At 45.2% G+C, this 72,089-nt stretch overlaps 1 protein-coding gene across 1 annotated transcript; it reads right to left on the bottom strand.

Annotated features, from left to right (window-relative positions):
• Positions 1–22,638: 22,638 nt before the first annotated feature.
• MRPS30 (mitochondrial ribosomal protein S30) lies at positions 22,639–60,273 on the bottom strand. The gene is made up of 5 exons (XM_073622142.1): positions 59,693–60,273; positions 49,425–49,570; positions 43,659–43,764; positions 26,439–26,615; positions 22,639–22,989 (listed from the first exon to the last, which is right to left on the bottom strand). The coding sequence occupies exons 1-5, from the start codon at positions 60,222–60,224 to the stop codon at positions 22,727–22,729; spliced, it is 1,224 nt and encodes a 407-aa protein (XP_073478243.1). The 5' UTR covers positions 60,225–60,273; the 3' UTR covers positions 22,639–22,726.
• Positions 60,274–72,089: the final 11,816 nt, after the last annotated feature.

The following is a 72,089-nucleotide window of genomic DNA, read 5'->3' as shown; positions in this document are numbered from 1 at the left end:
GACAGAGTTCCAACAGCCTCACAAATGAACTTGTCTCTTCAGAATTCTCATAGGGGTTCCCCGATTGGGTTCAGATCAGGAGACATACTTGGCCACTGAATCACTTTCACCCTGTTCTTCTTCAGAAATGCAACAGTGGCCTTAGATGTGTGTTTTGGATCATTGTCATCTTGGAAAAGTGCATGACGACCAAGGGCATGGAGTGATGGTAGCAACTTCTCTTTCAACAAGCAACTAAGTCTCAGCATCAGCAGGCACCCACCGCTCCGTTCGCACATAGTGTCAGAGGCGCAGTGGCGGCGGAGGACTGTGTCTGTGTGCCGACTCCCGAATGAATGGAAACAAGCAAACATTTATTGATGGGCACTAGTAGGCTACATTGATGGGCGCTGGTGAGGCTGCATTGATGGGCGCTGGTGAGGCTGCATTTGATGGGCGCTGGTGAGGCTGCATTTGATGGGCGCTGGTAAGGCTGCATTTGATGGGTGCTGGTGAGGCTTCATTTGATGGGTGCTGGTGAGGCTTCATTTGATGGGTGCTGATGAGGCTGCATTGATGGGTGTTGGTGAGGCTGCATTTGATGGGTGCTGGTGAGGCTGCATTTGATGGGCGCTTCATTAAAAAGGATAATGTATACATGGGCATGACAAAGCGGGTGGAGTCAGGGGTGGAGCCAAGGGGGGTGCGGCAAAATGAAGTTTCACCTAGAGTGTCAAAAATCCTTGCACCAGCCCTGGATGTTATAGGTTGTCTTCTTCCTCCTTTGGTGATGTGTAGCCCCCATAGGGCAAGTCCTTGACACTTTGGGCCCACAGGATATGGGTTAAATGATGCTGGGCATCACTAAACCCGGAGAAAAAGACTGGGGCTGAATTGCAGAATGATGATTCTGGTGGACACAGTGCTAGAAAGAAGATGTGTCAAGGAGAATTTGTTTATTACTTTATCAGTGTCTGGAGAATTATTTTTAAAAACATATTTATGAAGGAACTGCTGGAGCTGGAGTCACTAAACTGTAACACGAAAGTGAAGTCCAGGGCAATGTATTGCTAGATTATTTCTATTATCTGCATATTAACCCCTTTACGCCTAAGGGTAAAACAAATCTAAATGCCTAAGCCCAATTTTGCAATTTTGACATGTTATGGAAAACCGTACATATCATCACAATTATTTTGTGCATCCATGTGGATTATACCACGTTTATTTCAGGACAAATTGGGCTTTTCATTTGGTGGTAAATGATAAAGGATATCTCCTGATTTTTTTTTTTATTATTATCAAAGAAAACTGGCCCAAAATAGTAAATAAATATTTTTTTTAATAAAAATGTAACTGTATATTTCTTGCTGCTACCATAAACTACCACCAAAGAACAACCCGAAATAAATTCTACTGCTCCTGAGGATTGCAGCGATACCACATATGTGTATGTTAGTTGTTGTTTGTACCCGTAGTATAGCCCAGAAACAATGGTGCGCATTTTGTTTTTTTTTAATCCTACTTAAAACACACTGACACTAAGGCTGGGTTCACACTATGTGCAAAGCGGCTAATTAAAACAAAAAAATTCTGTCCATAAAATACTGACCCTGACCTTTTGACTCTGACCTTTGACCCAAACACTGTATCTCTCTTGTCCATTCACAGAGACAAAAAACACAAGGGCGGGCTTCAAAGTGACTTATCACAGTGATAACCAGAGGCTATCACAGTGATCAGGTGACCCGGAATCGGCCGTTCCGGGTCCTGATCATTAGAAAGGGGCCCGGGGCTCTCAGTGAGTGTGCGGTGCGCTCCCAGCACAAAGGGAGATACGCAAATACGCAGTCCCATGGAAAAAAGTCAAGTTCAGTGGGGTCGCATATTTGCGTATGGTGGGCGTGAAGGGGTTAAGCCACCATTGTAGTGCTTAGCACTTAGACTCATCAGATCCTAAAAAGATCTACAATTGCCTGGTGCTGTTCATCTTTAAGTGGAATTTAAGACATCATTTTTTTTTTTTCATTTCGGATAGAGTAAGGCTGCATTCATACCTGAGCCTTTTGTAGCTTGAAGCTCCAAATCGCTGGAGGGGGAAAAAAAAAAATATTTTTTTCTATTTATTCTCTATGGAGATGGTTCACATCTCCACTCCATGTCGCCTGAAGCCAAATGCCTGAAGCTCAAAAAATGTTCTGGAGGTTTTTTGTTGCTAGAATCGGGCAGATTTGAGCATTTTTGCGTGTTTTTATTCTCATAGAAATTAATGGAAACGCGCCATTTGCACATTTTTGTACGTTTTGTCGCGTGTTTTTGCGCAATTTTTTGCTCAAATGAAAAAAAAAGTAAAATAGTAATAATATATGAATAAATGTATAATAACTACACAAATAGCTAAAAATCATCATACTGTAAATAACTAAAATAAATTAATAATATGTAATAATATTTTAAAAAATAATAAATAACCTCTAACCTTAAAATTAAATTTATTATTATTATTAAAAACAATAATAAGAAAACAACAAAACACCCAAAACTCGAACAAAAAATATATTAATAATAATATTATTAATAATAATAATAATAATTTTGTTTTAGGGGTAGGGTGTTTAGTTATTTATTATTATTTTATTTTTTAAATGGTAAGGGTTAAGGGTTAATTATTTATTTATTGTTACTTAGTATTTATTTATTGAATTTATTTATTTTTTATTTATGATTTTTATTTATTTGTGTATTTATTTTACATTTATTTATTCATTTATTATTTGTTTAATAATAAATAAAAATATAAATATAATAATAAATAACCCCAACTCCTAATCCTAACCTTAACCTAAACTGAACTCGAACCCCTTACCCTAACGATAAACCATTCTAATAAATAAATAAAAATAGAAATAAAAGCTAATGGAAAAGCTGAAATACCTAGCAACAAAGGATGCAGCAGATAATATTTTTCCCTATAGGCTAATAAAAAAAACGGCAAAGCCCACAAACGCTGCATACAAACGTAGGTTGCGCATAAAACTAGCAAAAAAAAGCCAGAAAAACGCTCAAAGATGCTACACTCAGGTGTGAATACAGCCTTAGGGATGGTTATAACCCCTGTCAGCTTTTTTGTCATCTGGGTCTCATAGGGGAGATTTCCCTTCACTTCCCATCCAATAGTGAAACCAGGTGCATAAACATGCGCTGTGTATAGATAAATTAAAAAAAAAAATACAGAACTCTGAGTTGCCGATCAGTATTTTGCACACCTACACATGTCCACCTGCAAATCCGCTTGTAAAATGTTAATTGTAAGAGGTTTAGATTTGACCGATAGCTAGAATTTTATTTTACTTGAGTATGCGCAGACACGCACAAATACACGTGCAAAAAATTTTGGCCAGGAATACTGATGTTCAAACTCCAGTACCGTGTGCAAGTACCCTAAAGATGAATTTCTCCTTTAAGTAGACATCAGGGGTCTATTAGACTCCTAATGTCACCTGTGCAATCCGCTGGAAGCTGATCAAGCACAACCTGAACCGCTTTTATCCAGGAGTGAAAACTTATCCAACTACCAGCTGGTATATCTGTTGGGCGTATATGTACATGCTGGTGCTGCAGCCAACGTAATAGTTACATCGGTGACAGTGAAATTGTTAAAGCACCACAACAACTTCTCTAAGACTGAAACTCTTTTTTTTTTTTACGGGTTCACGGGCTTCGGCCGTATGAATGGGTGAGCCTCGATGACATCACTCCTGCGCATGTTCTGAATGGATGGCACCATCTATTTAGAGCCCAGTGCGCATGCGCCGATGACATCGCCGGCCACTTGTAAGTAAATAACTCCTAAACGATGCACGTTTAGGAGATATTTACTGTACCTACAGGTAAGCCTTAGACCCCTTTCACACTGGGGTGCTTTGCGGGCGCTACAGCGCTAAAAATAGCGCCTGCAAAGCGCCCTGAATAAGCCGCTGCTGTGTCTCCAATGTGAAAGCCCCGAGGGCTTTCACACTGGATCGGTGCGCTGGCAGGATGCTAAAAAATGTCCTGCTAGCAGCATATTTGGAGCGGTGAAGGAGCAGTGTATACACCGTTCCTTCACCGCTCCTGCCCATTGAAATCAATGGGGCAGCACAGCTATACCGCCGGAAAAGCGCTGCTGCAGCAGCGCTTTGCCGTGGTTTTAACCCTTTCTCGGCCGCTAGCAGGGGGTAAAATCGCGGCGCTAAAAATATCGTCGTTTTGCCGCCGCTGCCCCCACCCCAGTGTGAAAGGGGCCTTATTATAGCCTTACTTATAGGTAAAAATCAACAAAGGGAGTTTACTCCCACTTTAAGATTCACTGGCAAGAGGTGTTTGGCTGTGATTCAAATGTGAATGGGCCTTAAAGTGATACTAGACTCTAGTTTAAAAAATCTTTTTACATACGTATTTATAACTGAAAAAAAGGCCTTCTGTTGCTCTCAGCCTCCTCCAAAATCCCAAATTCTGTTTTATGTTGTGATCTAACTTGCTGTTAGAGGGTGACTACATTTGTTTCCCATGTTCCTACTGTATGTAGGGGTGTAGCCACCCTGTCCACCTCAGTCCTGAGATGAGCTGTGGACCTAATGCCCCATACACACAATCAGAATTTTCGTCGGAAAAACCTTGGATGGTTTTTCTGCCGGAATTCCGCTCAAGCTTGGCTTGCATACACATAGTTACACAAAATATTATAATAAACTGACGCGCTAATGAACTATTTCAGTGTCTTGTGTAATGTTATATTTTTACAAACATATACAGAAGGTGTAGTGATGTGACCATATAAAATCAATTAACGTCTTATCCTAAAAACCGTGATAATCCTTAGTGCAGGTGATAAGGTATATACATATTTAAGGTGAAATAATTGTTCACTTGGATAGTGTGTGTTGATTGATGTACTTCTGCCTTGAAAAGGTTTTTTTTTTAAAAAAAAATATATATATGTATAAAGCTGCACCTCTGTTAAAGTGTTCTGATACCACTCCAAAAATTAAAATTATATAAGTGAGATAGTGCGCTAAATACTTTTTCAAAATATGGTGATAAAATTAATAAATAATAAATTCCGTAAAGAAATATTGAATTCCATAGGGAGGAGCCAAGTGACGTCATCCGGAGTGTTTTGCGTTGCTCTGATCCACGCTTGTAGAATAGAGCGAGAGGTGATCGCGGTGGGCGGCTGACTGCTCTATGCGTTCAAGATACGATTCTTATACAGTGAGTGCATCTTGTTTTGTGTTACCATGAGGCCTCAATAGTAAAGATCACTGCGCAATGAAAGTTTTTATGTATTTTGTTTGCATGAACGAAAATTTAATTTTTGGAGCCCAAACTTCAGTGGATTCCCAATACTCAGCGGGGTATTGTGGGCGAAAGTGTAGGCTGATTCCCATCGAATCAGGGAGAAAGGCAATCTACCAGTGAATACCAGCTGTCTTTTATGAACCTGATATGAATATATACTGAGGACTATTATATAAATGCATTACAAGACATCTACAACTGCATATTATTTTAGGAGCAACAGAGGCGATCTCTACTAATTGTAACTACCTGTGCAATATACTTAATTACGAATTCTGAATATTTACTATTATTTTTATCACTATATTTTGGAAAAGCTATTAGCGCACTATTTCACTTTATATAATCTTCACTGTTTGGAGTGGTATTGGAACACTTAATGTGCAGCTTTATACACATTTGCAGATTGTTCTAGGAGTAACATAAGCGATTTCATTAAGAGTAATCACCTGTGGCATATTTATTTTTAAAAAAATTTTATTTTTTATGGAATTCAATATTTCTTTACGGAATTTATTATTTATTAATTTTATCACCATATTTAGGAAAAGTATTTAGCGCACTAAATCTCACTTATATAATTTTAACAGTTACACAAAAGTTCTCTGAACTTTCGACCGCCAAGAACACGGTGACGTACAACACGTACGATGCATCGGAATTGCATACAGACAAATTTCCGATAGGAACTTTTTCCGACGGAAAAATAGAGAACCTGCTCTCAATCTTTTGCTGGCGGAAATTCCGCCAGCAAAAGTCCGATGGAGCATACACACGGTTGGAATTTCTGACCAAAAGCTCACATCGGACTTTTGCTGGCGGAATTTCTGATCGTGTGTATGGGGCATAAGGGTTTTGTAGGTTTGGGGATAAAAGGTTTGGGAGCTCATGGAGGACATTTCAAGGAGACAGAAAAACACAGTCAGAAAATGAAAAATAGATTACATAATGGGATTAAGTACTGGATGTGTATGGATTATTTATGGAGAATAAGGATATTGTTTAGTATCACTTTAAATGTAATGACTAAAAAAAAAAAAAAAACATCACGAATGACTACAAAGGTATTGGTTGCTAATATTTTAAGTATCATCAGGTTAAAATAATTGCAACTAATGGACAAACTATGATTTTCACTATCCTAAAGCATAATTAATAAAAATAAATATGCCTTTATTCATTACAATAAGAAACCTCATTCACACATAGAAGTCTCATATTAGACAAGTGAAAGCACAGTGCAGGGATCAAAGAATAATGATGGATGTGTTACATCCTATGTCTTCATTTCAACTTTTAAAAGAGCTGTAAAAAAAGGAATTTTAATTAAAACAGCGCAACCCAATACATCTTATTACCATAATCACTATTTTTTGTTGCTTGCTGTAAATTTTCTGGTAGAGTTACAAATTAATTAGTTATAAATATTTGCAGCTTCAAACCACAGTCTGAGGTTTTAAAATAAAAGTTTATTTCTGTATGTTGTTCTTCTAGAGGGTAACTGGATTGCCATTGAGTATAAGGAAGGTTTTTTTTTTTAACAGGAGATCTACAAAGTTAATACATATAACTATATATGTAGTGTATATATGTTTATATTTATAAATATATATATATATATATATATATATATATATATATATATATATATATATATAAATATTGCGCTATTCTATATTCTTACAATAAATAATCCTTTTTTTATGAGACGTTTAAAGCATTTCTAAAGACAATTTTTTTTTAAATTAAAAGACATTTTTTAAAAATTTAAATAAAAAACATGTTATGCTCACCTGCTCTGTGAAATGGTATTGCACAGAGAGGCCCCAAACCTCTTCTGGAGTGCCTGCCAGTGCTGTCAGTTTCTCCTCTTGTGTGTCTGCCTCCATAGCAAGCCACTTACTATGGGGACAAATGTGCAGGCTCACTCCAGAGCTGGGCTGTGTGTGCGTCCATAGATAACCACAGCACAGCTTGGTCCCACCCCCTGCTGACTGACAGCAGCAGGAGCCAATGGCTACCGGACACCAGATACAAGATACAGATGCTTCATATGGACCTGGGCATTAAGGTTTCGAGGCTCACTTGATAACAAGCAAACAGGCTGATGTGTTTCAAGGGCAAAACCCTCTTCCCCAAACCTTAGGTACTTGTCAGTGTGAACCATGGCGAAAGGATTTGTTCACCTTTACCAAAAAGCAACTGTCATGTACCTGACTGTGGGGCCCGAGTCGATGAGGGTGACCTCTTGCACAAATCCCGTCCAAGCACCCCTGGTAGTGGAGACAAGGACTGCTAGGGCAGTGGAAGGGCGCAGTTGCCAGGAAGCTGTAGTAGTGAGCTGTAGCTTGGAGACACAAGAGTCCTTCCAGTGGTGGTATGGAGTCTATTTACAAGCCTGTTCAGCAGCAGCCAGGCAGATAGGTCCAGGGTTAGGATCAGGTTCAAGGTTGGGAACAGGCAGAAGTCGGTAAGGTGCAGGCGGTGGGGTACTGTCAGGGCTGGGCTCAGCCCTTCCTTCTCAAAGCTGGCCGCTCAGCTATTGGCTAATTGCCAGCACCTTTCTTCCCACAGTGACTCACCTGTTAATGATATCCTGCTTGTCAGTCCTGCCTACTTAAGCCGTTCAGTCCAGTTGATCTCTGTCTTCACCTTGGTCACATCTCTAGAGACGCTCTCCTATTTTCCAGTTAAAGACTTACCTTGCTGACATTCCTTCTGGCTACCTGGGCCTGCTTGCTGTTCTACTATGCTCATTTTTGGCTCCCTGACGTTTTGGCTTGTCTGACTATCCATTCCGGTTCCTGAACTCTGTTTTGACTATGTTTGCTCTGTTTATCTTTTTTTTATTATTATTAAACAAGTGTGATGTACCTGTACTTCTGTTTCAGTCTGATTCATGGTACCAAATCAAGCGGAGACGTAGTCAGAAATCCGAGGTCGATAAGATAAGCGAGCAGCAGGTATAACAGGCAGGGGTGATCCAAGAGAGGTGTCAGACGTGGCCGGGTCAGGAACAAGGTTAGCAGCCTTGGATTAGAATCAGAAACACAGAAACCAGAGCTGAAGACAATCCATCACTGAGGCCAGGCAAACTCTCAGTTTAAAAGGCTGCTGGGTACCAGAATCTGGATGTATGCTCATGCCTACGTGAACGTGCCCGCATGTATGTGCCAATGTGCATTTGCATACACATTGTAGTCTTTGGTCTTCTTAGCCTTCTATACTTAGAACTCTGCACATGAGCATAAGAATGGGAACCTGCTGCATGATATCATTGACAGTAGCCTAATCAGATGAAGGGTAACAGTAGATAAAAACAGCAGCTTTGACTAAAGTTGAATAATGCCCTTCCTATAGGTGTAGGCCATTTGCGTACCTCTATAGGCCTGACTGGAAAATTCCTTCAAAGTTGCTAAGTGAGGCCTAGTCATTACTGCATTACCTCCGCCATCACAGAAGCGAGCTCTGAAGAGATAAGCTCAGAGTTACTGCATCAGGGGAGAGGAATGGCATGTGAGGGGGTTTGAATCAAAGAAAGCGCTCACTGCTGTAATGATGAAAGTGAACAGTAATGACTAGGCCTCTTTTAGCAATGTCCTGGGAGTATTCCAGTCAGGCTTCAGGATGTACGCAAATGGCCTACACCTAGAGCAAGGGCCTTATTCCACTTTATTCCACTTTAGTCAGAGCTACAGAGTTTGTTTTTATCTACAGTGAGGGAAAAAAGTATTTTATCCCCCTGCTGATTTTGTTCGTTTGCCCACTGACAAAGAAATGATCAGTCTATAATTTTAATGGTAGGTTTATTTTAACAGTGAGAGACACAATAACAACAAAAATATAGCATTTAAAAAAAGTTATAAATTGATTTGCATTTTAATGAGTGAAATAAGTATTTGATCTCCTATCAATCAGCAAGATTTCTGACTCCCAGGTGTCTTCTATACAGGTAACGAGCTGAGATTAGGAGCACTCTCTTAAAGTGAGTGCTCCTAATCTCAGCTTGTTACCTGTATAAAAGACACCCGTCCACAGAAACAATCAACCAATCAGATTCCAATCTCTCCACAATGGCCAAGACCAAAGAGCTGTCCAAGGACATCAGGGACAAGATTGTAGACCTACACAGGGCTGGAATAGGCTACAAGACCATCGCTAAGCAGCTTGGTGAGAGGGTGACAACAGTTGGTGCGATTATTTGCAAATGGAAGAAACACAAAATACCTGTCAATCTCTCTGTCTGGTGCTCCATGCAAGATCTCACCTCGTGGAGTTTCAATGATCATGAGAACGGTGAGGAATCAGTCCAGAACTACACGAGAGAATCTTGTCAATGATCTCAAGGCAGCTGGGACCAGTCACTAAGAAAACAATTGGTAACTCACTACGCCATGAAGGACTGAAATCCTGCAGCGCCCGCAAGGTCCCCCTGCTCAAGAAAACACATGTACAGGCCCATCTAAAGTTTGCTAATGAACATCTGAATGATTTAGAGGAGAACTGGGTGAAAGTGTTGTGGTTAGATGAGACCAAAATCAAGATCTTTTGCATCAACTCAACTCGCTGTGTTTGGAGGAGGAATGCTGCCTATGACCCCAAGAACATCATCCCCACCGTCAAACATGGAGGTGGGCATAGGATGCATTAAGATGAAAAAACACAAAAGTTTACAACCTCTTTAATTCCAGGTTGTGAGGCAACAAAACACGAAAAATGACAAGGGGGGGGGGGGGTGAATACTTTTGCAAGGCACTGTAGTTACACATAAACAATAAATGATAATCCATCTCAATAAGTATAATTTTAGAGCTCTCTCAAAGATATGTATTATCATAGGTGTGCACATAGGATAAGTTAAATATAAACCCAGATCCTTATCATAGATCTGATGTATACACCATGCACAAGTGGCAGAGACACGTGTGCACACTATAAGGAATGTCTCTATCCTGGAGCGCACACCAAGCTGGATCTGGAAGAGCTGACCAAACAACCCTCACCATAAAAATGTACACTATATTGTCAAAAGTATTGGGACACCTGCCTTTACATGCACATGAACTTTATTGACATCCCAATCTTAGTCCGTAGGGTGCAATATTGGGCCACCCTTTGCAGCTATGACAGCTTCAACTCTTCTGGAAAGGCTGTCCACAAGGTTTAGGAGTGTGTCCATTTGGGGTGGAGGAACTTGACTGGACTCCTGCACAGAGTCCTGACCTTAACCCGAAAGAAAATTGGAAGAAAGTTGGGATTAAACTAGGGGTGGGCCGACATCCCAATATATGAATAAAAAGAAGTAAGGTTCCCCCTTACGGGACTTCAAAGGCCCTGGTGGTGGTATATCTGCACTAGAAAGTAATCATATGAAGAAGTAATATAAAAAATATATATTTTATTCTGACAATATCGAAAGACAATGAAATAGACCAGAAGAAAAATCGTGGCTTAACAAATTGCACATTGACATGACCATGTGACTATATACTGTTAGGAGTCCCGGACCACCGTGATGCGAAGACTGAGTCCAGGGGCCTCACGCAACGCGTTTCAGAATCGATTCCTTCTTCAGGGGTGTATCAATAGGTGAAAGCATTCATACTACAATGCAAACAAATAAAGTTTGAGAACATAGAAAGTAAAGTCATTGCCTATTATGGTAATTAAACCAGGGCAAACTTACATGTTGACGATAAGAAAACACATAATAGCCACGAAAATATAAATTCTAAAAAGAGCAAAATCCATCCAGGGGTTGCTCATGGGCCGGGACCACTCACTATACCCAGGACTCAACCACAAGAAGCCCAACGAGACCAGATTTACCAGAACGCGCCCAGCAGGGCTGATATGCGATAGGGAGGTATTTGGTTTGTAAGCAGTATAGCTGTTGGACATAGAGACAGAGATATGTGTATAGTCAATACGGATCTGTATATATTGCTATGAAGACATGACTAAACTTGTATTATAATATCCTAGCTTTGTCAAGAAGGAATGCCAATGGCCAGTGTATATATACGTACACTAAGGGGCCAAAAAATATATATGTTCACAAATATGTTAAGTACATGTGGTTTAAAAATGGCTGGGCCTGTATGTACATCCATATATAGGATCGCATACATAAACATAGGTGAAACCAAAAAAAAAACCAAAGTGTCTGCAAGCTATCACCGACATCCATATATAGTATATGCACAGTTGCAACCCCTTCCCTTATGCGAGCCAACTACTGGGGTGATGTATATAAAAATCAAAGGGGAAAAAGAAGATCCTTAGTGGTGGTTTCATACAAGGAAAAGAAGGACAAAAAGCCTATGCAAATATAAACACAGCAATGGACAAGGAATCACCATGTATAAAACAAAGAGTTCACAGTGCTGGCTGTCTAATATATACGGTCAGTAGAAAGTGTCACTAAATTACTCACCAGTAGGAGGATGAAAAGGGCACCCACCCTGTTGATGGCGTGAGGTGGCAGATAGAGCTCAGCAGTGCTGCTTAAATACCCCCCATGAATCACATGGACCCACACCGAGAAATGGCATGTATCAAAATGCTGGGCTGGCGTGCGTTCCACGCTGGACCCCGGGAGCACGGCGCGGGGCACAGCACATGCCGATCACCGGGTCCCGGGCAATGATTGACCGTGGCAATCGGTGATCAGCTCTGAGCTTCAACGAACACAACAGAACTGTGTTCCATGACAAGGGATATTGTTGTTTGTTCATTCCCTAGGGAGCAGCAGGGAATGAGAACAATTAGATCCCCAGTAAAAGCAGCACACAGTACACACATAAACACTGGTTAGGCACATATTTAACCCCTTGATCGTCCTGGATGTTAACCCCTTCCTGCCTAGTGTCAGTGATGTTTCCCCCAGTGTCAGTTAGTTTTTAGATTTCCCACCGCACTATCGCAGTTCCATTATAAGTTACTGATCACTGCCCTTACTAGTATAAAAAAAATAAAAATTACAGTATATATCCCATAGTTTGTAGGCACTATAACCTTCACACAAATCAATCAATATACACTTATTGGGATTTTTTTTTTTTACCAAAGACATGTAGCAGAATACATGTTGGCCAATATTTATTAAGAGATTTGTTTTTGTTTACATATTTTTTATGGGATGTTTTATAGCAGAAAGCAAAACATATTGTTTGCTTTTTTTTTTCATAATTTTCGGTCTTTTTTAGTTTATATAATAAAAAAAACAAAGGTGATCAAACAGCACCAAAAGAAATTATTTGTGGGGAAAAATTATATAAATCTCATTTGGTGATGCAAATTCCACAATTGTCAGTTAAAGTAACGCAGTGCCGCATAGCAAAAAATGGCCTGGCCATGAAGTGGGGTAAAACCCTCTGCAGCTAAAGTGGTTAAAAAATAACTTTGGCTCCACTTTACAGTAATTTGGAATGTACCTTTTAATCTAAAACCGTTAAAAAAAAAAAATAATAATAATAATCATATCTCACTTTCTTTTTTTTGGCCTCTTCCCTGATTCTATTCAACATGATGTAACCAGTCTCTGTGTGCAGCATGTTAGGAAATATGTATGAACACCCAGTGCGCCCTCTAGAGGCCAAATTTGCAGCACTTCTATACTGCATAACCTATCCCAATATAAATCACACTGGTAATGTATTTGTACTGCAGGCTACCAACCTTTACATTAGGATCAACAACAGTCATTTTCTAGCGTTGGATCGTTTCTGCATTTTGTTTTCTAAAACGACTCTAATCTCTTATTCATTTATTTCCCCAGAGGTCTTCAAACACATGGGAATTGAAAATGCTTTATACAGATTTAGGCCTGATTCACACTTGTGCAGGTTGCAGTTTGCATATTGCTGGTGCATTTTACATTTTTCAATACACATCTTTAAACCATTGAAGTCTATGGAACCAAAAACCAGAAAAAAGAAACCCTGGCCCTTTCCATAAAATGCACAAATGTGAACTACATCCATAGGAAACCATTTTAAATGGACTGTGGTGTGTTTCTGCAAAACTGAAAACGCACTAAAAAATGCAAAGGTTTGAACCAGGCCTCACACAGCTCTGTCACACAGCACAACCAGGTGGATGACACTAGTTACTGTTACAGTTATAATGTAGAAAGGATACAGCTATGTCATCTCTCCACCCCAAAAGCTGCTGAATTAAAAGTGGGGACCAGCTAGGGTTGCCACCTTTTCTGCAAGCCAATCCCAAACATTCTTGTACTCATAAAATATGCTTAGAATGCTGAGCCACAAGTAAGACTCTCACAGACATGTAAAAACCTCAGCACAATACTAAACAAAAAATTAGAATAAAACTCTTCCAATACATATGATTTGTGGACTGAATGAAAAAACTGATTCCGCTATCCACGCAAGTTAGGTGGATGGAGGTATTCACTCCCTCCTTTGGGGGAGGGGGCAGAGAATCTGGTCATTTCTGATTAGTGCACTGTGTGGTGAATCAACAGATCGCCCGACTCTGTGGAGGGGGCAGAGATCCCGCTGACTGGGGGGGGGGGGGGGGGTAATAGAGTGTTCCTCCTGCCTGGGACAGTTAGCCACACAGTTCAATGTGAAAAAATGTGTACGGGGTTTCATGCAGTCTGAAACCTGGACACATGGTTCAAAACCTGGACTGTCCGGGTGAATCCTGGACAAGTGGCAACCCTAGGACCAGCAGAGGACTGATTAGGTCATCCCGATGCTCATTCGGCTCTTTATATTTGGCATGAAAAAATACTTGTTACTGCATTATGTGCATTACATAGTTAGGTTTAAAAGAGACACAAGTCCATCTAGTTCAACCAATAAACCAGTGTTGGTGCACTGTGGTGCCATTCATTCATTGTGTTGTACTTTTTAAGGCAAAAATACAATATATTCCTATTTATACCCTTCCTAACACTTAGGTAACCCTAATCAGTCCAAATTCATTTCTTCAAAATACAAACAAGTGGCCACTGCCCCCACCTATAACTGGTCTATTGAAGCAAGGAGCACTGGAAGGGCAACATATGCCAAACAAATACAAAGAGATTTCCAAGCTCAAACTTACCAACCAGCCAGCGACCAACTGAATTGTCCTGTCTAACAACATGCATTAAAAACAGGGGTTTAGTCTGCACACATTTGCAAATACATGCAGAAACTACAGGCCCCATCAAGACACCCTGTTTTTTGTAATACCTGACCCTGGCTTCTGAGTGTCCTCACTTATCCATAAAAATGCATGTGCTCCCATTGTGGAGACCCAGAAGTCAGGGTCAGGGACTACAGAAAACAGAGTGCCTTGACAGGGCCTGTAGCTTACGCATGTATTTGCAAATGTTGAGACTAAACCCCTGGTCTAAATGCATATTGTCAGACAGGTATATGTGGTTGGTCGCTGACTGGTTGGTAAGTTTGAGCTTGAAAACCTCCTAGTATTTGTTTGACAAATTAATTTCTTTCACTACTTAGCTATTATTTTTCTGCTGATATTTCTTCTTATTATTTGTAAATTGTATTATTTGTATATGTATTTATATTTACATTTTATTATATATATATATATATATATATATATATATTTTTTTTTTTTTTAAATGTCTATTTAATATATTTACCATTAATTTTTTTTTTCTTGTTTTCGTTTATTGTGTTTGTTACTTTTTTGTTACTAAAGAAAAAAAAAGCTCACACATCTCATTTAAAGTCTCAAGCCTTCTTTTTCTTATTAAATAATAGGGATGGAGGCGTATGCTCGTTTTACCATATGCCTCATTCAACGTCCCAAGTCCCAAAGCAACGTCTCTTTTTATATATATATTTATATATAAGCTATATAAAAGCTACGCTTTGTACCAGAAACTAAATGGGACAAATTTTAAATTAGAATGTATCATTTTGTTATCATCTATATACTCATAAGACTTTTTCACTTATAAATTGCATTTAAAACATATATTCAAAAAAAAATTACAAAGGGAAGCCTCGTTTGTCAAAAAAAATCAAAGAATAAAAAAATCTTCCAATGGTGACCCCTGTCTAAAACTTTGGGGAAATTTCCTGGTCTACAGGACAGAAAGTGAAGGAAAGTCTCCCCAATGGGACACTGGGGACATTTTCCTTCACTTCCTTGACTTGGAAAGCTTTTCCTTAACTTCCTGTCCTGTAGACACGACAGGAGGCAAAGCGCAAATCTCCTCAATGGGACACAGATGACACAATGTATTAAAAGGAAAAAAATAAAGCCAGGCCTTTTAACTCCTCCACTGTCTATTCAAAAATAGAAAAATGTTTAGAATTTAGATATACTTTGAAGAACTCCTGGAATGAGATTAGTTGATCTTCAGCTTTAGTTTCAGTTTAAAGCGCTAGTAAACTGCTGAAACCTGAAAGGCAATGTCATAATGTGCTAGCGTGCATCGCATGTGAGCCGTCGTTTACGGCACAGGACTCTGAAGGAACGGCACAGGTATGCCGTTCCTTTAGAGCGCATGTGCCGGTGATGTCACCGGATGTATCTACAGTAAATATCTCCTAAATCAGGGGTAGGCAACCTCGGCACTCCAGCTGTGGTGAAGCGACAAATGCCATCATGCCTCTTCCTCTAGGAGACATGCCTGTGATTGTCAGTTGACTTGTAGTTTCACCACAGCTGGAGGGCCGAGGATGCCTACCCCTGTCCTAAATGGTGCATGTTTAGGAGATATTTACTGTACCTATACAGGTGCATCTCATAACATTAGAATATCATCAAAAAGTTAATTTATGTCAGTAACTAGTGCTCTAGAATTTCCTGGTAGAGGGCTGTGCTGACTTTGGACTTGATAAAACACAGTGGACCAACACCAGCAGATAACATGGCTCCCCAAATCATCACTGACTGTGGAAACTTCATACTGGACCTCATGCAACTTGGATTCTGTGCCTCTCCACTCTTCCTCCAGACTCTGGGACCTTGATTTTCAAATGAAACGTCTCACACCTGGAAATCTGGAACTAAAAAGCATCGGTCTGAGCAGCAATCAGCCATTCCTAGGCAGCTTTGCATTCTATCAATCAATCCAAAGCTTACTCTGATTGGCTGAGTCAGAGAAGCAGACCGATGATGTCACAATCTCTGACTTGAGTTGTGGGTTTATCACTCTCCCTGGCTGCCCACCCAAAAACAAAAATATAGACACTCAGAGTTGTACACAAGCAGTTGCAAAAATGAAACGCATTCGGACCACCATCCATTCAAGTGAATAGGACCACACTGCATGCAGCTGCACCACAGTTGAATGTCAGAATCATTTGTGCAAGCTGAAAGATTTTATGTCTTTGATTTCATTAATTTATGTTTTATTATTTCCATCTAGTGGCCAAAATGTGGTACAGATTTCCAAAGTACCTCAACAAGAAAAAATACCATATTTTGGCAACTGGATGGAGCTGATGATTCAGAAGTTATTCTATTCAAAAATATATGGTTAAATTTGGTTCAGCGTGCACAAATGTTTCTTACATTCCTACAACAAATGCTTTATAAATAGCCCCCGTGCATTTCTCTTTTGAAAGGGAACGTGCATGCTCTAAGCTCGACGAGGACCCCAGCCACACTACACATGCCTGTCCTAAGCAAGGCACACAAGCAGGAAGGTGGTATTTGAAGGTGGTATTTGATCACCTCTACGGTTTTTATTTTTTGCGCTATAAACAAAAAAAAAGCAACAATTTTGCAAAACGCAATATTGTTTACATTTTGCTATAATAAATATCCCCCAAAAATATATAAAAAAAACTATTTTTTTCTTCAGTTTACGCCGATATATACTCTTCTACATATTTTTGGTAAAAAAAAAAAAAAAAAATTTCAATAAGCGTATATTGATTGGTTTACGCAAAACTTATAGCGTCTACAAAATAAGGAATAGTTTTATGGCATTTTTATTATTTTTTTTTTTGGCTGTGATTTTTATCAGGACGGCGGCATTATGGTGGACACATCAGACAATTTTGACACATTTTTGGGACCATTGGCATTTATACAGTGATCAGTGCTATAAAAATGCATTGATTACAGTAAAAATGTCGCTGGCAGGGAAGGGGTTAACACTAGGGGGCAATCAAGGGGTTGTGTTCCCTAGTGTGTGTTCTAACTGAAGGGGGGATGGGGACTGTGTAGGGAAGATGACAGATCGCTGTTCATACTCTGTATGAACACACGATCTGTCTGTTCTCCCCTCAGAGAACCGGAAACTGTGTGTTTACACACACAGATCCCAGTTCTTGGTGTGCCCCGAGCGATCACGGGAGCCCGGCGGTGATCGCGACCGTCGGGCACTCGCATCGGCTCCAGGGGTAAGCGAGCCCCTAGCCAAATCAGGAAGCGACGTAGCATTCTCGATTTGCGCAGCCGAGCCATGTTGCCGCAGTGCAACTGCGGCGGCTGGTCGGCAAGCGGTTAAAGGGGTTGTAAACTCTCTTTTTAAAAAAAATAAAATAAACAAAAAATAATACATACATGTTATACTTACCTGCTCTGTGCAATCATTTTGCACAGAGCAGCCCCGACCTTCCTTTTCTTGGGTGCCTCGTTGATGCCCCAGGCCCCTCCTCTTCATCGGGTGCCCCCACAGAAAGCCGCTTTCAATGCGGGCAACTGTGTGGGCTTGCTTCTGAGTCCCACTGCTGCGTTCATTGACAGACAGTGAGTCTTGGCCCTACACCCCTACTCCCATGTCACTGTATTTGATTGATAGGAGGAGCCAATGGCTCCCGCTGCTATCAATCTGTCCAATGAGAAAAGCGACAGCTGCTGGAGCCGCTGCACTCGTGCACATCGCTGGATCAGATCAAGCTCGGGTAAGAAAAGGGGAAGGGGGGATGCATTAAGGTGAAAAACCTTGAGTCTTTACAACCACTTTAATTGAACAAGCTGAAGTTAGAAGTTGATTGGCTACCATGCACAGCTGCACCAGATTTTTCACTATCCACTTTTAGTGAATCTCCCCCATTGGGTATTTATTTACTCAGCGCAACCTCATATTTTATATTTTATCAAAAATTTGGGTAATATATTTTAGTTGTCAACGTTAACATAAATGTGTGCTTGATAAACCATTGCATTGTGTTAATATCATGTGACATGAAAATTTAGCGCTATCATCATTTCACCCTACAAGGTCCCTGCTTTCCGAAAATATATAATGTTGAGGGTTTTAGCAAATCTGCAGGTCTAAAAAGGTTTTAAAGTGCAAGCTCACCTTTACAGAAAAATCTGTAAGGTGAACTCGCACAGGACCCCCTTCCTCACCCCCCCCCCCCGGTCCCGCTGACCTGGAGCATTGCAATCTCCCGTTCTGTGCCCTGGTATATCCGCATCAGGAGCACAGGGCTTAGAAATCCCCTCGGCTGAATGTCCAAAACGTACTTTGTTAGGAGGGACATTTCAGAGCATTCTAATCGGTCAGCGCCGTCACATAGGCGGCACCAACCAATCAGGAGCCGCATAGCCCATCCTGTCAGCTGGAAAGAAGACGCGTGGCTCCCGAGGGGGATTTCTAAGCCCTGGGCTTCTGACGCGGATATACCGGGGCTCAGAACGGGAGATTGCCACGGTCCAGGTCAGCGGGACCAGGGGGAGGGGGTCCTATGTAAAGTTCACCTTACAGATTTTTCTGTAAAGGTGAACTTACCCTTTAAAGAATTCCAGGCATTGGCATGTTACACAACCAATTTGCACAGATGGCACATTATGCTGTGTATGGGGGAATTAAATAGGTGTTTTTTTTTTAAATAACTTTTTTACTTTGCCTTGTTGGGACTTTGGCACTCTATGCAGTACAGGACCTGGCTGGACTTTTTACAGTTCCTAGGCTTTTTCACTTACCTGATCCCCGCTGCAGGATTCTACTGATATCAGACAGATCCAACTTTCACCCATCACAGCGGGCTGTATTAAAAAGGGACCTGGTCCTTGAAGGTTTTTTTTTAATCGGGGTTCCACTCCCTTGGACCTGTATAGCATCCCGCCAGGAAAACTTTATGGTAATGTGAGCATAACCAAAGCACTGGGTCCCGGGGTCCAGCCCTGCAAGGAGAGGCATTACAGACAAAACCTCGTTCTTCTTTATACGAGGCCCGGGTACCATCCACTTTGGCCTCAGTGGCACTTTGGATGGATCTGGTCTGTAGAAGCTGTTTTTTAATCTGAAAGGATCTTTCCAGCGGAGCTCCTTAGAGCGTGACCAACACCTTAGACCTAAAACTGAGGTACTCCCGGTAATGGGAGGGGCTATATAGGGAGTGAACTTCCTGTCTTGGGTGTGCCAGTGTCCATCACCTGAAGGTGCCCTATATAGTTATTACTACGGCTCTGTGTCCCGTGATGTACGATAAAGAAAAGGGAGGGAGAGGGATAACTATAGAATACCGGTGAAGGAAAGGCGTTTTGGACCTGTGGGGCAAAAGTGACACTTAAATTGATGGTGATATTATTAGTAATGAATGAAAGGTGGAAGGAGGGGACTAATGGCCCTTTCACACTGGGCAGTTTTTCATGCGCTTTTGTTCAGATGTGAAGAGTTCCATTTAAAAAGGGATTACATTTTAATTCTGTTTTTTTTTTTTTTAACTGAAAAAAAAACTGATGAGTGTGAAAGCAGAGTTACTGTCCGATAAATCAGAAACAATTGTATACCGACAGGGAGAAAGATGTGTGTTGGAGGGGGAAAATGCTTCATATCCAACGGTGCTCTCTGCAATCCATCAGCAGGCAGGTCTAGAGAAACAGGAGGTTGGCAGTGACATGTCTCTGCGACTGTGCTATAAAATACAATGCAGAATGAACCTTTGAATATTATAGTGCTATTGGGAAGATATGCTGCAGTCGACCTCTTTCTTGGAGTTGGCCTACTGATGGATTACAGGAGGACACCTGAGTATATTATACTGCAGACAGGTAGACATGCTGCTTCGGCTCTGCCTGTCGGTGGCAGCGAAGGAGTTTAGCAATCTCTGTGTAATACAGTGGTGCCCTCATGCTGCACTAATGGGATAGATAGGAAGCCACAGCCAGGTAAGAGGGAGACTGCGGCCTGGTGATTAAAAACCACTTGACAGTGTACAGTACACATCTGATAAAAGCATCACAATATAATCAGAGTGAAGTGTATCACATTGTAACATTAATCTGACCAGTCACTTCAGAATAGTGCCACCTTAAAGCAGCGGTAAAGCTTTATTAACCACTTCAGCCCCAGAAGATTTGGCTGCTCAATGACCGGACCATTTTTTTTGCGATTCAGCACTGAAAATAAATTAATTAACTGACAATAGCACAGTCGTGCAACCCTGTACCCAAACAAAATTGGTGGTATTTGATCACCTCTGCAGCACCTTTGCTCTATAAACAAAAGAAAAGCGATAATTTTTTTTTTTTCAAAAACACAATATCTTTTACTTTTTGCTATAATAAATATCCCACATTTTTTATTACCAAAAATATCGCAATAAGCATAGATTGGTTTGCGCAAAAGTTATAGCGTCTACAAAATAGGGGATAGATTTAAGACATTTTTAATTTTGCTTTTATTTTTTTACTAGTAATGGCGGCGATCTGCGATTTTTATCATGACTGCGACATTGTGGCGGACACTTGACACATTTTTGGGACGATTGACAATTATACAGCGATCAGTGCTATAAAATTGCACTGATTACTGTATAAATGTCACTGACAGGGAAGGGGTTAACACCAGGGAGCGATCAAGGGGTTAACTGTGTTCCCTGACTGTGTTCTAACTGTAGGGGGTGGGGACTGACTATAGGAGATGACAGATTGTGAGTTCCTAATGGCTAGGAACCACAATCTGCATCTCCTCTCATAACAGAAAAGGGATTTGTGTGTTTACACACACACACACGTCCCTGTTCTGCCTCTTATGCCTGCGATCACTCGTGGCCGGTGGTCATCGCGACCGCCAGTCACGAGCATCGGCACCCTCTCCTGCTATCCCGCTTAAAGGCCGACGTACAGCTACGATGGCTCGCAGGAATGCGCCAACCTGCCGCCGTATGACGGCGGCTGGTCGGCAAGTGGTTGAAGAAATAGGTGCTCCCCTGCAGGTTAACGCCAGTAAGCGCTGCACACTAGCACTTTATGACAGACTTTATCTTTTAAAACGAAGCCCTCAAGTGCCACGCTGACACTTTTATCCTTGCCCGGTTTTCCTTTGGGGTCTGCACACTCCAGCGGTTTGATTAGGTCAAGCCATGGATGATGTCACCCATGCAAATCATGATTGTGGCATGGTGCTCTGAATTGACGGCACGTTTAATGTGCCTTCAATGCAGAACGCAATGTGTATGTGCCAGTGACATCACCGGCTGCGGAAACTGTGAAAATCTACTAAAAAGAGGGCAAGTTTAGGAAATAGTCACTGTACCTACAGGTAAGCCTTATAAATTTACCTGTAGGTACAAGTGAGTTTACTAACACTTTACCCCTTTCGTAACCAGAGGTCAATAATGCCTAGATGCCAGCATTATATATAGCAGCATTAGCATGTGTCTGTTAACGATAATGCTATGACTAGTTTGCATATCCCCAAATTTAAAAATATTTTAAAGGACACTACGACTACATTGACACTTTCACATAGCGGGAACAAGCGCTCCTGCTTGTGATTTGAATTGAGCGATTTGCATGCAATTGTGTGTGTCGCATAGGCACCAGCTTATTCACTTGAATAGGCTTCCCTCTGCACCTTCTTGCCTGAAACGAAGCTCCTGCCCATGTATGTTGCTCACCCAGAGTGGTCAAATGCCTGTAACAGCTAGCACCATTTCAGGACATGGGGTAAACAAAAGGTTTATTTTAAATTAACCCAAAAAGCAGGAGTACTAAAAAAAAAATGGCAGCTTAGTCCAAAAGGTAAAAAAAGCCAAAGCAACTGGCAGAACTGTGGGTTATTTAAGCTTACAGAAGAAAGTATACAATGGGGTACATTTACTAAAGGCAAATAGACTGTACACTTTAGAAATGCAGCTGCTTCAAAGCCAAGTAAACAAGAGGAAGCTCCGATGACTCCCATCATCCAATCATGTGCAAGCAAAAATGCTTTTTTTTTGTTTTGTTTTTCTTGCACGTGAGTGGGTATTCTTTGCAAAGTGAAGCTTTACCTCATTTACCAAGCTCTGGAGCAACTGCACTTGCAAAGTGCACAGTATACCTTTACAAAGTGTACCTTTAATAAATCAACCCCACTGAATGTAACCATAGGATTAGATCATTTGGGTATCATTCCAAAAAACAATAGACAACACTGCGTTTAGAAACAAAGCCGCTGACACTTTATTCGAACAATAATTGTTAAGTACATTCAGAGATCTGTAAATATATACATATTATATAACTGCTATTCTGGACGATTCTGAAAGAAGACAACAAGCTGCCTAAAAACGTCCTCATTAAACCCTTTAATGTCCCCATCTTCCACAGCCTCATAGAGAGGAGCGCTCTGTGTTCCCCAACAAATGTTCTTGCGGTTGGGATCCTTATCAGAGTCCACTGCCAGTGCGATTGTATTGAGCTGGTAGCAAAAAAATGAAAAATACTTCCCATCGGAAATAACTGCTTGCGAGACGAATGGTCGTGTCACATCTGCCTGACTCCAGAAACCTGCAAATCAAAAAAACAACACGGCTTAACCTAAAAGCATCAAAGAATCATTTTTATTGCAAGTAAAGAGTGCAATTTAGGAAGCAACATACTCACCCCTGGCTCTAGAGATCATCAGACACTGGGGGGGGGGGATAATTTACTAAAACTGGGAGAGTGCAAAATATGGTGCAGCTCTGCATAGAAACCAATCTGCTTCCAGTTTTTTTTCTTTTTAATTGAACGCGCTGAAGTTAGAAGTTGATTGGTTACCATTCACAGCTGCACCCAGGGCCCAGGACAAGGAGTGGAGTGGCGCCACAAGGAGATTGGGGGTGGGGCGGTTGGGGGCAGGGGGTAAGTATTGTTCTAGAGGGGAGGAGTGCCAAGTGTGGTGATTTAGAGGGATTTGTGCTAAAGGGGGCATTTCAGCAGGGGGGGGGATTTAAGCTTAGTAGGTAAGCATGCAGGATTCGTGCTCAGTGTTTTGTTATGCTGACACATAATGCTCATACATGTTTGCCCTGGGCTCTAGATGACCTTGTCCCAGCACTGGCTCCAACACATTTTGAACTCTCCGGTTTTAGCACCTGGACCCTGTTGTAGCATGCAAATCCCTTTGTAGCATTCTGCACAGAAACACTAGGACCTTGTACATACCGAAAAATGATCCAAGCAGCTATACAGCCGCCCAATCACTTTACAGGGCTTGGAAGGAGGCCATCCCCATGCTCTCCTGTTCAACTGAGCGCCCTTTTACATTGAGCCGCGGGCCCCGTTAGCGGTAAAGCAGCGCTAGTTTTAGTGGCGTTATTCGCCCGCTTTTAACCCCTGCTAGCAGCCGAAGAAAGGGTTAAATGTGCCCAAAAAGCACCGCTGCTGAAGCGCTTTGGCAGCGGTGCCCATTCATTTCAATGGGCAGGGGCAGTGGAGGAGCGGTATATACACCGCTCCAAAGACGCTGCTTGCAGGACTTTTTTTTTTTTTTTATTGTCCTGCCAGCGCAGTGCTCCAGTGTGAAAGCACTCGGGCTCTCACACTGGGGAGGCATAGGGAGATGTTTTTCAGGCACTTTTTTTAGGGCTATAGCGCCTGAAAAACGCCTCCAGTGCGAAAGGGGTCTGAGAGGCCCAGGACCACTGCAAGCGATCAGACTGGCTGCCCACAGAAGAGGAGGAACATCTGTTCCCTCTCTTCTGTGGCAAATGAAGATGGAAGCAACGAGAATTTCATCACTTCCAGTTTCAGAGCTAGGTTTGATTGGCTGCCTTGGAGTGCCTAGGTAGGATCAGGTGTATACTAGACCCCTAGGTCCTAGGTACAGTGTTGCACGACCACGCAATTGTCAAAGTGTGACAGCGATGAAAGCTTAAAATTGGCCTGGGCAGGAAGGTGGTAAAAGTGCCCAGTTGGCAAGTGGTTAAAGGATAAGTTCACGTTTGGGAACATGTTACACATTCCACCCATTTTTAGGGTGTAACATGTTCCCATTGATGCAGCCTCTTCCCGCTGCTCTCTCTACCTATCATCACAGCAGTATGGGGGAAAAGCTCCCTGTACCAGCTGTCACTTTTTGTAAACAGTGTGGCTCGGCCAACATCATTCATACACAGAGCTCTGTGTATGACTGAACTACAAGTCCCAACATCCTTTGTGGCTGTCAGCTTGTAGTTTTCAATGAACTACCAAGATGCTGTCATAGTTCATTCATTCTTCCTGTCAGAATGTAAATGGGCTTCCTCGCACAAGGTACGGGTAAGCTGAAACACCGACAGGTCTGCAGGAGACCTGCATGGCACCAGTGATTTGCTAAATGCTGGTGCAATGCTCTACAAGCCCCTGCAAAACAAAAACAAACACTTTTTCTTCCTGGAAAAAAAAAAAAAAAAAAAAAAAGCTTTTTTTTCTTTAACCAAGGACCAAGCTTATTTTTTACACTTGGTGTTTACAAGTTAAAATCATTTTTTTTTGCTAGAAAATTACTTAGAACCACCAAAACATTATATATATATATTTTCAGACACCTCCGAGAATAAAATTATAATACTACAGGATTTATATAGCGCCAACAGTTTGCGCAGCGCTTTACTACATGAGGGCAGACAGTACAGTTACAATACAATTCAATTACGGGAGGAATCAGAGGGCCCTGCTCGTTAGAGCTTACAATCTAGAATGGCGGTCGCATTACTTTATGTCACACCATATTTGCGCAGCGGTCTTACAAACGCAACTTTTTGGGAAAAAATACACCTTTTTTAATTACAAAATAAGAAAACATTAAAAGTTAGCCCAATTTTTTTTTTTTTTTATATTGTGAAAGATGTTACGCCGAGTACCATAAATTGATACCCAACATGTCATGCTTCAAAATTGCCCCCTCTCCCTTTAAAAAAATAAAAATTTTGGATCACTTTTATTCCTATTACAAGGAATGTAAACATTCCTTGTAATAGAATAAAAGCATGACAGATCCTCTTTAATGTGAGACCTGGGATCAAAAAGACCTCAGATCTCATATCTACGCTTAAAAGCAGTATTAAAAAAAAAAAAAAAAAAAAAAAAAAAAAAAATTGTCCCTTTAAGGCCGTTGGGCGGAAGTGACGTTTGATGTCGTTCCTGTCATCCAATGGCAGAGTCGAGTGGGTGGCCATCATTCCCTCGCTCAACTTCCTGACTCTCAGGTGAAAACATCGGATCGTCTCCGCCGCTACCGACAAATCCGGTAAGCAGCAGAAACAACCAGGACGCATCGGGAGGGGGGTGGGCACCTCTCCCGCCGCCGATAAAAAGTGATCTCGCGGTGACCCCGCCGCAGAGACCACTTTATCTTAAAGTGGACCGCCTGCCGTTGAAAAAAAAATACCAGGGTTATGGCAGCTATCTGCTGCCATAACAACAGTATATAACGTCAAAGTAGCGACATATATCCACGGTGGGCAGTCAGTAAGAGGTTAAATGTGAACTTATCCTTTAAAGGCATAGTGAAAGGTTCCTGCCTACACTTTTTTTTTCACCTGCACAAGATGTGCATTGATCATGGTGTCATTTATTGCCCATTGGTTGTCAGCAGTTTTGGTTTGTGTTGAAACATACGGTATGACACTGGACAGGTTAAATGTAGAATTCCTGCCTAACCTGTGAAGGAAAAAAAAAATTAAAAAAAAAAAAAAAAAAAAAAAAAAAAAAAAAAAAAGGTATACTTACCTATCTTTAGCCCACTCTGATCACATAATCCACAGCTCCAGCTCCCCCGTGTCAGTCAACAGCTGCTGCAGGGGAGAGAAGGGAGCACCAACAGCTGGGACATGAACAACGTCACTGCTCCTAGAATTCTCAGCCGTTGTCAATCGCTCTCATCTCCTCGGTCTGTGACCAGACTGGAGCAGATTAAAAACAGGTACGCACACTTCAATATGTTCACATGATGTGCAAATTCGACAAAAGGACAAAACTTAAAATAGTGTTACCTTGATACATAGCTTGTGCTCCAGTCCAAGCAAAGAGACTTGCTATAGCATTGGCACGCAGAAACACTTCAATCTGGTCTGCAAGATTCAACCTCTCCATCCGATTCCTCTGGAAACGATCGGGCACCAGGTGAACCTGTGTATGGCCAAAGCTACAGGGACTGTTTACTTTGGCACCTACGTGGAAGGTGGAAACTGATTAGGCCAAGATTCTCCATCAGGACAAATCAGAACAATCAGAACAATACAATGATGCAAAACATTGACAGCCTGCCATAGAACTTGAACAGGGGTATTGTAGGACTGTCACAGCCACACACGGCAGCTGAATTTGTTTACCGTTTAACGGTAAGCCATCAGCTTCTTCACATAAATGAGAATTTTTAGTAGAATATGTATCACTTCTAGATGCTGCGGCATATTGTCTCTTAAAGCGGATCTTCACTGCATCTCAGTGCCAATCCAAAAACACTATTTAATTCATTTTTAATACTTAAAGCAAACCCCCCTGTCCATCAATGTCTGTGCTTTTTTTTTGTTGAGAAATCACTTAGAACCCCCTGCTTTCCCTCTGTACACTCATCACAGGGGGGTGCTTTGTTAGCACTGCAGCCATGTATACAAATACCCTGCATTTTTTTTTTTTTTTTTAACAACTTGCCTACCATGTACTTTCACCCCCTTCCTGCCCAGGCCAATTTTCAGATTACAGCGCTGTTATACTTTGAATGAGAATTGCGCGGTCATACAACAGTGCCCATATGAAATTGTTATTTTTTTCACACAAATAGAGATTTCTTTTGGTGGCATTTAATCATCACTGGGTTTTTTATTTTTTGTTAAAGGAAAAAAGGCCAACATTTTTGAAAAAAAATAATTTTTTTCATTTGTTATAAAATTTTGCAAACAAATGTTCTCTCCTTCACTGATGTGTGTTGATGAGACTGCACTGATGATCATCATCATTGTAGATGTCCCCTTTCACACTAGCCAGTTACCGGCTCTCTCACGCTGTCACAGCGTTTGGAAAATAGGATTTTTATAACAGCTTACCTGTAAAATCCTTTTCTTTTGAAGTACATCACAGGACACAGAGCCATAGCAGTTACTATGTGGAGTTATAGTCCTACTTCAGGTGCTGGACACTGGCACACCCTAAACAGGAAGTTGCCTCCATATATAACCCCTTCCATAGCGGGAGCATTTCAGTTTTGTAGCAAAGCATCACATGTGTATACCAGAAAGAGGGGCGGGACCTATGTGTCCCGTGATGTACTTCAAAAGAAAAGGATTTTACAGGTAAGCTGTTATAAAAATCCTATTTTCTTTAATCGCACATCACGGGACACAGAGCCATAGGAATTACTATGTGGGATGTCCCAGAGCAATGCCAACTGAGGGCAGGGAGACACAACAAAAGTAGGGCACCATGAGATCAGAGGACTTATACTGCTGCCTGCAGTACATTGCGCCCAAAGGCGACATGCTCATGTCTTTTTACATTCACCTGATAGAATCTGGCAAATGTATGACTGAAGACCAAGTTGCGGCCTTGCAGATTTGAGCCATGGAGGCTTGGTGATGCACTGCCCAGGAAGCACTAACAGCCCTAGAAGAGTGCACTACCTTTGGTAAAAAGTTAGGAAGAGGACGCCATTAGAGGTCGACCGATATGGGTTTTTCTCTGGCTGATGCCGATGCCGATATTTAGAAATCTCGGTGGCCGATGGCCGATATGTGATGCCGATTTTTTTGGGCCGATATATTAGGCCGATTTTTTTTTTTTTTTCTTTTTTTTTTTTTTTTTCCTTCATCTCATAAAATTTAACAGTTAGACCCCTTTCACACTGGGGCGTTTTTCAGGCGCTTTTGGGCTAAAAATAGCGCCTGTAAAACGTCTTCCCTGCAGTCTCAGTGTGATATCCCGAGTGCTTTCACACTGAGGCGATGCGCTGGCAGGAGGTTAAAAAAAAAAGTCCTGCAAGCAGCATCTTTGGAGCGGTGTATACCACCACTCCTGCCCATTGAAATGAATGCGCACCGCTGCCAAAGCGCCTGCAAAGCGTTTCGGCAGCGGCGCTTCAGGGGCGCATTTAACCCTTTCCTCGGCTGCTAGCTGGGTTATAAGCTCCCCGCTAGCAACCGAATAGCGCCGCTAAAATGACGGTAAAGCGCCGCTAAAACTAGCAGCATTTTACCGTCAACGCATGCCCGCTGCAGTGTGAAAGCAACCTAAAGTGATACAGAAAATTTTTTACATTTAAACATTTATTAAACAAAACAAACCTCCAATCAGTTCACTTGTATGTAGAATTTAGATAAAAAAAAAACCTTTATCTTAAAAATACACAAAAACAACAGGTAATCAAAAAACTTTTGGACGAAAAAAAATGGGCTAACTTTACTGCTTAGTTTTTTTTGTAAATGTATTAGTGTATTTAAAAAAAAAAAAAAAAAAAATTGCGTTTGAAAGACCGCTGCGCAAATACCGTGTGACATAAAATATTGCAACAACCGCTATTTTATTCCCTAGGGTCTTTGCTAAAAAAAAATATATAATGTTTGGGGGTTCTAAGTGATTTTCCAGCAGAAAATACAGGATTTTTACTTGTAAGCAACGAGTGTCAGAAAAGATTTAGTCTTTAAATGGTTAAACTGAGAGCTTCTACACACGGAGTTCAGCTCATTCATAAGTGTAAACATTGTATCAATTCAGGTTCTTTTTATCAGATTTGGCAGGCTGCCCAGAGAGGGGGAGAAGGGGGGGCGTGGTCAAGATGGCGACCTAGAGGGACGTGAGGGACAAGAGCTCCGCACCTGATCGGCCACTTATCCGGCTTCTAGGGCTACACGGATACCCTGCTGGACCTCCTGAGCTGCCGCTGTTCACGGGCTCTCCTGTGAGGGAACCTGGGAGGTAGTGACATCGGCATCGGGCGAGCAGACGCCGCAGCCGGCGGGACCGCGTGGAGCGCCCTGGTGTGCAGGAGAGACAGGAGCTCCACGCTGCACAGACCTTACACTCCGGTTCTCTGTCCTGTGAGCATAGCCCGCCCTGGCTGCTCTGGATGGCGCCCCCCACACCTGATCCTTACGATATAGAGCCACCCTCCTTGCCTCACTGAACAGGGGGTCTGTCACAGGCTCGAGCGGGACACTCTCTGGGGCACACAGACGGCGGCATCCTGCCTTGTAAACCCCGCAGGCAGACACAAGTGCAGTGTCCTGGGGGGAAGTGAGAATCAGGAGCTACGTGATGTGCATCCAATACAATCAAACTCCCTGTGATACCAATACACCATGCTTTGCCTGTTACAAAAAAGCTGATATGTGCCACTGACTTATAGCCATCCTTCTTGTCCCACTGCACAGTGATTTCTCTGGGGAGCTAATCTGGGGCATAAAGAAAGCCACATCCGCCACTGCAGAAAGTTTATACGTGGAGCACCCTGATGTGAAGCGAGGGACAGAGGCTTCACATTGCACAGCTGCTTTAATTGGGCCCCTTGAGATACATATCCGCACTGTCCTGCCTGGGCATGCGTAAGAGGACCTCCGGTGCACAGAAGAAAAAGCAGTCGGCCCAAAAAACCCCACCGCCGGCCAGGGACACACGTGCAGCGGTGCGACTAAACATGGCGTCCCAAACGGAACACACAGAACCCTGTGCAGAAACGTCTCAACTAGCTACAGATCAATTCCAAGCACTAATGCAGGCGATAACAGGTTGCCAAACCACCCTTACCACGAAAATAGAACAGATGCAATCAGAAATGGGCCTCATAAGACGTGATATGGACAAATACCGTGATAGGCTGACGGAGGCTGAACGAAGGGTAGGAGACAATGAGGATGTCATCCGGGACCATAGTGCCTCAATCCGTACATTGCAAGTTAAGATGAAAACGCTGGAATCCCGGGCTGAAGACCAGGAAAACAGAAATCGCAGAAATAACCTGCGACTGGTGGGACTTCCGGAAGGAGTAGAGGGAAGAGATCCGGAGGCTTATACAGAGCATCTGCTCCGTACTCTTCTTCCACAAGCTCCATTCTCTACACATTTTGCGGTGGAGCGCGCCCATAGGATGCCGTCGGTCCGGGGCCCACCGGGAGCACCGCCACGAACCTTCATATTCCGCATGCTAAATTTTAGAGACCGTGATTTAATCCTTAGAGAAGCCAGAAGAGCTGGGGAACTGAGATCCGAAAACGCGAAGATTATGCTGTTCCCCGATTATTCGGTCGAGACGCAAAGACAACGTAGGACATTCGATCAAGTCAAAGCCCAAATGCGCACCAGGGGGCTCAAGTACAGCATGCTATTCCCAGCACGGCTTAGAGTGGTGGACGGAGAGACTACAAAATTCTTCACTTCCCCGGAGGAGGCGTCCAGATGGCTCGAGTCCTTACCACGCAGTCATTGATCTGTAACTCAGAGACCACCAAGAATACCTCTTTCCTATGCCCGAGATGTCTGGCGGTAAGAAAAGCAGTTTTTTGTTTTTGTAACCTCCTCTTTCACTGACTCCGGCAGACCACAGAGAGTGATGCATTTGTCCCCCCCCCCCCCTCCCCCTTTTTTTTTTTTTTTTTTTTTTTTTGGAGACCAGATCTAGATTGTGAACTGGATGCAATGTCGAGTGTTGTCATGATAGGCGACCGATACTCTGCTGAATGGTCTGGTGTTCGGGGTTGGGGGGGACCTGCCACCTTTGATTCACCTCCGACGTTTGACTTTTTTTTATTTTTGCCGTTGCTTCCCCCCCTTCCGTGGTCCCACCCCTGGATGCAGGATGTACTGAAATCCATACTCTCTATAATTATCACCCCCCCCCCTTTTTTTTTTTTTTTTTTTTTTTTTTTTTCCAGTGCTAAGGAGTGAGAAATGGATCTTGCATTTGAGCGGTTGGGGTGGGTGGGGGGCTGAGGTGGCTTCCCCGGGCCTTTTACAGTCAGAGTCATCTGATTAAACATGACATTGGTATCTCCACCAGAACTGTGATTCGCCTATGGAACTGCCGATCAGAAGGAGAGGTTAGGGGTGGAAAGCTTTCCCCCTTGGATTGGTCTTAATTGAGAAGCATAAGTGTTTAATATGTACTGTTTAACCCTGTTTATTTCTTACAGGTTGAGCGAATAGCTCGTGTAACTAAGATTGTACCCTTAGAGTGATCTAAGAGTGAGTTACTGTGTAGATGCTGAAGGGTTTCCTTGTTCCCTTATCATGTTTTTTCTTTTTTATCAGCCATGGCCTACAGGTAATGCGGGTAGTGGAGTCCCTACGCTCCATCGGGTCCTAGGTGTGTCGATTGGTACACACTCCCCCCATAGGAATTTTCTCCTACATTTAAGTTGTTTTTTTTTTTTTTTTTTGGTTGTTATGGGTACTCGAACACCCCTGGGTTCACTTAAAGGGGTGTGGGGTGGGATGGGAGGGAAGTTTGGTTTTATTTGTTTGTTTTGTTTCTTTTTTGTTCTTGGTTTTCTTACACTTACACGCTTGAATGCATTTAAATTCAAATGGTTCTATGACATCAGAGGTTTAGGTTATGCTAGTAAATCTCCTGTCCTACTACCTTCCTGCAAATTCCCTGCTTGCCCACTGATGGGGGTGGGGGGGGGTGAGGGGGGGTCTTTTGTAAGCCCCGGAGATATGTGGTCCCCCTTCCAAGTTATCTGTCCTACCGGGATATGGCTCCACTAAAGATCTTGTCCTGGAATGTCAGAGGTCTTAATCATAAAATCAAGCGCTCCCTAGTCTTTGATTACCTTAAAAAATATACTCCACATATCTGCATTCTCCAGGAGACACACTTGGTGGGAGGTAGAGTAATGGGACTGAAGAGGCTGTGGGTGGGACACCACTACCATGCTACGCACACTAGTTATGCCAGGGGAGTTAGTATCTTGGTCCACAGATCTCTCAATTTTGAACCCCTGGATGTACTTATAGATCCAGAAGGCAGATATGTGTTGTTACATGCTGTTATTGACACAGTAGCCGTGGTGGTGGTGGGTGTTTATCTGCCGCCTCCGGCGAATATCTCCCTCTTACAGAAAATAATTACCCTGATTGCCCAGTTTCCCACGGATAACGTGATCCTAACGGGGGATTTTAATATCCCTCCGAACCCCTCTCTAGATAAACTGTCCCCTGACCCCGCCACTGATTCAACGCTGTTCCGCTGGTCCCAGACAATGGGATTGGAGGACGTGTGGCGATGGAAACACCCATCGGATCGTATGTACACATGTCACTCCTCCTCCTATAATACATTATCCCGTATTGACCTTTTCTATGCCAGTTTACCCATGCTTCCCAAAATTATAGATATTGAGATACTCCCAAGGGGGATATCTGACCATTCCCCGCTGCTATGTACGCTGCAAACTGCTATCCCACAGGCAGATAGAATCTGGCGCCTGTCTCGGTTCTGGATTGAACATCCTACTATAGAAGTGGAGATGGTCAAAGAAATCAAACAATTCTGGTTATCTAATGCCAATTCCGCCACACCAGGGACTGTATGGGACACCTTTAAAGCCTACATTAGAGGTTGCTATATGTCATCCATAGCCAGGGAACGTAGAAACGACGCGATGTTATTGGAGGAAGCGGAGGCTAAGGCCCGAGAGTTAGAGACTAGGTTTGCCCTTACCTCTAACCCAATTATAGCACAGGATATGAAGGTGGCCTATCGGGAGGTTATGCTACTCAGAGTGGCCAAGGCAAATAAACGCCAATTGGCCCAGACAGAGAGGATATTCGAACAAGGGGACAAAACAGGCAGGCTCCTAGCCTGGCTGGCCAGGGAACAATCCTCGATCTCCACCATAGCCCGTATTCGGAAGAGTGACGGGACTCTAGTATCAGACCCGGTAAATATTAATGCTTGCTTTGCTGACTACTACTCGACTCTGTACTCATCTAAGACACAATATTCTCCTGACGAGCTCTCAGACTTTTTAGACAGGGTAACACTTCCGGTCCTTACAGACGCAGCGAGGGAAAGCTTAGATGCCCCAATAGCTTTGGAGGAGGTTCAGCAGGCCTTGGGTTCTTTGCAGATGGGGAAGACCCCGGGAATAGATGGTCTCCCCTCCGAATTCTATAAACTCTACATTGGTGAGGTAGCCCATAGGATGCATGCAATGCTCACGGAGACCCTACGAACTGGGGAGCTCCCACTGTCTATGGCACAAGCCATTATAGTGGTTATACCCAAACCAGGGAAGGACCCCCAACTTTGCCCTTCATACCGACCCATATCCCTGCTTAATGCTGACGCAAAAATACTTACTAAAATACTAGCCAGACGCCTGAACGAAGTAATACTTACTCTTATTCACGAAGACCAGTCAGGCTTTATGCCGGGGAAGGGCACAGATATAAACATTCGTAGGTTGTATGCGGTCCTGGCCTCTGGGGAGGAGGATGCGGAGGACGGGATTGTGGCCTCTTTAGACGCAGAGAAGGCCTTCGATTCTGTTGAGTGGGGCTATCTCTGGGAGGTACTTCGCAGATTCGGTTTCGGCCCGGTCTTCCTCTCCTGGGTCAGGATGGTGTACAGGGCCCCGACGGCTAAGGTACGCACGGGTACGGTGCTTTCTCCGGCATTCCCCCTTAGTAGGGGGACCAGGCAGGGGTGCCCTCTTTCGCCGGGACTTTTTGCCCTAGCGATTGAGCCCATGGCTGCCCTCCTCCGTGCTGCACCAGAGATTCGGGGAATCACAAGGGGTTCAATACAGGAAAGGGTGTCTTTATATGCCGACGACACCTTGCTGTATCTTAGGGATGATGGTACTTCCCTACGGGCAGCGCTGTCGGTAATTAATAATTTTGGCAAATTCTCGGGCATATGCATAAATTGGGGGAAGTCAGTCCTGTTCCCTCTCCATGCTGGCTCTGCCTCCTCGCAGGCAGATGGGCAGCTTAGTAGAGTCCCTCAGTTTAAGTATTTAGGTGTAGAAATACATCGGGATTTAAAAAAATATATGGCCCTCAACCTAAACCCAGTAGTTAATCACCTTTCTCAAAGATGCGCCACATGGAAATCCTTACCTCTAACACCAGTGGGCCGCGTTAACTTAATCAAGATGTCGGTATTACCCAAGTTTACCTATTTATTCCGTCAAACTCCAATCTCTATACCGATAACCTTCTTTAAACATCTCGACAGTATTGTTACCTCATTTATCTGGAATGGAAAGGCCCCTAGAATAGCTAGATCAACTCTACAACTGCCAGGTGTGCTAGGGGGACTGGCCCTGCCCTGTTTTCTGAAGTACTACTGGGCGGCGGTCCTGGTGACTGTTAAGTGGTGGTTCTCGGAGGACCCGACTAATCCTGCTTCCACCACGGAGGCGGCATTGGTTGGTTCGTTTGCGGAGTTGGGCAATTTGGTTTATAGGGGCCCCAGATCCAATCTTCGGGTGACTCTTCCCATGAAGACGACCCTTAAGGTTTGGGACACGGTCCAAAAACAGCTCATGGGACCCAATGACTGGTCCCCTGCGACTCCCTTATGGGGAAACCCTCGCTTGCCTCATTTTCGCTCTATTCCTGATCCGGTCGTGTGGGCTAGATATGAGGTCAAAACTTTGAGGGACATATTAGTACAGGGTCAACTGGTTTCTTTTGATGCCTTAAAAAGAGATAAGGACCTCCCGAACCATATGTTCTTTAGATTTCTTCAGCTGCGCCATGCATTCCGGTCCCAATTCCCTGGCCCGCTGAATTTGGAGGGGTCGCCTGTGGAAAATACACTTAAATCCCCAGATACTGGGAAAACACTGTCCACACTGTACAACATATTTGTGTCCCATGACACATCTAGAGTGTCCCAGCTGTGTGAGCTATGGCGAGGGGATATTCCGGAGCTGACAGATGAGGACTGGGAGGAGGGGATTCAGCAATATTTACCCCTTACAATTTCGGCTAGAGATAAATTCATGCAACTGAAGTTTCTTCACCGTGCATATTACTCTCCAGTACGTTTAGCGAGAATTTACCCTGATAGGTCGGCGAGGTGCGCTAGGTGTGGTTCGGATGATGCTGACTTCTTCCATATAGTCTGGTCCTGCCCTGGTGTGAAGGAATTCTGGGAAAATGTACTTGCTGATATTAACTCCATTGGGAGATTGATGATTCCATACAGCCCGATCCCTCTCTTGTTGGGCATTTGCGATTTCCTAGAGGTCTCATGGGGGAAGAAACTATTCATCTTCTATGCCACATTATACGCTAGAAAGGCAATCCTATTACAGTGGAATCAGTCCCAGCCACCCACCAGACAGCTCTGGCAGTCCTTGATAAATAGGGCACTACCATTATATAAAATGACATATATGGGAAGAAATTGCCCCAAAAAATTTGGGAAAATTTGGGCAGCATGGGTGAAGGCAAAACATCTTACTATTGACTGAGGCCCCCGGGTTGTGGCTCACGAATACTGATATAAATTGGCCCTCATAAATGGATTTCTGTGTCTACCTGTGAGAGTGTGGGATTAAGGTGTACGAACGAAAGGTAATCAATGTGACCTCTTATACCTCCACCCGAGATGGGTGTAATGTTCTTGTTAATATACTATTGGATTCACTGCTACTCCGGCATTTGTTAAGAAATGTAAGAAACCTCTGAAAGATGTCTCTATCTATGTCTAATCCGCTTTAAACTGTTTGTTTTGGAAAACCTAAATAAACTTTTTTGTTAAAAAAAAAAAAGAGAGGGGGAGAAGTCGCTTCAGAGAAGAATATAGGCAACTTGTATTGACTTCAGAAGTCATTTGCAAGTCCGCTGAGTTATAATCGGCCTTTTTTATCAGCACAATCGATGCCAATTAAGAAAAAAACGGCAAATATCGGCCGGCCGATATATCGGTCGACCTCTAGACGCCATACTACCTAATCCTTGTGAACAATTATAATATGGCTTTTTACAAGAAAAAGCAGCCAATTCTGATACCCTTCTTGCAGCAGATATGGTTACCAGAAAAAATAGTTTCCTTGTCAAAAAAGCACCAAGGGAATATGTCGTATCGGTCCAAAAAAAGGCTGTTTTGTAATGTCGCCAAAAACTAAATTCAAGTCCCAAGGGTTCAGGGGTGACCTAACCGGGGATCAAGCTGTGTTACCCCCTGAATACAGTTATGAACCAAACAAAGCGAAGCAAGTGGTCCTTGAAATAATACCGATAAGGCTGAGACCTGTCCTTAGAAAGCACTCAAGGCCAGCTTTATTTCTCACCCCATCAGCAGAGAGTCAAGGATTCTACCTTTGAACTATTTCCTGGGGAGCACCCCCTGGTTTCACACCAGGAGACACATGCTTCCCAGACTCATTAATATATCATTATGGAGGCCGGCTCCCTTGCATTAACCAAGATAGAAACCACCGAACCTGACAGCCCACGTTTCTTCAGAGTGTGGGTCTCAATAGCCAAACCGTTAAATTTAGAGTTTGTAAAGTAGGATGGAATACCGGGCCTTGCAAAAGAAGGTTGGGCCGTGGCGGTACGGTCCATGGGTCCCCTACTGTCATCGTTACGATCCCTGCATACCAAGATTTCCTGGGCCCCGCTGGAGGCCACAAGAATCACTGACTTCCCTTCCTGCTTGATCCTGCGAAGAAGTTGAGGACATAGGCAGAATAGGAGGGAATGCATAAATCAGTGAGAACCGATTCCACAGGAATAGCAAGGCATCTGTTCCGCATGCTAGCGGATACTATGTTTTTGACACAAAAGTTGTCGATTTCTTTGTTGAACCTGGACGTAAACAGATCTATGTCTGGGATCCCCCATCTTTGACATATTGACCGGAAGATATCGGGGTAAAGGAACCATTTTCCTGGGAACAACCGCTGGTCACTCAAGTAGTCCGCTTGCCAGCCAATTTTCTATTCCTAGAATGAAGACCACCAATAGGCAAAGTACATTGTTTTCTGCCCAAGATAGGATATGATCCACCTTTCTCTGGGCCGCACAACTTCTTGTGCCCCCTTGGTGATTAATATAGGCCATTGCTGTGGCATAGTCGGATTGAATCCTGGCAAGACAATACCGTAAACTGAACGTTCAAGCCCTCAGATCATTTCTGATCTGGGCCACTTCCGTGGTAACTGAAGGAAGGATTTTCCCCTTTGCAGATTTTGGGATATTAACCATAAACTGAGGCTCCGGCGTACCCAGCCTACAGTACATGGAATTTCCAGGTGGTCCATCCGGGTGCTAACCAGGTTGGACCCTGCTTAGCCTCCAAGATCAGACACTTTCAGGGTGATGTGGCCATAGGCTTTGGAGTCAGACACATTGGGAATCTAGAGCTTGAACCCTTTGTTCCAAGCTGATAGGATAATGTTTTGCAGCAGTCTCGAATGAAACTGAGCATAAGGAACGCCCTCGAATGAAGCCACCATCTTTCTCAACAACCTCATGCAAAGTTGAAGATTTCTCCTAGGCTGAGAAATCGATCTAGATATTCCAGGTAGTTCAATGTGGTGACCATACTTTGGTCTTTGGTGCTACCGACTGGACTATCAAGAACAGATCGTCCAGGTAAACCATAACTTTTATACCTTAGGATTAGTCTGGCAAGAAGAGGGGCCAGATCCTTAGTAAACACTCAAGGTGCAGTAGCTAGACTGGAAAGCAGAGCTACACACTGCAAATGAAGATTTTCCACCTTGAAAAGTAGATATTACTAGTGAGCGAGAAAATAGGCATATGGAGGTATGCATCTTTGACGATGATTGATGCCAGAAGTTCTCCTCCTTGTAGAATGGAGATAACTGATTGGATTGACTCCATGCGAAAAAAGTGGTTATATTCAGGAATTTAATTTCGATTTTTGAGATCCAGAAAGTCCATTTGAATTTAACCAAACCCCAACCTCTGCTCTTACATGGGGGCCACCATGATCATTTTTGCCAAAAGATGGTCAAATGCTTGAGAGAAAGACTTCTTTTTCTCTGGCTCCTTAGGAACGTTTGATCTGAAAAAACGAGGAGACGGGAACTCTTAGAACGCCAGTTTGTACCTTGGAGCTATTGAGGAAGTCCCCCACTCTTCCTGCCAGAACCTTGAGAACTGCAGAAGAATTCCCCCTATTGAGCGAGCGGGGGCACCTCCTCATAAGGAGGCTTCAGTATCTTGTAGGTTTCCTCCCCCAAGACCTCTTTTGTCCCTGGGGTTAACCCTGAGGATTACCTTTTTAACCTGGCGGAGAAAGCCGTCGTGACTGCCTGGAGGCTGATGCCACTGGCACAGAAGGAGCTTTAAAAACGAAAACACATTTACTCCTTTTCTTAAATGGCAAAAGCGGTACTTTTTCCACTAGAATTTCTTTGGATGTATTCTTCAAAACTTCCCCAAATATCTGTTTCACAGCAAAAGGAAAACTAGCCAGGAGCTCCTGCATGGTGCTTAGCGAAGGGCGCAAGGCCTGAAGGATAGAATCTCTCATAGCAACTATTGCAAAACATAAAGCTGCCGGATCCTGGGCCTGTTGAGCAGGATAACCTTGAACACCTGTTTAAATTGGTCTCTCAACGATTAAGCAATTAAGGTCAGCGTAGGCTGAGACACTCAGTCTGCCAGAGAAAAAGAAATTTTTTTTTTTTTTTTAATAGGAATTCCAACTTTTTATCCGTTGGATCCCTAAGCATTTGAGCATTGTCTGCCGGACAAGTCAAACTCTTATTCACAGAGGATATAACAGCGTTAACTGCTGGTATACCCTACTTAGTGAATTTCCTCCACCATAGGATAAATTGTGAAAACTTTTTAGGAGGTAAAATAATGTTTATCTGGGTGATCCTCTCAGATACAAAAAAGTTTTTCCAACAATGAATGGTCACAAAAAGGCATGCACAGCTTGAGGAGGCTTTAGCGAACCCACTCAGTTAAGGGTACATAACTGTGGAGCGGACCATTCAGCAAGAAATTGCACCATCAATCTTAAGATCGAATCAGTTGATTCTCCCGCATTTGACACCTCAGAAGAGGAGTCATCAGCCTCACCACGGTCCCCTGAGGGAATTCGTCTTCTCCCGCCCCTAGTTCCTCAGTTTGAGGGTCCTGGGCAATGGAAGAGAACTGACGCATTTTGACCCATACTGGGATGCGATTAAAGTCGCTAAACTTCTTTTTTTTTTTTTTAAACCTATCATAGCTGAGGAAAAAAGATTTTTAGTAAAATAAACAGGGGCTGAAGTGTTGAAAACAGTTGCAAACATTTCATAGCCCCGATGCTCACTCTGACCAACCACCCCCTCTCAGGGGAGGATGCCATTTGTAGAAATGAGAAGGCTTTCCAGAGCTTGAGGGAGACCCTTTGCTCTTTTTTGGGGGTGTTTCAACCCCCCCTTCTGACCTTAGCCCGATGCACAAAGCAGAGGTACTACCAAAAGAAATTGCATCCACTGCTTGAGCAATAGTCCAGCCACTGCCACTGCTATTAATGCTCAGCCTGATGCAAATAGGAAATGCCTGTGTCACCACAACCTCTTTCATGCTCCTCTTTGCTCCTGTGACTATCCGACAATTTTGCAGCCAGCACAAATGGAGTTTTTTTTTTTTTTTAAAAACACACTCCTGCGTTGGAGGACGCCAATGCCGCACTAAGCCCTGCCCCCACCTCGCGCCCCCTTCTTTTCTTTCAAAAAAAGTTTTCCCGCACAAGCACGGGCCCTCGATCCGATGGGATCGGCTTGTGAGTGAGGGAGGGATGGCGTGGAGGAGACCTGGAAGCCGCCACCAAGTAAGTGCGGTGAAAAAACGGCATTGCCGATCATTTTCAGTTCTCCCTTATACTCAGCCTCATGAAGAGGGGAAGAGTTCAGCCCAGGTGGGGGTGTCTGGAGGAAGCAAAACCTCCCCAAACTTAATGGAGGTCTGCCTGCCAGCTGGAGGAAAAAAAGTCTGCTGCTTCTGTGACACAGCGTGATCTCTGAGCAAAGCATGAGAAGGTACGGGCTCAATACAGCCCCCAGTGGTGACACTTAGGCATGACAACAATTACTTTAAAGGAGACATTTCATAAGAAAACTCCACTTACCTTTCCCACCGCAGGGTTTTCTGTGGTAAAACCAAAAAACCCAATTTTCACTCTTCACGGTGGTTTCCGTTAACAAACCTTCAGGAGCTGGGGAACCTCGGGTAACCCATAATCCTGGACCTGTAATAGCACCCCGCCAGTAAAACTTTATGGCCTTAATACCAAAAGTACTGGATCCCGGGGTCGAGCTCTCTAAAAAGAGAAGTGTTTACAAGCAAAGCCTTGTTTCTTCGGATACGAAGCCCAGGCACCATTCAATTTGGCCTAAAAGACACTTTGAATGGATCCGGCTGCATAGCTAGCCCCAGCAAGGATTACCCCAGTGGAGCTTAGCACAGCACATCTTTACTGGTGATCAACACCTTAGACACTGGCGAAAAAACAGAGATGCTCCCAGTATGGGAGGGGTTATATAGGGAGGCAACTTCCTGTTTAGGGTGTGCCAGTGTCCATCACCTGAAGGTGGACTATAACCCACATAGTAAATACTATGGCTGTGTGTCCCGTGATGTACGATTAAAGAAAGGAATGCCAATAACCGGCAACTGTGTTTACATTGTGATCAGCTGTGATTGGACACAGCTGATCATGTGGTAAAAGGCCACTGCGATTGTCCTAATATGACATAGCAATCACAACGCACGCCGGGTGCGGTTCTGGGAGGACTTCTCCCAGAAGTGGACGACTGTGCTATAGCTGTCATTTGGCTATAGTGCGGTCAGCGAGTGGTTAATACAGGGCTTTCTATGATTGATCAGAGCAGCTTGTGTTCACAAAAAAAAACAAAGCAAAAAAAAAAACAGAAGGTTTTCTGTGAATGGCAGCAGTGCCAAGCAAGGGACCCTCTGAAATCAGTGTGCGGAAGGGAAGCCAGTCGGCACAGGCATCAGAAATTCATGGCAATCACTACAATACAGTGATTGTCATATTCCCCAGCGTTCCCACAGGTACAAAATATAAATACTTGTATTGTGTCAAGCTGGATGGACCAATGCGAGTATGCAATACAAATCACACCTGGAGTTCAGATTTAAAGTAGAAGTATTGGCAAAACTATAGCAAGGGAAGGTTATAACCCGTCAGACTTTTTTCACCAACTGTATCCCATTACAGAGATTTCCCTTAATTTCCTGTCCCATAGCCAAACAGGAAGTAAGAGGAAGCACCTGCAAATTGAGGGAAATTCTTGGGGACCCCCAGGTCACCAGAACTAGTGGCCCCACTAAAAGATTTCCCCTCTATTACTTTTCTGGGGACAACCCAAAATTTGGGATTATCTTTCACTTTTAATGATAATAGTAAACAGGACAAATGGAGGAGGGCGAATCTCCTTAACTGGGCTAAAGAGGGGGAAAAAAAAAAAAAAAAACCCCCCACACACCTGACAGGGGTTCTAATCACTCTCCACAGTTTCGCCTTTAGTTACACTTTAAATCACTTCTATCCCACCAGCTTAATTGAAAAAAAAAAAAAAAAAAACCCTCATGAGGTGCCCATATGCTATGACTTAACAGCTACTGCTGACTAGGGATGGGCTGTCTGTTCGGGTCGAACAATTTGGGGTGTTCGCGGCAAATTCGAAAGCCACGGAACACCCTTTAAAAGTCTATGGGAGAAATCAAAAGTGCTAATTTTAAAGGTTAATATGCAAGTTATTGTCATAAAAAGTGTTTGGGGACCTGGGTCCTGCCCCAGGGGACATGTATTAAAGCAAAAAATAAAGTTTTTAAAACGTCTGTTTTTACGGGAGCAGTGATTATAATAATGCTTAAAGTGAAACAATAAAAGTGAAATATTCCTTTAAATTTCGTACCTGGGGGGTGTCTATAGTATGCCTGTAAAGTGGCGCACATTTCCCATGTTTACAACAGTCTGAGAGCAAAATGACATTTCTAAAGAAAAAGAAAGTCATTTAAAAGTACTAGCGGTAGCGCCGGCACCAATAATGAATTGTCGGGTCTCTGCAATGTTCTTAAAAGTTATTGAAAAAAAATGTCCTGGTATTCCTCCCAGTGCATTACCAGACCCTTTGGGTCTGGTGTGACTATTAAGGGGAACCTCGAACCAAAATTTAAAAAAAAAAAAAAAAAAAAAAAAAAAAGGCATGGGGTCCCCCTAAAAATCCATACCAGACCCTTATCGGAGCACGCAACCTGGCAGGCCGCAGGAAAAGATGGTGAGGATGAGAGAGCGCCCCCCCTCCTGAACCGTACCAGGCCACATGCCCTCAACATAGGGAGGATGTCCCCATGTTGATGGGGACAAGGGCCTCATCCCCACAAACCTTGTCCAGTGGTTGTGGGGGTCTGCGGGTGGGGGGCATATCGGAATATGGAAGCCCCTTTTAACAAGGGGACCCCCAGATCCCTGCCCCCTCCCCCTGTGTGAAATGGTAATGGGGTACAAATATACCCCTACCATTTCACAAAAGAAAAAAAAAGTGTCAAAAATTTTAAAAAAGACAAGAGACGGTTTTTGACAATTCCTTTATTAATGTCTTCTTCTTTCCCTGCTTCTTCCATCTTCTTCTGGTCTTCATTCGGTTTTCTTCCTCCCTCTTGATCTTTCCCCGCTTCTTCCTTCAGTCTTCTTGTACGCATCTTCCTCCAGCGTCTTCTTCCCCATTTTGTTCTCTGGACGATCCGCATCCATGGGAGGTTCCCGATGTGTGACGCTTCTGTTTTTTCTGACAGTTCTTAAATAACTGAGGGCGGGGCCCCCCGGTGACCCCGCCCCCCTCTTACACACGGGGACTTCCCTATGGCTTTCCCCGTGATGTCAGAGGGGGGCAGGGGTCACCCGGTTACGTTACGCAACAGGTGACACCCCCCCCGACACCACGGAGAAAACCATAGGGAAGTCATTAAGCATTATTAAAATCACTGCTCCCTAAAAAACGAAAGGGCCGTATTTAAAACTTTTTTTGCATTGATCCATGTCCCCTGGGGCAGGACCCGGGTCCCCAAACACTTTTTATGACAATAACTTGCATATTTACCCTTAAAATGAGCACTTTTGATTTGTCACGTCCGTGTCCCATAGACTTTAACGGCGTTCGCACAAATGTTTTGCCTGTTCGCATGTTCTGCTGCGAACTGAACCGGGGTGTTCGGCTCTTCCCTACTGCTGACTATAATGCATGCCGACTACAAATGGAATTTACCAATGAATATGTTGTTCTCATACTGTCTTGTAAAGAGAGGTAATCTGCTCGGCTCATAAGGGATGAATGGAACCTCTTCAGGTACAACATGATCCAGAGGAACAAACTGAAAATAGACAAAGAGTTCATTATGTATACAGTTCTAAAATTAACACAATTATGAAATTATAGCACCTAATATTATAAAAGTTAACCACTTCAGCCCCGGAAGGATTTACCCCCTTTCAGACAAGAGCATTTTTTGTGATACGGTACTGCGTCACTTTAGCTGACAACTGCGCAGTTGTGTGATGTTGTACCCAAACAAAATTGACATCCTTTTTTCCCCACAAGTAGAGCTTTCTTTTGGTGGTATTTGATCACCTCTGAGTTTCTTATTTTTTGCGCTATAAAAAAAAAAAAAAAAAAGCAGTATTTTTTACTTTTTGCTATAATATCCCCAAAATATATATAAAAAACAAATTTCTTCCACAGTTTAGGCTGATATCTATTCTTCTAAAAAAAAATTTTTTATCTTCAAAAAAATCAATTGCAATAAGTGTATATTGATTAGTTTGCATAAAAGTTATAGCGTCTACAAAATAGGGGATAGATTTATGGCATTTTTATTTTCTACTAGTAATGGCAGCGGTCTGTGATTTTTATCGTGACTGCAACATTGCGGCGGACAGATCGGACACTTGACACTATTTTGGGACCATTGACATTTATACAGCAATCAGAGCTAAAAAATAGCCACTGATTACTGTATAAATGTCACTGGCATGGAAGGGGTTAAACACTAGGGGGCGATCAAGGTGTTAAGTGTGTTCCCTGGATGTGATCTGAGTGGTGGTGGTGGGGGGGGGGTCAGCTCACTGCAACATGACAGAGATCACTGCTCCTGATGACAGGGAGCAGTAGATCCCTGTCATGTTGCTAGGCAGAACAGGGAAATGCCTTGTTTACATAGGCATCTCCTCGTTCGGCCTCTCCTCTCCGCATTCGCAGGCCGCCCGCAAACCTCAAGTTAGCGGGACCCGAGAAACTCATAGGTGAGAATTTCAATAGGACGTTTGGGTACGCCCTTTTGCCTGCCCATGCCATTCTGCCGACGTAAATTGGCATGCGGTGGTCGCCATGTGGTTAAAGGGGCTTTCCAGTTTTTGGGTTAGATCCCTGGACAGTAAACAGTCTATCTTCAAATTACTGTATGCAGTCACATACAGTTGTGCTCATAAGTTTACATACACTGGCAGAATTTATAATTTCTTGGCCATTTTTCAGAGAATATGAATGATAACACAAAAACTTTTCACTCATGGTTAGTGTTTGGTTGAAGCCATTTATTTTCAATCAACTGTTTACTTTTTTAAATCATAATCACAACAGAAACTACCCAAATGACCCTGATCAAAAAAGTTTTCATACCCTGGTGATTTTGGCCTAATAACATGCACACAAGTTGACACAAAAGGGGTTTGAATGGATATTAAAAGGTAACTTATCCTCACCTGTGATCCGTTTGCTTGTAATTAGTGTGTATATACAGTAAAAGGTCAATGAGTTTCTGAACTCCTGACAGACCTTTGCATCTTTCATCCAGTGCTGCACTGATGTTTCTGGATTCTGAGTCATGGGGAAAGCAAAATAATTGTCAAAGGATCTGCAGGAAAAGGTAGTTGAACTGTATAAAACAGGAAAGTGATATAAAAAAAATATCCAAGGACTTAAAGTGGATGTAAACCCAATGTCATCCTTTCTAAACTACTGCCATAGGGGTTATCTATAAGGATATACATGCCTCCTGCATGTATCTTTACCTGTCAAATGTCTCCCCTCTGTCTGTTATGAGACCCGAAAAACTGCAGATTCTGTGGGTGGGTCTGTTGTTTGGAGCTCGGTGGGTGGAGCCGTGATGTCAGTAGACTCCCCGCCCACCTCTACACTCCCCTTGTCAATATGCATTTTCTCCTGTGTATTTCTAAGGCCCCTTTCACACGATCGGACCGTTCAGGTCAGCCTGTCAGTTTTGACGGCGGACCTGAACGGGCGATCCATGTTAGCCTATGGAGCGTCAGATGTCAGCGGAGACATGTCTGCTGACATCCGACCCCGTCCGATCCGCTAAAAGCAGATGGATGGCCCTACGTCCAGGTCCGTCGCTGGTGGATCGGGTTAGATCTGACGAAAACGGACATGCTGTCCGTTTTTGTCCGATCCCTCCATAGGCGGCAGCGGCGCCTGACAAGCCCCTCCTCCTCAGTGAGCAGAGAGGGACCTGTCATCCGCCGGCTCAGCGGAGATCAACGGACTGATCTCCCGCTGAGCCGGCGGACCGAGACGGGCTCCGTAAAAACGGAGTCCGCCTCGTGTGAAAGGGGCCTAACTGAACTTCTGCTATGATCTCTAACATCCAGTGAAAAGACAGGAAAGTAACCACATGACTTCAGCATGCCAAATCATGCCGAGGTGTGGAACAGCCAATCCTTGCAGAGCTGCTGAAGAAGGAGTGGGGGAGGGAATTAAAAAATCATGCCTGTGTCTTAGGCTGTCACTCACAGCAAGGGGGAGGATTTGACAAAGTTTGTCAGTTTGTCAAGATTTCTCTCACTGAACAATAAAAGAGGATTGCTCAGAGATTGTTTAACTGTGTGGCAAGACTGGGCTCAAATGATAGGAAATCTTATAATTCTACAGTATGATATAAAAAAAAAAAAAAAAAAAAAAAAAATTCAGGTTTACATCCACTTTAAGTGTTGTTAAAATTGTAATCAAAAATTGGAAAATGAGGGGTTCTGTTGAAACCAAAACCACGGTCAGGAGGCCAACTAAACAGAAAAATAACTTCAGGTTAAATACAGGACTCTCTGAAAACATGTGGTGTGGCTGTTTCAAGATGCACAATAAGGAGGCACTTGAAGAAAGATGGGCTGCATGGTCGAGGCGCAAGAAAGCCATTACTATGCATATGCCAAAGTATCCCGCTTACAACACGCCAAACAGCACAGAGACAAACCTCAAACCTTCTGGCACAAAGTAATTTGGAGTGATGAGACCAAAATTGAGCTTTTTGGCCACAACCATAAACATTACATTTGGAGAGGAGTCAACAAGGTCTATGATGAAAGGTACACCATTCCTACTGTGAAACACGGAGGTGGATCGCTGATGTTTTGGGGATGTGTGAGCTACAAAAGGCACAGGGAATTTGGTTTAAAATTGATGGCAAGATGAATGCAGTAAGTTATCAAAAAATACTGGAGGAACATTTGCATTCATCAGCCAGGAAGCTGCGCATGGGACGTACTTGGACATTCCAACATGACAATGGTCCAAAACACAAGGCCAAGGCGACCTGTCATTGGCTACAGCAGAATAAAGTGAAGGTTCTGGAGTGGCCATCTCAGTCTCCTGACCTCAATATCATTGAGCCACTCTGGGGAGATGCCAAGAGGAACCATCTGAGAAGATAAAGAGCCTCATCCACAAATATCACAAAAGACTTCAAGCTGTCATTGATGTTATAAAGGGGGCAACTCATGGTATTAAGAACTGGGGTATGTAAACTTTTGATCAGGGACATTTGGGTAGTTTCTGCTGTCATTATGATAAAAATAAATAGAAAAAAAAAAAAAAAAAAAGTAAAACACAGTTGATTGATAATAAATGGCTTCAGCCAAACACTAACCATGAGAGAAAGAAAAGTTTTATTGTTATTCATATTCTCTGAAAAATGGCCAAGAAATCACAAATTCTGCCAGGGTATATATATTTCTATTTCTATCCAGTAACACACATAACAATCTAATCACAGGCAGCCCTTGTTAAAGGTGCGACTGAATTCCCACATGTTGCAATCTAAACATCACTAATTTTACATAAGATTCCTTGCAACCTTTAAAGCTGAACTCCAGATATGGATTTTATTGCATAGTTACATTGGTCCATCTTGGAGCAATGTAAGTCTGTACAGTGAGGGAAAAAAAGTATTTGACCCCCTGCTGATTTTGTACATTTGCCCACTGACAAAGAAATGATCAGTCTATAATTTTAATGGTAAGTTTATTTTAACAGTGAGCACTAAAAAAAAATAAATAAAAAAAAGGCAGAGAGGAAAGAGTCAGGAGGAGGTGCCCTGTGTGTTGTGCTCTCACTTTGTGACAGAAGAGCATTCATCTAGCATGAGAACGGAGCGCTCTTACTGTAGATCACATTGCACTGTACACACACACACACAGATTGATTATGGCCCCCTATGCATATTTCCTGCTCCTTTAAGAAGAGCAGCCCTTGGAGGAGAGAGGGGGCGTTGTGTGTACAGTGCAATTGAGATCTACAGTAAGATCCGGTCTCATGTGCCGTATAGATGAGCGCTCTTCTGACACCAAGCAAGAGCACAACACAGCGCACCCCCTCCTGGCTTTGTAGCCATTCCCCCTGTAAGTTGGGGGAGGGGGATGGACGGCTATCTGTGCTGGGAAGTGTAAGAGGGATATGTGCTAGAAGGAAGAATGGGGTGGGGGATGTTTGTGCTAGGAGGGAGAATTTGGGGAGGGAGTAAGAATTTGTGCTGGGAAGGGTAATTTAGAGGGGGTTGTTCTAGTCCATCAGGGAGGCTCCAAATGACGTCTAGTGTGATGAAACGCGTAGGGCGGGGCTACAGTATGTCTTAACGTCACTTCTGTTTGAGGCCGTACTAAATCTTGGAGGAACACCAATACCACAAATAAGGACCAATCTCCCACAGTGCTACACAGTGGCAAATACTGTGGCTGAATAGCACCGCAGGTGGGGTAAGAAGTATCCGGTGAGTGCATTCTGAATAAGAGCACGGATTAGTCACCTGCACTGCAAGCACTTTACTGAGAGAAGAGATAACAGTTTTTATTTGTAGACAATTAGCACTGGACACTTTATTAATGAGCACTAATCAATCACTTTATTATTATTTCAAAAATATCACAAAGTGCATAATAAAAAGTTTTGTTTGTGGACTCTACTGATATGTTTAATGAGGATGTTAAAATTTACATATATTTATTAAGTAATTGTGGTATCACTGGGATTACATTATTAGCTTATCTATTAGCACCATTTAAAAAACACCGGCAGGGGATCAAACCCCTCACAGCACCTTATATGATCAAATTGCATCGAGCAAACACATTAAGTCATTACAAATTTAGAAGTCACGATTCACAGGAAATTTAATGATCAATAATTTTACATAATTTTTTAGCACTTGTCACTTTATAATTTACATTCAATACCCTTTTCATTAGAGGAACAGCACCATACCCACACCTTTCTTTTCACTTAGGCTGTACGGGGCCCCATGATTTCTAACAGTGGCCCTGCAGACGGCACATCTATTAGAGAGTTAGCAATGACCGCAGTCATGTTTTTTCCCCCTCACATGGTGTCAGACTCCACTTACTTGTTCTGAATAAGAAACCTCAAAAAGCTGAAGCCACTGAATCGGCATACACAGCCAACAAAAGCAGCTTCCATATTTCTCAATAATGTAAGAAGGGACATCCTCTCATATGACCCAAACATATGAGATGACAATAGCCAACTCCCAATCCCATGTCTATGGACAGAAGCACAAGCTGGCAGACACCCCTGACAGAACCTGGGCAAATCCAAAATCAGTTATGGTCGATATTTCCCCCATAGATGTGACAATAGCAGAGTTGTCCAGCAGCAGCTTTCCCACCATGTATGTTCATGGACTCACAGGTCAACCAGGAACCCCCTCCCAATATCTCTGCCTGATCTTACCTCTGGAAGTGGTTTGGCAACCCTGAGCTGGACCAGAGGACTATCATCAATCTGAAAGCGGACAGGATCAATACGTCCCTTCCTGCGGCCCTGAGGAACCCTGGTCTCTCCACGCAACCAATAGAAATTGACCTGAGGATTCACATCTACAAAATGACAAAAAACACACAAACCGAAGATTAAGGATCCAAATTTTGAACAGTTTAAAACAACTTCTAAAGTAATTCATTCCTAAAGATCAATGTGCCATCCCCAGACAATTCATCACCTTCATGGCCTGTGACCTGATGAACTTACAAGGCAGAGAAAAGTGCAACAAAATACTTTCATAATCGATTAGTTGGCCAATTATTGTTTTTCGAATAATCGGATAAAATCATTAAAAAAAAACAAAAAAAAAAACATTTTTTTTGTTTATTTAAAGTAATAATGAAAATTATGGGGCACTATTCCTCCCGGAAACACCAATGATGGGGCACTATTCTCCCCCCTCCCAGGAACACCAATGGGGCACTATTCCCCCCCCCTCTCCCAACAACACCAATGGGGCACTATTCCCCCCCCCCTCTCCCAACAACACCAATGGGGCACTATTCCCCCCCCTCTCCCAACAACACCAATGGGGCACTATTCCCCCCCCCCTCTCCCAACAACACCAATGGGGCACTATTCCCCCCCCCCTCTCCCAACAACACCAATGGGGCACTATTCCCCCCCCCCTCTCCCAACAACACCAATGGGGCACTATTCCCCCCCCCTCTCCCAACAACACCAATGGGGCACTATTCCCCCCCCCCTCTCCCAACAACACCAATGGGGCACTATTCCCCCCCCCCTCTCCCAACAACACCAATGGGGCACTATTCCCCCCCCCTCTCCCAACAACACCAATGGGGCACTATTCCCCCCCCCCTCTCCCAACAACACCAATGGGGCACTATTCCCCCCCCCCCCTCCCAACAACACCAATGGGGCACTATTCCCCCCCCCCTCTCCCAACAACACCAATGGGGCACTATTCCCCCCCCCCCCTCTCCCAACAACACCAATGGGGCACTATTCCCCCCCCCCCTCTCCCAACAACACCAATGGGGCACTATTCCCCCCCCCTCTCCCAACAACACCAATGGGGCACTATTCCCCCCCCCCTCTCCCAACAACACCAATGGGGCACTATTCCCCCCCCCTCTCCCAACAACACCAATGGGGCACTATTCCCCCCCCCCTCTCCCAACAACACCAATGGGGCACTATTCCCCCCCCCTCTCCCAACAACACCAATGGGGCACTATTCCCCCCCCCTCTCCCAACAACACCAATGGGGCACTATTCCCCCCCCCTCTCCCAACAACACCAATGGGGCACTATTCCCCCCCCCCTCTCCCAACAACACCAATGGGGCACTATTCCCCCCCCCTCTCCCAACAACACCAATGGGGCACTATTCCCCCCCCCCCTCTCCCAACAACACCAATGGGGCACTATTCCCCCCCCCCTCTCCCAACAACACCAATGGGGCACTATTCCCCCCCCCTCTCCCAACAACACCAATGGGGCACTATTCCCCCCCCCCCCTCTCCCAACAACACCAATGGGGCACTATTCCCCCCCCCCCTCTCCCAACAACACCAATGGGGCACTATTGCCCCCCCCTCTCCCAACAACACCAATGGGGCACTATTGCCCCCCCCCTCTCCCAACAACACCAATGGGGCACTATTGCCCCCCCCTCTCCCAACAACACCAATGGGGCACTATTGCCCCCCCCTCTCCCAACAACACCAATGGGGCACTATTGCCCCCCCCTCTCCCAACAACACCAATGGGGCACTATTGCCCCCCCCTCTCCCAACAACACCAATGGGGCACTATTGCCCCCCCCTCTCCCAACAACACCAATGGGGCACTATTGCCCCCCCCTCTCCCAACAACACCAATGGGGCACTATTGCCCCCCCCTCTCCCAACAACACCAATGGGGCACTATTGCCCCCCCTCTCCCAACAACACCAATGGGGCACTATTGCCCCCCCTCTCCCAACAACACCAATGGGGCACTATTGCCCCCCCTCTCCCAACAACACCAATGGGGCACTATCCCCCCCCTCTCCCAACAACACCAATGGGGCACTATTGCCCCCCTCTCCCAACAACACCAATGGGGCACTATTCCCCCCTCTCCCAACACCAATGGGGCACTATTCCCCCCCCTCCCAACAACACCAATGGGGCACTATCCCCCCCCCTCTCCCAACAACACCAATGGGGCACTATCCCCCCCTCTCTCCCAACAACACCAATGGGGCACTATCCCCCCCCTCTCCCAACACCAATGGGGCACTATCCCCCCCCCCCCCTCTCCCAACAACACCAATGGGGCACTACCCCCCCCCCTCTCCCAACAACACCAATGGGGCACTATTCCCCTCCTCCCCCTCCAGGAAAACCAATGATGGGGCACTATTCCACCCACCCCCTGGAACACCAATGATAGGGCACTAAAACCAAATCCGCCCCCCCCCTCCCCGAAAATACTTATGATTAAGTCAAGGGGCACTTATCACAATGTATGTACTAGTATTTGTTGTATACAACCGCAGCGCCGATACCTTATAACACGGCTGCTTCTCACCTCTCTCTTCCCTCGAGGCAGCAGCGGGCGGGGCTGAGGGGGGGGGAGCTGACGTCAGCGAGGAGGAGAAGCGCGGACATGCCTGGCCGCCGCCTTGTACACAGGAGGATTCTAACGGACTGTCAGGGAGGAAGGTGTGGACCAACTAATCGATAATGAAAATCATTGACAACGATTTTCATTAACGATTAATCGTTTCAGCCCTACAAAATACACTTACCTGTCAGTTCTCAGTCCCATGCAGAATATACATGGAGCTCTACATGCAAGCTCCATTTACATTCTAAAACAATGCCAAAATTCCACTATGACTGGACTCCTGCACATGCATGGGATTGATGCAATCTCGACCCAGCCAATGAAAACACCCGAAGACCGGCATCCAGAAGAACCCAGGAGATGTTGGCACCAGCGAGGCTCTTTGTGAGTGCCGGACCATTACAGCACATGTGACTTTAGTTCCGCTTTAATAAAAGATCAAATTTTATTTTGTTAATGTGGGTACAGTTATTACATGTCCACAAAAAGAGGTTCGGCACATCACGGATCTTGTGGACAGATTACTGGGAGGGGCTGGGGAAGACTCGGCTGTCATGGTACACGTTGGCACCAATGACAAAGTCAGAGGCAGATGGAGTGTCCTAAAGAACGATTTTAGGGACTTAGGAGCTAAATTGAGGAAAAGGACCTCCAAGGTAGTGTTCTCAGGAATACTACCGGTATATCGAGCCACACCAGAGAGGCAGAGGGAGATTAGGGAAGTAAACAAGTGGCTGAAGAGCTGGTGTAGTAAGGAGGGGTTTGGGTTCCTGGAGGACTGGGCCGACTTCTCAGTCGGTAACCGGTACTATAGAAGGGACGGACTGCACCTAAATGAGGAGGGTGCAGATCTGCTGGGAATGAAGATGGCCAAAAAGTTAGAGGGGTTTTTAAACTAGGCGATGGGGGGGAGGGTCCAGAGACAGTGATAGCCAGCGCGGAAGATATTCCAGAGGGTAGTATTGGGGACATTAGTGGTAGGTTAACCAAAGCACAAAAACGCAAGGTGAGTATAGTAGCAAGTCCAAGTTGCAATCTTGAAACACCCAATACGAGGACAATATGCGACCGGTCTAAACTATGTGGCATGTTCACCAATGCCAGGAGCCTGGCGGACAAGATGGGTGAACTAGAGATACTGTTGTACAAGGAGGATTTGGATTTTGTGGGAATTTCAGAGACCTGGTTCAACAGCTCTCATGATTGGCTGGCAAACATTCAAGGGTATACCCTATACCGCAAGGATAGAGAGGGTAAAAAAAGGGGGGGGGTATGCCTATATATCAAGAATAATGTACAAGTGAATGTGAGAGATGACATCACTGAGGGGGCTAGGGAGGAGGTGGAATCTTTATGGGTAGAGCTCCAAAGGGATGAAGCTAAGGGGAAAATAATACTGGGAGTATGCTATAGGCCCCCTAACCTGAGGGAGGAAGTGGAGACGGATCTCCTATCACAAATTGGATTAGCAGCAAGGATGGGAAGTGTTATCATAATGGGGGATTTTAATTATCCAGACATAGACTGGGCGGAGGGAACCGCGCATTCATTTAAGGCTCGCCAGTTCCTTAATGTCTTGCAGGACAATTTTATGGGTCAGATGGTAGACGCACCAACTAGAAATAAAACATTACTAGATCTACTGATTACCAACAATACAGACCTGATAACAGATGTGGAAATACGGGGCAATTTAGGTAACAGCGATCACAGGTCAATTAGTTTCAGTATAAATCACACAAATAGGAGACATGAAGGGAACACAAAGACACTGAATTTCAAAAGAGCCAACTTCCCTAAACTACAAACCTTGCTAAAAGGCATAAATTGGGATAAAATATTAGGAACAAAGAATACAGAGGAGAGATGGGTTTGCTTTAAGAGCATATTAAATAAGGGCATTAGCCAATGCATCCCATTGGGTAATAAATTTAAAAGAGCGAACAAACATCCTGGATGGCTTAACTCCAATGTAAAAATGCATATAAAAGCAAAGGAGAAGGCCTTCAAAAAATACTAGGTTGAGGGATCATCCACAGCATTCAGAATTTATAAAGAATGCAATAAGAAATGTAAGGGTGCAATTAGGATGGCTAAGATAGAACATGAAAGACACATAGCGGAGGAGAGCAAAAAAAAATCCCAAGAAATTCTTTAAATATGTAAACAGTAAAAAAGGGAGGACAGACCATATTGGCCCCATAAAGAATGAGGAAGGACATCTGGTTACAAAGGATGGGGAGATGGCAGAGGTATTGAATTTATTCTTCTCCTCAGTCTTCACGAGTGAATCGGGGGGCTTCAGTAACCAAAACTGCAGTGTTTATCCTCATGACACAACACAGGAAGCACCTACATGGTTAACAGAGGACGGAATTAAAATTAGACTTGAGAAACTTAACATTAATAAATCACCGGGACCAGATGGCTTGCATCCGAGGGTACTTAGGGAACTCAGTCAGGTGATTGCCAGACCGTTGTTCCTAATTTTTACAGTCTATTGACTGGAATGGTACCAGCTGATTGGAGAAAAGCCAATGTAGCATCAATATTTAAAAAGGGCCCAAAAAACATCCCTGGGAATTACAGACCAGTTAGCCTAACATCAATAGTATGTAAATTCTTGGAGGGGATGATAAGGGACTATATACAAGATTTTAGTAATAAGAATGATATCATTAGCAGTAATCAGCATGGATTCATGAAGAATCGTTCTTGCCAAACCAATCTATTAACCTTCTATGAGGAGGTGAGTTGCCATCTAGATAAAGGAAGGCCCGTAGATGTGGTGTATCTGGATTTTGCAAAATCATTTGACACAGTTCCCCATAAACGTTTACTGTACAAAATAAGGTGCGTTGGCATGGACCATAGGGTGAGTACATGGATAGAAAACTGGCTACAAGGGCGAGTTCAGAGGGTGGTGATAAATGGGGAGTACTCAGAATGGTCAGGGGTGGGTAGTGGGGTCCCCCAGGGTTCTGTGCTGGGACCAATCCTATTTAATTTGTTCATAAATGACCTGGAGGATGGGATAAACAGTTCCATCTCTGTATTTGCAGACGATACTAAGCTAAGCAGGGCAATAACTTCTCCGCAGGATGTGGAAATCTTGCAAAAAGATCTGAACAAATTAATGGGGTGGGCAACTACATGGCAAATGAGGTTCAATGTAGAAAAATGTAAAATAATGCATTTGGGTGGCAAAAATATGAATGTAATCTATACACTGGGGGGAGAACCTCTGGGGGAATCTAGGATGGAAAAGGACTTGGGGGTCCTAGTGGATGATAGGCTCAGCAATGGCATGCAATGCCAATCTGCTGCTAACAAAGCAAACAGAATATTGGGATGCATTAAAAGGGGGATCAACTGCAGAGATAAAACGATAATTCTCCCACTCTACAAGACTCTGGTCCGCCCGCACCTGGAGCATGCTGTCCAGTTCTGGGCACCAGTCCTCAGGAGGGACGTACTGGAAATGGAGCGAGTACAAAGAAGGGCAACAAAGCTAATAAAGGGTCTGGAGGATCTTAGTTATGAGGAAAGGTTGCGAGCACTGAACTTATTCTCTCTGGAGAAGAGACGCTTGAGAGGGGATATGATTTCAATTTACAAATACTGTACTGGTGACCCCACAATAGGGATAAAACTTTTTCGCAGAAGAGAGTTTAATAAGACTCGTGGCCACTCATTACAATTAGAAGAAAAGAGGTTTAACCTTAAACTACGTAGAGGGTTCTTTACTGTAAGAGCGGCAAGGATGTGGAATTCCCTTCCACAGGCGGTGGTCTCAGCGGGGAGCATTGATAGCTTCAAGAAACTATTAGATAATCACCTGAATGACCGCAATATACACGGATATGTAATGTAATACTGACACATAATCACACACATAGGTTGGACTTGGACTTGTGTCTTTTTTCAACCTCACCTACTATGTAACTATATGTAAGGACTATACCTTAACTCACCACCCATATTAAACACTAAGGAAACCGTCAAAAGATTCTTCCATACTTTTTCCCCCTCTGATGAAGTTCACCCAACAACCTACTTAACACCCAACACTTTAATAAAGCTGGCCATACACAGATTGAATTCCAGCCGATCCAGTAGGATTTGTCATTAAGTGTGCGGCCTCCACTGTTTGGCTGAAGTTGATTGTTTAACCTGTTGTACCCCACAAAGTGAATGTGTGTGGTGGCAACGAAGGTGGTCTTTACTGTCCATGGTCAACAAAAGTTTCTGCACTGAAAGCACACTCAGAGAATAGAAACCAGGGCTCTAGTAATGATCAGGAGCTGGTGAAGCTGACTCCTGATCATGTGACCACTGACAGCCAATCACAGTTCAATGCACATATAGTGATCAGTAGATCCTGCTACCTCAGTAGTGAATAGAAGATAGTCACCCCCCTATATAGTGATCAGTAGGTCCCCCCCCCCCCCAATAGTGATCAGTATCTCCCCCCCATGAGTTGAACCCTCGAAGTGATGAGTAGATCCCCCCCCCCCATAGTGGGTGATAAGTAGACCACCCCCCCCCCCATAGTGGGTGATGAGTAGACCCCCCCCCCCCATAGTGGGTGATGAGTAGACCCCCCCCCCCCCCATAGTGGGTGATGAGTAGACCCCCCCCCCCATAGTGGGTGATAAGTAGACCCCCCCCCCCCCCCATAATGGGTGATGAGTAGACCCAACCATAGTGGGTGATGAGTAGACCCAACCATAGTGGGTGATGAGTAGACCCAACCATAGTGGGTGATGAGTAGACCCAACCATAGTGGGTGATAAGTAGACCCCCCCCCCCATAGTGGGTGATGAGTAGACCCAACCATAGTGGGTGATGAGTAGACCCAACCATAGTGGGTGATGAGTAGACCCAACCATAGTGGGTGATGAGTAGACCCAACCATAGTGGGTGATGAGTAGACCCAACCATAGTGGGTGATGAGTAGACCCAACCATAGTGGGTGATGAGTAGACCCAACCATAGTGGGTGATGAGTAGACCCAACCATAGTGGGTGATGAGTAGACCCAACCATAGTGGGTGATGAGTAGACCCAACCATAGTGGGTGATGAGTAGACCCAACCATAGTGGGTGATGAGTAGACCCAACCATAGTGGGTGATGAGTAGACCCAACCATAGTGGGTGATGAGTAGACCCAACCATAGTGGGTGATGAGTAGACCCAACCATAGTGGGTGATGAGTAGACCCAACCATAGTGGGTGATGAGTAGACCCAACCATAGTGGGTGATGAGTAGACCCAACCATAGTGGGTGATGAGTAGACCCAACCATAGTGGGTGATGAGTAGACCCAACCATAGTGGGTGATGAGTAGACCCAACCATAGTGGGTGATGAGTAGACCCAACCATAGTGGGTGATGAGTAGACCCAACCATAGTGGGTGATGAGTAGACCCAACCATAGTGGGTGATGAGTAGACCCAACCATAGTGGGTGATGAGTAGACCCAACCATAGTGGGTGATGAGTAGACCCCCCCCCCATAGTGGGTGATGAGTAGACCCCCCCCCATAGTGGGTGATGAGTAGACCCCCCCCCATAGTGGGTGATGAGTAGACCCCCCCCCCATAGTGGGTGATGAGTAGACCCCCCCCCCCCATAGTGGGTGATGAGTAGACCCCCCCCCCCCATAGTGGGTGATGAGTAGACCCCCCCCCCCCATAGTGGGTGATGAGTAGACCCCCCCCCCCATAGTGGGTGATGAGTAGACCCCCCCCCCATAGTGGGTGATGAGTAGACCCCCCCCCCATAGTGGGTGATGAGTAGACCCCCCCCCCCATAGTGGGTGATGAGTAGACCCCCCCCCCCCATAGTGGGTGATGAGTAGACCCCCCCCCCCCATAGTGGGTGATGAGTAGACCCCCCCCCCCATAGTGGGTGATGAGTAGACCCCCCCCCATAGTGGGTGATGAGTAGACCCCCCCCCATAGTGGGTGATGAGTAGACCCCCCCCCATAGTGGGTGATGAGTAGACCCCCCCATAGTGGGTGATGAGTAGACCCCCCCCCCCATAGTGGGTGATGAGTAGACCCCCCCCCCCCATAGTGGGTGATGAGTAGACCCCCCCCATAGTGGGTGATGAGTAGACCCCCCCCCCCCCATAGTGGGTGATGAGTAGACCCCCCCCCCATAGTGGGTGATGAGTAGACCCCCCCCCCCATAGTGGGTGATGAGTAGACCCCCCCCCCCCATAGTGGGTGATGAGTAGACCCCCCCCCCCATAGTGGGTGATGAGTAGACCCCCCCCCCCATAGTGGGTGATGAGTAGACCCCCCCCCCCATAGTGGGTGATGAGTAGACCCCCCCCCCATAGTGGGTGATGAGTAGACCCCCCCCCATAGTGGGTGATGAGTAGACCCCCCCCCCCATAGTGGGTGATGAGTAGACCCCCCCCCCCCATAGTGGGTGATGAGTAGACCCCCCCCCCCATAGTGGGTGATGAGTAGACCCCCCCCCCATAGTGGGTGATGAGTAGACCCCCCCCCCATAGTGGGTGATGAGTAGACCCCCCCCCCATAGTGGGTGATGAGTAGACCCCCCCCCATAGTGGGTGATGAGTAGACCCCCCCCCCCCATAGTGGGTGATGAGTAGACCCCCCCCCCCCATAGTGGGTGATGAGTAGACCCCCCCCATAGTGGGTGATGAGTAGACCCCCCCCCATAGTGGGTGATGAGTAGACCCCCCCCCCATAGTGGGTGATGAGTAGAACCCCCCCCATAGTGGGTGATGAGTAGACCCCCCCCCATAGTGGGTGATGAGTAGACCCCCCCCCCATAGTGGGTGATGAGTAGACCCCCCCCATAGTGGGTGATGAGTAGACCCCCCCCCATAGTGGGTGATGAGTAGACCCCCCCCCCATAGTGGGTGATGAGTAGACCCCCCCCATAGTGGGTGATGAGTAGACCCCCCCCCCCATAGTGGGTGATGAGTAGACCCCCCCCCATAGTGGGTGATGAGTAGACCCCCCCCCATAGTGGGTGATGAGTAGACCCCCCCCCATAGTGGGTGATGAGTAGACCCCCCCCCCCATAGTGGGTGATGAGTAGACCCCCCCCCCCCCATAGTGGGTGATGAGTAGACCCCCCCCCATAGTGGGTGATGAGTAGACCCCCCCCCATAGTGGGTGATGAGTAGACCCCCCCCCCCATAGTGGGTGATGAGTAGACCCCCCCCCCCCCATAGTGGGTGATGAGTAGACCCCCCCCCCCCATAGTGGGTGATGAGTAGACCCCCCCCATAGTGGGTGATGAGTAGACCCCCCCCATAGTGGGTGATGAGTAGACCCCCCCCCCATAGTGGGTGATGAGTAGACCCCCCCCCCCCCATAGTGGGTGATGAGTAGACCCCCCCCCATAGTGGGTGATGAGTAGACCCCCCCCCCCATAGTGGGTGATGAGTAGACCCCCCCCCCCCATAGTGGGTGATGAGTAGACCCCCCCCCCCATAGTGGGTGATGAGTAGACCCCCCCCCCCATAGTGGGTGATGAGTAGACCCCCCCCCCAATAGTGGGTGATGAGTAGACCCCCCCCCCAATAGTGGGTGATGAGTAGACCCCTCTTACCCAGCTCCCCGTGTGTTGGGTGGTTGCAGTGGGTGGTGAGGAGGGAGGTGAGGTCGGTGATGAAGGGGGCGGAGGAGGTGAGGTGTCCCTTGTACAGGATGCTCCGCCCTCTCCGGGTGTAGTAGTAATGATGTAGGAGGAGATCACACAGCAGAGATCGGATCCGGTCTAGCTCCTCCCCCTCCTCCGGTCCTCTCCCGGTCTCCGGTAGTCCCGGTCTGTAGGCGGTCTTGGTAAAGTGCTGATACCAGCGGTCGGAGTTCAGGGCGAAGCTCTGCGGGTACACCACGTACTTCAGGCGCTGCTGCCCGGTGATCAGCTGCAGTTTACTAACAATGTCGGTCTGAGCGTGTACCCGGCTGTAGTGTCCTTCTATCCGCCGCCGCCGGGACGCCTTACTCTTGGCGGTCATAGAGGCCACCACCGGCGGGTAGAGGGAGGTGCGGGGGACGGCGGGCTCCGGGGGGAGGAGCAGGGCGGCCGGTAAATCGACATTGTGCTGCAGCCTGCCGAAGATCCTGCGCCCCGCCATCTTGTGACCCCGGCAACCAAGGACGCGACCTTCCCCGGAGGGCTCTGATTGGATGCGTAGAAAGTCAGCTGTCAGTAGAGTGGCCAATTGGGAAGGACGGCCGTCTAGCCGAAAGTCACGCCCCCCCGCCGCACAGTCCAGGGTAAAGCACGTGTAGGAAGAGAGGTCACATGATAAGAGGGGCGGGGCTGATTGCAAGCCTGTCTCAGTTCAGAATAGGTCATACTTCGGATTGAACTACAGGCGAAACTTTTTTATTTTTATTTTGGATAGAGTAAGGGAGGGTTAAAACCTCTGTCAGATTTTTGTGTTTGCTCTCTGTGTACTATTGCAGAAATTTCCTTTCACTTCCTGTCCTATAGCCAAACAGGAAATGAGAGGAAATCCCTGCAAATTAGGGGAATTCCTTGGGGATCTCCAGGTCACCAGAATTAGTCACCATTGAAAGATTTATTACTTTTTTGGGAACAGCCCAAAATTTGGGATTTTCTTTTACTTTCAATGATAATGGTATACAGGACCAATAGAGAGGAGGAATCTCCCTAACAGGGGCACGAAAACAATAATAATGACAAGTGTTCAAATCCATCTCTCCGCTGTTTAAAAACTAGAAAAAACGTTTTGCCTTTAGTAGGGATGCACCGATACCAATACCAAGCATTTGTACGAGTATCGGTACTCATGCAAATGCTCCGATACTTAATCCGATACCTGTTGTATTGGACCTGGCGTCCTCAAGCTCAGCAGGTGGGCCTGGCAGCCTCACAGATGATCGGTGCAGCGGTGGGGGCAGTTAAAAGCACCAATCTCCCTGTATAGCTTTTCTGACAGTCGCTTCTCCTCTCCCTCAGGTGCTTTAGTGAAAGTTCTACAGGGAGATCGGTGCTTTTAACCCCCCCCCCCGCCACACCAATAACCCCTGACTGTCTCCTGTGGCCTCTTCCCCCTCTCCGGGTCCCTGGCTCCCCAGGACCTCCTCCCTCTCTCCGGTGTCTTCCCTCTCTTCGAGTCCCCATGTCCTCCTCCCTCTCTCTGGTGTTCTCCTCCCTCTCCGGGTCCCCATGTCCTCCTCCCTCTCTCCGGTGTCTTCCCTCTCTTCAAGTCCCCATGTCCTCCTCCATCTCTCTGGTGTTCTCCTCCCTCTCCGGGTACCGGGTCCTCCTCCCTCTCTCTGGTGTTCTCCTCCCTCTCCGGGTCTCGGGTCCTCCTCCCTCTCTCTGGTGTTCTCCCTCTCCGGGTCTCGGGTCCTCCTCCCTCTCCGGGTCTCGGGTCCTCCTCCCTCTCTCTGGTGTTCTCCTCCCTCTCCGGGTCTCGGGTCCTCCTCCCTCTCTCTGGTGTTCTCCTCCCTCTCTCCGGGTCCTCCTCCCTCTCAGTGGTGTCCTGCTCCTTCTCTCCGGGTCCCACAGGGATCAGGTGCTTTATTGAAAGTTCTACAGGGAGATCGGTGCTTGTAACTCCCCCCACCACTGCGCCGATCACCCCTGACTGTCTCTTGTGTCCTCCTCCGGGTCCTTCTCCCCCTCTCCGGGTCCCTGGTTCCCCGGGTCCTCCTCCCTCTCTACGGGTCCCCGGGTCCTCCTCCCTCTCTCCAGTGTCCTCCCCCTCTCTGGGTCCTCCTCCCTCTCTCTGGTGTTCTCTTCCCTCTCCGGGTCTCGGGTCCTCCTCCCTCTCTCCGGGTCCCTGGTTCCCCGGGTCCTCCTCCCTCTCTACGGGTCCCCGGGTCCTCCTCCCTCTCTCCGGTGTCCTCCCCCTCTCCAGGTCCTACTCCCTCTCTCTGGTGTTCTCCTCCCTCTCTCTGGTGTTCTCCTCACTCCCTGTGTCCTCCTTCCTCTCTGGTGTTCTCCTCCCTCTCTCCGGGTCCTCCTCCCTCTCAGCGGTGTCCTCCTCCTTCTTTCCGGGTCCCATGGCGATCAGGTGCTTTATTGACAGTTCTACAGGAAGATCAGTGCTTGTAACTCCCCCCACCGCTGCACCGATCACCCCTGACTGTCTCCTGTGGCCTCCTCCGGGTCCTCCTCCCCCTCTCCGGCTCCGGGTCATTTTCAAAAAACATTATCAAAAAATATGGGGATTTGGTCACTGCGACAAAGTACCCCATGGTTAGTGGGTCCTACGTTATCCATAGATTGGGAGATGTCTTTTTTGCATGTGTGCTCTGTAATATTTTGTTCTGTTGGGTCTTATGGCTGCACAATCTTTAATGCATCTTTTAGAGTGTGCCCCCCAAATACCTTGGTTTCTATTGTATGGATTCTGACCAAATCCTTTTGGGCAGGAGCACCCCACTCCCTCATCAGTGCCTCTCATTAGCGTCCACCTGTGTCATGGGTGGAGACCTTTAGTTCTCCCATATCTCCCATGGTTCAGAGAAGCAGGATCTCCCAAATCTATGGATAGTGTAGGACCCACTAATCATGGGGTACTTTGTCGCAGTAAGTGGGCTTAAGCACCATATAGCAATATGGTGTGACCAAATCCCTATATTTTTTGATAATGTTTTTTGAAAATTTCTAGGTGTTTTAAATAACCTTGCAGGAGGTAAATGTCTTTTTTTGCATGTGTGCGCTGTAATATTTTGTTCTGTTGTATGGTCTTATGGCTGCACCATCTTTAATGCATCTTTTAGGATGTGCCCCCCAAATATCTTGTTTGCCGATTTCAGCTGTGACATTCAGATGGTAGAGTCAGAATTTGGCGTAAACAACATGAAAGTATGGATCCATCCTGCCTTGTATCAACAGTTCAAGCTGGTGGTGTAATGGTGTGGGGGATATTTTCTTGGCACACTTTGGGCCCTAATTGAGCATTGTTTAAATGCCACACTCTACCTGAGTATTGTTGCTGACCATGTCCATCCCTTTTTGACTAAAGTGTACCCATCTTCTGATGGCTACTTCCAGTGAGATAATGCACCATGTCACAAAGCTCAAATCATCTCACCACTGTTTTTTTGAACATGACAATGAGATCACTGTACTCCAATGGCCTCCACAGTCACCAGATCTCAATCCAATGGAGCACCTTTGGGATGTGGTGGGACGGGAGATTGGTATCATGGATGTACAGCTGACAAATCTGCAGCAACTGCGTGATGCTGTCATGTCAATATGGATCAAAATCTGAGGAATGTTTCCAACACCTTGTTGAATCTACAGTATGCCACAAAGAATGAAGGCAGTTCTGAAGGCAAAAGGGGGTCCAACCCAGTACTAGCAACCTGTACCTAACAAAGTGGCTGGTGAGTGTATATAGGAAGTAGGGATGGGCAGAACACCCCCCAGTTGGGTTCACATCCAGAACATGTGAACGGACTGAAAGTTTGCACGAACATTCGAACACCGTTAAAGTCTATGGGACTTGAACGTGAGAAATCAAAAGTGTGAATTTTAAAGACTAATATGCAAGTTATTGTCCTAAAAAGGGTTTGGGGACCTGGGTGCTGCCCCAGGGGACATGTATCAATGGAAAAGAAAGTCTTAAAAACTGACTTTTTTTTCGGGAGCAGTGATTTTAATAATGCTTAAAGTGAAAAAATAAAGTAAAATATTTTTATTCCTCGTACCTGGGGGGTGTCTATAGTATGCCTGTAAAGTGGCGCATGTTTCCCGTGCTTAGAACAGTCCCTGAACAAAATGACATTTCTAAAGGAATACAAGTCATTTAAAAATGCTTGAGGCTTTAATGTAATGTCTGGTCCCGGCAATATGGATGAAAATCAGTGAGAGAAACGGCATGGGTACCCCCCCTCCCACAGTCCATTACCAGGCCCTTTGAGTCTTGTATGGATTTTAAGGGGAACCCCGCACCCAAATTAAAAAAAGAAAAGGCGTTGGTCCCCCAGGACCTATATACTCTGAACAGCAGTATACAGGCGGTGAAAACAAGACAGGGACTGTAGGTTTGTTCTTATGTAAAATCTGTTTGTAATTTGGAACAGGTACATTTTGTAAGTGTAGCTCCAGCCAAAAAATCTATTTTAAAGCTTTTTGGAAAACATAGCGAAGGGTTATCACCCCTGTAACATTTGTTTTGCTGTCTGTGCCCCTGTTCAGAAGATTTCACCTGACCTTCTGTCCCAATGACAATTGGATTTTGAAATTTTGGGTTTTTAAGGGAAAAAGGATTGGTGATAAATCAGTGGAGGAGACACAATGTAATTACATGCCCCTGTTGAACAGGGGCAGAAAAATTGGGCCTTTGGTGGTGGTGGTGCCACAACACTGTAAGCCCTCACAGTTACCCTTGGTGGGCGCAGGAATGGGCCCTGCTGTGAAATAGTAGATCAAAAATTGTAATTACATGCCCCTGTTAAACAGGGGCAGAAAAATTGGGCCTTAGGCAGTGGTGGTGGTGGTGCCACAACACTGCAACCCCTCACAGATACTCTTGTTGAGTGCAGGAAAGAGCCCTGCTGCAAAAGATTACAGCAAAAATTGTAATTACACACCCCTGTTAAACAGGGGCAGAAAAACTGGGCCTTAGCCACTGGTGGTGCCCAGAACCAAAAATGTTCTTAGAAGCTATCAATATGAACAATGAGGAGGAATAGGATAGTCACTCAGCATAACAGGATAGTCACTCAGCATCAGCATAGGCAGTCTTCAAGGGATCTCACATTCATAAAAAAAAATTAGTCGGTTACATCAGCATCAGGTGCTTGGTAGCTGGTGATCCAAGATTCATTTTTATGAAGGTGAGCCGATCAACCGAGTTGGTGGACAGGCACACTCTGTGATCGGTTACAAAGCCTCCAGCGGCACTGAATGCGTTCTGAAAGAAGGCTGGATGCAGGACAGGCCAGTAGCTCAATTGCATACTGTGCAAGCTCTGGCCAGTGATCCATCCTCAAGACCCAGTAACCCAGGGGATTTTCGCTTGGAAAGGTCTCCAAGTCTGATCTTGCCCCTAGGTATTCCTGCACCATGTACAACAGATGCTGGCGATGGTTGCTGGAACCGATCAGACCTTGGGGCTGCGGACTAAAAAATTGTCTGAACGCATCGGTCAGACGGCCACCTTCTCCACCGCTCCTTCTGTGACTGACCGAAGCCTCAGCAACACGTTGTCCAGGAGGACCAGGAAATTGTAACTTCCCAGGCTCTGGAATCGCATTGCACAAACCTTTCTGCAAGGCCTCCCAAAGATGTTTCATCTTCTGCTCCCTCTGTGACAGCTGGATAAGTTCTGCAACCTTACCCTTGTAACGTGGATCAAGAAAGGTTGCCAGCCAGTACTGATCCCTCTCCTTAATACCACGAATCCGAGGGTCCTTTCACAGGCTTTGCAGGATCAGGGAGGCCATGCAGCGTAGGTTTGCTGAGGCATTCGGTCCAGAGTCCTCTGGGTCACTAAGGACGACCTGATCTGCAGCCACCTCCTGCCAGCCAATAACAAGTCCATGGGTTTCTGGGGCCTGAAAACAATCCCTTGAAGACTACTGCTGATGCTGAGTGCCAGGCTCCACCTCCATTCTGACACAATCCTCCGTCTCCTCCTCCTCCTTTTCCTGTGTGATAGGCGGGCTTGCAGGAATACTGTCTGGATAAAGGGGGCCTTGAGAGGTAAGGAAGTCCTCCCCTTTCTCCCTCTGTTCTGCCTCAAGTGCCCTGTCCATTATTCCACGCAGCGTGTGCTCCAACAGGTAGACAAGAGGGACAGTATCACTGATGCATGCACTGTCACTTCTCACCATCCTCGTGGCCTCCTCAAATGGTGAAAGGACAGTTCATGCATCCTTGATCATGAGCCACTGGCGTGGCGAAAAAAGGCAAGCTCCCCTGACCCTGTCCTGGTGCCATACTCGCACAGGAAATCATTGATGGCCCTCTGCTGCGTGTGCAGCTGCTGCAGCATTGCCAACGTTGAGTTCCACCTGGTGGGCATGTCACAGATGAGGCGGTTCTTGGGCAGGTTGCATTTCTTTTGGAGGTCAGCCAATCGAGCACTGGCATTATATGACCGGCGGAAATGCCCACAGACTTTCCTGACCTGCCTCAGGAGATCCTGTAAGCCCGGGTACCTGCACAAGAACCGCTGCACCACCAAATTAAGGATGTGAGCCAAACAGGGAACATGGGTGAAGTGTCCCTGTCGGAGGGTGGAGAGGAGGTTGGTGCCATCGTTACAAACCACCATTCCTGGCTAAAGCTGGCATGGCGTCAACCACCTCTGAGCCTGCCCCTGCAGAGCTGCCAGAATCTCTACCCCAGTGTGGCTCCTGTCCCCTAAGCAGACCAACTCAAGCACCGCATCTTTTTGCCTGAGTGCTTGTGTAGCCCCTAGAACGCCTACGGAGCACCGCTGGTTCCAAGGAAGAGGCCATAGAGGAAGAAGAAGAGGAGGGGGTGGAGGAGAGAGGTGTGGCAGAATCACCACTACCAGCATTTTGGAGGCGTGGTGGCGGAACAAGCTCCAACAATACTGCACCCTTTCCTGCATCCTTCCCAGCTGCCAGCAGGGTTACCTAGTGCGCCGTGAAATAAAGGTAACATCCCTGTCCATGCCTGCTGGACCATAAGTCAGCAGTAATATGCACCTTACTGCTGACCGCCCTGTCCAACAAGGCCAAGACATTGCCTTCCACATGTCGGTAGAGAGCCGGAATGACCTTCCGAGAAAAAAATTGGCGTTTGGGAACCTGCCACTGAGGTACCGCACATTCCACAAATTCTCAAAAGGGGCAGAGTCTACCAGCTTAAAAGGCAGCAGTTGGAGTGCTAGCAATTTAGCCAAACTAGCATTCAGCTGCTGAGCATGTGGATGGCTGGGACCAAATTCTTTCGCCGGAAATTTGCCTGCTACAATCGGATGTTGGTGTACAGCTAGCAGATTGCCCACAAGTGCTTGGGACACCTAATTCTACACCTTCATTCCTCTCAGTGCAGGTCTCTGAGAAGACTGAAGTTATAGTGGGGTTGTCTGGCCATATGTCTGGTCAAGCATGTGGTGCCCAAGCAGCTGCTGTTTTGGCCACACTTGATACGCTTCAGACATAGCCAGGTCCAAAAATATTGGGACATCGACACAATTCTAATCTTTTTGGCTCTATACACCACCATAATGGATCTGAAATGAAACAATAATTTGAGGGTATTTACATCCAAATCAGATGAACGGTTTAGGAATTACAGCAGTTTGTTTATGTGCCTCCTACTTTTTAAGGGACCAAAAGTAATGGGACAATTGTCTGCTCAGCTGTTCCATGGCCAGGTGTGTGTTATTCCCTCATTATCCCATTTACAAGGAGCAGATAAAAGGTCCAGAGTTCATTTCAAGTGTGCTATTTGCATTTGGAATCTGTTGCTGTCAACTCTCAATATGAGTTCCAAAGAGCTGTCACTATCAGTGAAGCAAGCCATCATTAGGCTGAAAAAACAAAACAAACTCATCAGAGAGATAGCAAAAACATTAGGTGTGGCCAAATCAACTGTTTGGAACATCCTTAAAAAGAAAGAACGCACCGGTGAGCTCAGCAACACCAAAAGACCCGGAAGACCACGGAAAACAACTGTGGTGGATGACCGAAGAATTCTTTCCCTGGTGAAGAAAACACCCTTCACAACAGTTGGCCAGATCAAGAACACTCTCCAGGAGGTAGGTGTATGTGTGTCAAAGTCAACAATCAAGAGAAGACTTCACCAGAGTGAATACAGAGGGTTCACCACAAGATGTAAACCATTGGTGAGCCTCAAAAACAAGAAGGCCAGATTAGAGTTTGCCAAACAACATCTAAAAAAGCCTTCACAGTTCTGGAACAACATCCTATGGACAGATGAGACCAAGATCAACTGGTACCAGAGTGATGGGAAGAGAAGAGTACGGAGAAGGAAAGGAGCTGCTCATGATCCAAAGTATACTACCTCATCAGTGAAGCATGGTGGTGGTAGTGTCATGGCGTGGGCATTTATGGCTGCCAATGGAACTGGTTCTCTTGTATTTATTGATGAGGTGACTGCTGACAAAAGCAGCAGGATGAATTATGAAGTGTTTTGGGCAATATTATCTGCTAATATTCAGCAAAATGCTTCAGAACTCATTGGACGGCGCTTCACAGTGCAGATGGACAATGACCCGAAGCATACTGCAAAAGCAACCAAAGAGTTTTTTAAGGGAAAGAAGTGGAATGTTATGCAATGGCCAAGTCAATCACCTGACCTGAATCCGATTGAGCATGCATTTAACTTGCTGAAGACAAAACTGAAGGGAAAATGCCCCAGGAACAAGCAGGAACTGAAGACAGATGCAGTAGAGGCCTGGCAGAGTCTCACCAGGAATGAAACCCAGCGTCTGGTGATGTCTATGCGTTCCAGACTTCAGGCTGTAATTGACTGCAAAGGATTTGCAACCAAGTATTAAAAAGTGAAAGTTTGATGGATGATTGTTAATATGTCCCATTACTTTTGGTCCCTTAAAAAGTGGGAGGCACATATACAAACTGTTGTAATTCCTACACCGTTCACCTGATTTGGATGTAAATACCCTCAAATTAAAGCTGAAAGTCTGCAGTTAAAGCACATCTTGTTTGTTTCATGTCCCAATATTTATGGACCTGACTGTATGTTGCAAACAGCAATGGTACGATCTGCTTTGATACCCGTCTCAAAAAAGGCCCACACCAAAGGACTTTTGGAAAAATACGTGGAGTCAGCAGCGCCCTGCACATGCGGAGCTCTGCGGTGTGATGCAGTCAGTTGCCTACCCTTAACCTGGCCCCTGGAGGGCATCCTGCCTCGTTGGAGATGTGCCTCCTCCTCTCTTCTATCTGGCCACTACGTAGAGTCAGTGACCTCATCATCCCCTCCCTCCTCGCCACTGGAGCAAACCTGGCAGTATGCTGCAGCTGGGGGAACATGACTGCCAGTTTCTTGTCCTTCTTGGGTACCCCCTCTCTCTGGGCTCATGTTACTGCCTTCATCCTCAACCTGGGTACCATCATCAGAGCCTTCAAAACGCTGCGCATCCTCCAGCAGCATGTACCCTACACTGTGGTCGAACAGTTCGGGGGACTCCTCAGGGCATGATGGTGGGGCTAGGGAAGGAGTGACTGATGACATTGAGCTAATGGAAAAGGCCACTTTGGCAGCTGCATTGGCAGACAAAGTAACCTGAGCCTGGGTGACGGAGTATGAGGATGGCTTGGTCATGCACTCTACCAACTCTTCTGCATGTTGTGGCTCAACACGGCCAGCTGCCAAATAAAAGGACAAGCGTGCCCCACAGCCACGTGCTGAGGTTGCACCGTGTCCATGACCAGCACTGTTGGCTGTGGACAAAGAGACTGCTTGCCCTCTTTTAGAGGCCTGTGAGCATCTTCCTCTCCTTGGTGGCCTTCCAGACATACTATACAATTAGATTAGCAAAACATCGCTTGAAGTTTACTAAAAACAGTACACCAAGAATGGCCTACAGTCAGGTATAGGCTTGGCTAGACTACACTGATCTCGGCCGCTTTCAGAGGAAACACTTTTCCTCTGTTCTCCCTCTGAGAACAGAAGTTCTCAGCTTCATAAACCGGCTGCAGAGGAGATAATTTTCCTCTGAGAACTGCCAAGAACTGAACTGAGAAAAAACTTCTCAGTTTTAAAAAAAGGCAAACCTAAATGTGTTCCCTAGGTGTGTTTCTAACTGTGAGGGGATAGGACCGACTAGAGGAGGAGCCAGATCACTGTCTCTCCTCCCCTTTCAGAATAGGGATTTGTGTGTTTTACATACACAAATCCCCATTCTGGCTCTCGTGCCAGGGTGGCTGGCGGCGCTCGTGCTCCTGATATGGCTCTAAAAGGAGCCGCCCTACATATACGGTAATTTGTGCAGGCGAGCCAACCTGCCGCCGTATATGTATGTGAGCTAGAGCTGTACGATTCTGGCTAAAATGAGAATCACAATTTTTTTGCTTAGAATAAAGATCACGATTCTCTCACGATTCTTGCGGTGTAACATCTTTCACATTATACAAAAATTGGGCTAACTTTACTGTTTAGTTTTTTGTTTTTTTAATTCATTAAAGTGTATTTTTTTTTTTAAATTGCGTTTGAAAGACTGCTGCGCAAATATGGTGTGACATAAAATATTGCAACAACCACCATTTTATTCTATAGGGTCTCTGCTAAAAAAAAAAATATATCATGTTTGGGTGTTCCAAGTAATTTTCTAGCAGAAAATAATGATTTTTACTTGTAATCAACAAATGTCATAAAAGGTTTCGTCTTTAAATGGTTAAACTTCCTTCAGTTACACGCTGGAGTTCTTTCCTTTAATGAAACAAAAAAAATACTTTGTTTCTACTTATTGGCATGGTGTGACAGGCTGCCTGGATTTTGATTTTTTTTTTTAATTTTTTTCCCCAGCTGAGAACTCTCTGCACTTGTTAGAAAGAATGGTGGCATGCTGTTTTGAAGATCGGGATGAGATTAATCGTGCAGCTCTAATGGGAAGTGGTTTAATCAGGGTTCCCAGAGTTCTCTTTTTACATCATCCCCTCCTTTCTCTAGGGTCCCCAAAGTTTCCCTTCCCCCTATTATATCAGGGCCCTCAGTGTCCCCCAATGTTTCGCCCTTATGTCAGGGTCCCCAGAGTTTCCGCCTTCCATCAAAGTCCCCCCTTTCATTAGGGCCCCCAAAACCCCCCCTTATGTTAGGGTCTCCAGATTCCCCACCTCACATCGGGGTTCCCAGAGTTCTCCTTACATCAGGGTCCCCAGAGTTCCCCTCCTTACAGCAGGGTCCCCAGAGTACCCCCTCCTTACCTCAGGGTCCTCAGAATCCTCCCTCTTGGCATCTGGGTCCCCAGTAGGGATGAGCTTCGTGTTCGAGTCGAACCCATGTTCGACTCGAACATCGGCTGTTCGATCGTTCGCCGAATTGCGAACGTTATGGGCCGTTCGCGCTAAATTCGTGTGGCGCGTCACGGCCCATAATTCACTGCGGCATCGCAGTGCATTGCTGGCTGATGATTGGCCAAGCATGCACTATGACCCGCATGCTTGGCCAATCACAGCGCTGTCAGTAGAGAGAGCTGTAATTGGCCAAAGCCAGGGTGGCTTCGGCCAATTATGGCTCAGGGGATTTAGTACACACCCCACACTATATAAGGCCGCCTGCACGGCGGCCCTGTGTAGTGTGTGTTCCGGTGTGCTGAGAGATAGAGAGAGAGAGAGACAGTGTCATTTGATTTGAGTTAGATAGATTAGGCAGAACAGTCAGTCAGTTAGCTGCACTTACAGTGTATTGTGTATATATATGCATCCCAGGTGTTGCATATATATATATACACTGTATTCAGTTTAGCTAGATCTGTTCCTGTTATCTTCTATCTAGACTATTTACATTTAATGCAGTGCGTCCTGCTCACAGTGTTCAGCTAGATCCGTTCCTGTTAAATTCCTACTGACCGGCAGGCTTGTCTGGTTACAGTATATAAAGCTACCTGAAGAAAATTACAGGTGTTCTATTTGATCCTATTAGTACCACGGTCAGGCAGCTAGACTATTTACATTTAGTACAGTGCGTCCTGCTCACAGTGTTCAGCTAGATCCGTTCCTGTTATCTTCCTACTGACAGGCAGGCTTGTCTGGTTACAGTATATAAAGCTACCTGAAGAAAATTACAGGTGTTCTATTTGATCCTATTAGTACCACGGTCAGGCAGCTAGACTATTTACATTTAGTACAGTGCGTCCTGCTCACAGTGTACAGCTAGATCCGTTCCTGTTATCTTCCTACTGACAGGCAGGCTTGTCTGGTTACAGTATATAAAGCTACCTGAAGAAAATTACAGGTGTTCTATTTGATCCTATTAGTACCACGGTCAGGCAGCTAGACTATTTACATTTAGTACAGTGCGTCCTGCTCACAGTGTACAGCTAGAT

The sequence above is a fragment of the Aquarana catesbeiana genome, linkage group LG01 (assembly GCF_042186555.1).
Source record: "Aquarana catesbeiana isolate 2022-GZ linkage group LG01, ASM4218655v1, whole genome shotgun sequence".
NCBI classification, from domain to species: domain Eukaryota; kingdom Metazoa; phylum Chordata; class Amphibia; order Anura; family Ranidae; genus Aquarana; species Aquarana catesbeiana.
This window is presented reverse-complemented; position numbering and strand designations above follow the sequence as displayed.

Bases quoted from the DNA above. Each gene is read 5' to 3' on its own strand.
- MRPS30 (XM_073622142.1), bottom strand. From the start codon at position 60,224: ATGGCGGGGCGCAGGATCTTCGGCAGGCTGCAGCACAATGTCGATTTA. The intron at 49,571-59,692 runs GTAAGAGGGGTC...GTCATTTTGTAG, and splicing joins CCCAACACACGGGGAGCTGG to ATGTGAATCCTCAGGTCAAT. The intron at 26,616-43,658 runs GTAAATTCCATT...CCTTCCACGTAG, and splicing joins TGAGAACAACATATTCATTG to GTGCCAAAGTAAACAGTCCC.